We start from the raw sequence: 72,089 nt of genomic DNA, 5'->3' as shown, positions 1-72,089 counted from the left end.
TGAAAAGAGAGAGAGTCATTCATCAAATGGTGGAGAAAATTGATTAAGTCAAATTACAGCCTCACCATGCAGCACCACCTCCCAAACAAAAACAAAAATAAAAACAGATGGATTAAAGAACCATACATAGGTAAAAGTATAAGTGAATAATTATCAGATCTTTGGAAACGGAAAGACATTCTAAACATAAAAGCAATAAAAGTAATTACAAAGAAAAAGCTAGATAGATTTCCCTATTACACAATTAAAACTCCTCTACATCAGGAAACATCATTCACTACAATAAAATCACAAATGGGGAACGATAGTTTAGCAACAGGGCAGAAAGATAATATCAGCAAAACATGAAGCACTCTTACAAATCAATAAGTAAAACTCTACTCCAAAAGAAATGTGGGCAGAGGACCCACAAGGCAAATTTACAGAAATACAAAATCCAATAAACACACAAAAATATTCACACTCACAAATAATCAAATACTTGTAAAAATATACATTTTATTCATGCACTAAAATGGCAAAACATTTTTTGAAGAAAATTTTATGTACTGATAAAAGTTCGATGGAAAAGCGTCCCTAATAAATTGCTAGCAGAGGTTTGAATTTGTACAAACTCTGTGGAAAGTGATTTGGGAACATCCACCTCAGTGCTCAGATTGTTCACGTCCTTTGGCTCAGAAATTCCCCTGCAATGAGCCTATCCTAAGAAAATAATCAGAGACATGAGCAAAAATATAAACACAACATTATACACACACGCATGCATACATATAGTATTTAGTACCATGGGTTCTGCAATCAGAGTCAGACTACCTGAATCTGAATCAAAGCTAATAGGAACCTACTAGCTCATGATCATGGATAATTTACTTAACCTTTCTAAGCCTAGATTTACCCATCTTTAAAATGGGAATAACAATACAATCTGCCTGAGCACGTTATGAGTATTAAAAGAGTTATGCAATAGCAAGAGCCTATCATAGGGCTTGGATCATAAATGACAAATTTTATATTCATATACATTTCTGAGTTACCATTCAAAAAATAAACAGGCAATAGGATTGCAATTTTTTTAAAATATTTCATTAATACTAAATAATGTATACACATTGCATTGTCTCTGGACCCAAATTGCCTCATTTAATGGAAAACCTCCAGCAAACTGACATTTTCTCATGCATTCTGCTCCAATAAAAAGGCATAAAATATAATCCAGACTGCTGTCAGTACCAAACTCCGTCCTGCTAAAGTTATTTTGAAGAAGACATCAGATATGAGTCCCTCTATATTTTCTACTTTCTAGCTCTTACCGCTTGAAGCAAGTATTTTCCCATTTCCTTGTCCAGAGTCCTCTTCCTAAGTGTAAAGGTGAGAGGGTATCTCTGGGACGACCCCAGTGTGGGGGTTCCCAGCCCCATCCCACCCATGGGTGGAAGCTCAACTTGTAGGCAGAGCAAACTCTTGTAGAGTTCCAGATCCCCAAACAAAAGGATTATTAGGTCTGGAGTTACCCAGTCAAGGAAGATTCTAACAAAAAAATGTAAGAAAACCAAGACTTCTAGAAGGAAATACACCAGGGTACCAAAAACATATATACAAGGTGGACACTGGTCAACATTGCTAAAGCAGTAGTTTGCCATAATCAGAAGTGTCTGGACACTGATGGGAACCACTTTGAGCACCTCTTGTCATTGCAGAAGTCAAATGTGACTTGTATTCATCTTTTATTATTGGTATATATTGAGTATTACACTTTTAACACCGTTTTCCTTTCTTAAAATGTGTATAGTTGTGTGTTTTTTTGTCACCCTCTGTATTAACCAGGCTGTGTTCTTTTCTCATTGAGAAGACTATCCAGAGATCACATCTTTCTTCCTTTATATTCCTATATTCAAATGTGTTAGAAGTCCATGACTGAAAACTATAGAGATGGACTGGTGGGAGAGGAAATACGAGGTCAGACAATTCAGTTCGCGAACTTGTTGCAACAATGCTGCTAACCTTTTTTGATATCACAGGAATCATTCATTATGAATTTGTCCCAATTGGACAAACAACCAAATTTACTATTTGGAAGTGCTGAAAAGGCTGCATGAAAAAATTAGACGACCTGAACTTTTTGCCAACAATTCACGGCTCTTACATCACAACAATGCACCAGGTCACACGGCACTGTCTGTGAGGGAGTTTTTAGCCAGTAAACAAATCACTGTATTGGAACACCCTCCTACTCACTTGATCTGGCGCCCAATGGCTTCTTTCTTTACCCAAAGATGAAGGAAATATTGAAAGGAAGATATTTTGATGACATTCAGGACATCAAAGGTAATACGACGACAGCTCTGATGGCCATTCCAGAAAAAGAGTTCCAAAACTGCTTTGAAGGGTGGACTAGGCGCTGGCGTTGGTGCAGAGCTTCCAAGGGGAGTACTTCGAAGGTGACCGTAGTGATATTCAGCAATGAGGTATGTAGCACTTTTTCTAGCATGAGTTCGCGAACTTAATTGTCAAACCTCATATGGACAAAATATGGGGAAGTATGGGGTCCTCTAAAAATGAACCCCAAACAGAGCAAACAGTCTTTGAGATGAGTGAAGCTCCGCCCTTCTTGGAACAGCCAAAATTCAGCGTGCTACCATTCAGAACAATTACTCCTCAGGGGACAGAAACACTTAGGAACATTTCCCAGGGGCCAACGAGTCATCTGGGGTGAGACTGGAAATCAGTGTTATAAGGGCCTCGATGAGATGGCAGAACAGCTCAAGTGCTGAAAGTCCTTGAATGTCAGTGTGACCTGAAGATAAGCACAAAGCCAATATCATGGCTAGAATTATGAAAGAAATAAGGTTCAAGCTGAGGTCATTTGTTGTATCAATGTACTAGAAAGTCTTAGAGGTCGATAAAACCTCATGCTATAAGAAGAGTCAAGTACAGCAACTTATGTTAATTAATATTAGGAAAAAAATCAATATGAACTCATTACGTTAAAAAGCACCACTTCTCCAGCTAAGAGTATCTCCACAGTAGTAGCATTTCGTTCACTGCCTATTCTCATATGAACTCCTAAATGCCTACACTTGCCTCTCTAGTAATTCACTAGAAGGAAACAAGCCCTCCTGGGGTGTGCACACATGCACACGTGCGCGTGTGTACACACACACACAAACACACACACACACAACACACACAAAGTAGACTGAGCTTGGAATACCCTATTGTTGCCAGAAACAGAGATATTTTCAAAGATACCAGGGACAGTGCTAAAAGGAAAAAGAGCTTAGCTGACAAGTCTCCCACTGGCCAAAGTGTAATCTGAACAGCCAGAAATATAATGAGTTTGTGACAGGCCATAATTTCATAATGATATTCAGAAAAAAGTTAATGTAAAGTATACACTAAAGGGAATGAGGATGAGCACAGAAGTTTGGCTATAAAGGGACCTGTTTAATTTTTTATTAATTTTAATGAGATAAGCTTAACACGAATAGGCATTTTATTTCTTCTGTTAACTCAGTTTGCTTTTAAAACAGGGACATGAAATGAATGTCTATCTGCGTCAGTCGAGAAGGAGCTGTGACTTACCCAAAGTGCACTGGGAAAAGAAACAGAACCGAGAGCGGGAGGGACTTACAGGCACCAGGGCTCACATACGATAACTCAGCAGAGAGGAGGTTCAAAACTGTGTTCCAAGACGAGGAATTGGCCAAATGTCTGAAAAAGGAGCATTCACTGCACAACCTCGGGTCTACCTCTCCTGGGAGATGAACCCTCTAGATGGTCCCGTGAATTCTAATGAGACACTAGTATGGCATCCATACATTGTAAACGATGCCAGAGAGACCAAGTTATACGTATGTCCTCATTATCACAGTGAACAGGATGACGGCTCAGCATTTGATGAGGGAAATTCCAGGCTTCTAAACACTGAAATTCACAAGGAAGCATGGACCCAAAATTTTGTTAAGTGATGGAAAAAGAGAAGATTAAAAAGAAAGTTGTAGCGTGATGTCCATGGCTTGGGTTTGCATAGCCTCGGGAGAAATAACCTGGGTTTATGCCGTATCTAAGAATCAACTGGTCCACGAGACTCTGCCACCGTGGCTGTCTGAATTGATACTCATTGTCTTTTATGGTCTGGGTAAGAATAGAATAACCTTGGGAAGGTTTATAATTAAGTGCTGCTGTAATGTTCAGAAGTTTACAAGTAGTATTCAAATAATACAGAAATAGGGAAGAAAACAAGATATTGACATTTTAGAAATAGGTTTAAGTACAATAAAACATTTTTTTGGAATCATTATATTTGTGTATATTTTGTTTGTTGTGTTTGAAATGGTCAAAAGATTGTCAACTAAAATAGAGAGTGAAAAAATGTCCTTTAAACATACAACACGTGAAGGATTTTTTATGAACCTTACAAGGTTAGTTTCCATTGCAGTTTTGGGAGCAGAAGCAAGATGACAAGGGGTTCAGGAATAAAGGGAACAGAAACAGGACTAGGGTAAGGCGAGTGAGACATTTGTCTTGGGAACAAAATGTAAGGGGGTACCAAAAAAACTAAGTAATCAAGATTGATAATATCTTAATGCAGTGTGTTTTTTAAAAATCAAAATGAATGCAAAAAAGTCTATGATGAACAAAATATCAACATTTTAAATACTGACAGGGTAGAAATTAAGAGAGTGTGGACGGTAGGTGTACACAATGAGTTGTTTCTCCGAAATTGTCTGTGTGCAAGGAAGGGAAGAGGCCACGCTAAGAGGGGACCCCAAGTCTATGGAGGTGAGTTGGCTTGCTTATTGATTTAAAGACGGGAAAATCTTGAGTGTATTTATATTCTGAGGAGGGGGCGTACGCTCTTTCCTTCCTCATCCAGCAGTGTAATTACTGGAAGGCCGAGGAATTTGGGCACTCCAGATGGAGACACGAGGCAAACCAATTCTTCCCCTGTGTATGGTATTGGGGGGGGGCGGGGAGGGGAAGGAGGAGGGGAGAACCTAAGAGTAATGGGGGCGGGGAGAGCATGAGACTGCCTAGTAAGCCAGGGAGTGGAGCAAAGCTCAGCAGGCACCTGTTTCTTGAGCCAGACTTTAGAGACAACAGACAGCATGAGCAGGTGGCATCATCTAGAGAGGTGTCCACGTAGAGGAAAGCTTCACCTAATTGCGTGGCTGGATTCCACGGCAGACAGAGCCAGTGTTGGGAAAGTCAAGCTTCTTTGGAGAGTGAGAAAGGATCCCCATTGATAGGAAACGAGACTTTTGGCCAATAATGAAGTTCATCTGGCTAGACTCTGGGGGCTTGGAATGTGGACAAAGACACAAGCACAGGACGAGACCTAGTTTCCACTTCCTTGCAAGGACTTAGATTCCCGGACAAAAGGGAAATTTTCTTCGAGTGGGGGAGGGTACGTAAGTTTATTAGGGGGAGAATGTATTGAATGTAATAGTTTAAAAATATCTAACAACGTAGCATCTTTATCGACTAACCCTAAGACTTTGTGCAACACACGATTTATTCTCCCTAGTCAATTAAACAACAATTCAGATATCATTCTAGGGAAGACAGGGAGGCATATGCTACCTTTAGATGAGGGAAGCCATACGTACAATAGAGTCCCGTCCCAGGGAGGAGAAGGAAGGAAAACACCTGCCCAACTTAGGGCTTCGAGGAATTGATTTTAGGAATTTAGAAAGTACAGTAGAATCCCAGCTTTCTGTTCTTTTCCCTGAGAAATTTGAGAAATTGTGTGTGTGTGTGTGTGTGTGTGTGTGTTGGGAATTGCAGGCATAGAGTTGGTGCTAAGAGTACTGAAGATTGCATGTAACTGAAAAAGACAATTATATATTCCTTATATGTTTTCAAGAAATGGGAGCATATCTCACACTCACACACAAACACACACACACACACACACACACACACACCCCATATGTCAGTTTTCAGAGAATTAGAACACGATCAAATTCACTCCCCACTAAAAAATGCTGAATATAATTTTAATCTTCCTTTGATGATTCAGAAGCTATTTTAGGCTCCTTATGCCTCTGGGTTATTACTATGAACATAAATTATTACCGTGTACTTCTTCAACATCTAGGTTGTTCCCATTTTTCTGATCATTTTGTCATGAATGGAAGCGGTCCTCCTATAGTACTTGAATTACAGGCAGAGCTAGTAATGAACGTGCAGATCAATACAGCGTATGGTTGGCTCAACTGACAGGAAGACAGTCACATTTGTTCTAACATGGAACTAAATATATGTAAGGACTTTGCTAGTCATGCCTTTTGGGTGATGGATTTGTGCACACAGTACTTGAGGAACGTCACTCTGGCTCTGTGTTTTGGATGCAGGAGACCTACTACGCAGGATAGAATGATTAAAAGGCTTTGTGACTATCTAAGTAAGAGACTCAACTCTCTAGTTTGGGAGGCTACAGAGAGAACGGAAATGACGATAAAGATGGTTGAGGAATTGCAATTGCAGAGGTAAACCAACAGAGCCTCGTTTATCCAACAAAGTTTGATTTTTTTCCCCCTTTGAGGTGCCAGACCTTGTGCTAGGCCTTGGGGCACCGAGAAAACATGTTCTTCCTATAAAGTAACTCAAAACCAGAGATGGAGGCAGGCATACGGCAAAGAGGTGTCACAGAGGACACTGAGCCCAGGAATTGCCTGGAAAAGGTCCTCATCCCTCCGAGGTAACCCGTATAAGCAGAGGGATGGAGTGTTGGCAGAGCACGACCCACGTGAAGAAAAGTTGATTCATGTCATAAGGCTTCCCAGGGGCCTGAGTAGGAGACAAAGCCGCAAGGATAAGCAGGGACAAGATCCCAAGTGCCTTTCTAGGAAGCACTGGGGAAACTGTACTTTATCCCACAGGCCCATAGGAACATGCAGAAGGATTCTAAATAGGAGAGTAATATGAGCAGGAATGGATTTTCAGTAAGCAATTTTGCCAACAATAAAGATGGTGAATTAAAGAGAAGAGACATAAGTGAACCTGGGGAGAAAGCAAAGGACAAGAGAAATTCGAGAAAAGGGCAGGCAACTGTGCTGGAAACCACAAAGAAATCAAGTCGACTAAGAGCTGTAGGCAGAAAAGCCCACTGTTTTGGCAACTGAGAGATTATTGGTCTTCTTTGAGAAAGGGGATTCGGGGGCCAGCAGGTATATATTAAAGATCTGAGGAGCGGATAAGGAGGTGAGGGGATAGAGAACCCCTGGACTGTGTACGTGCAGCTCTCAGAATAGGAGTTCCATAAAGAGAGAAGAGATCAAAGACACAAGTGGTACTTTACCTATCAAATTCTCTCTTGTGCAAATGGAGGATAATACCTCGCCTTTTTTCCTAGGATAGTGACCCATGTACCTGATAGGGGCGCAAGGAGCAAGACTCTGTGGAAGTGGATGAATGAAACATTTGGGCCACTTTGCTTTACCTTGGAGTATCTTAACCCTTCAACTGCAAAATGTTCGTGATTTCAAATGGCACTAGCTCCATGTGGCCAAACGGACTTGTTCGCTCAGCCTGCTGGGTAATGGGAACGATGGCGCTCCATCAGTTTGGCCAACGCTATTTGCACGTCTCCTTTTGTCCGTATTGGCCTGACTGCGTTAAAAGCCAGTGGGAGGTGTGCACCTGCCCCTCAAAACATACTGAATTAGTTCGGCTGGGCTTCTACCGTAAACGCCTCTGAAAGGCTTACTGACTCTAGGTCTGCGTACACCTGAGGAGAGAATGAGGGGAAGGTGACACTGAGTGGCAATGTGTACGTACAGTCAATCCATTGCTTTTATTGACAAAGAAAGAAAACCAACATTGACTGAGCATGTGCCCGGTTTTGGTTACTGGGTTCGTGACCTTCATTCCATTTGCACGACAACCCCATGAGGTAGTTGCTTTCGCTGTCACGTAAGAACAGTAAGGGGGTGACAGGGGCGTGCCCAGGTTACTTGGCTCAAGGTCCCTGGGCTCTGAGCTGTCGGGTTCAGACTCAGGGCTGCCTGTCTCCCGAGCTGTGCTTTCTCGCTCTTGTCATGCTACCTCTTGAGGAAGTAAGTTGAAGAACTCTTTTAATTATGACAGGAACTAAAATTTCCAGTAAAACTGAATAGAGAAAGGAAGAACTGTGGGAGTCAGGCCTCTGAGGATACGTGGTGGAGGCTTTTGAGGCGGTTTTGAATTTGCAGAGGGTAAGGGGCCATCTCAGGGTGTTTCAGAAGAGGCCACAGACGTGGGTGAAGTGCAAAGCTTTGGGGGAAAAAAACGAAAAACAAAACCAGAGTGGCCCCTTTTTAGACAGGTGTTGGGTGATGGTACAGATGGAAGTCTTTGTATTCTCAGCCGTCTCTTCACTTAAACCTGGTAGGTAAGCAAGAGTTCAACAAATATTTGACTTAAAAAAAAATGTTTCGAAATTCAGACATCATCTTCTCTGAGAAACTCTAGGTCTCTTTCAAACACCTAGCACACACAAATGTGGGCCCAGGAAAGCGTGGCGTGGAAACAGTGCAGGGCTACCATGCTGAGAGCCCTGGGGCTATAACGTAGAGTTTTCTTGAACTAGAAAAGGGCCTTAGTTCTTAGTCTGAAGAGCTTTGGGGCAGATGCATTGAGAAGGCTAACGGGGCTGGAAATAATCATCCTTTAAACCCTTCTACTCTAAACTCCCTAGTCCCACGCCCACGTGGTTTCCAACATATGCTACAGTTACATATACATTTCCAACATACAACCCAGAGCTGCTTCTACAGCCCTGCCTGGCCTCCTAGCACCTGCAGGAGTAATTGTGTCCCATGCTGAGTGATGAACACACTTACGGGGACATTTTGGGGTCATTCTTCCAGTCTGCAGAAAGTATAAAACCAAATCAAATAAATATAAACAGAATCATCCTGGGCAGCCTTGAAGCCAATTTCTGCACAACAGAACATCCAAAAGACATAAATTGGACTCAAAAGGGCCTTGGAAAGTAATGTAAAGTATTTGAAGAAGTTCTGAGGCGGCAGAGATGAGGGAAAAGATTTTAAAAAATATACCAAATCACAATATTCTTAAAACTCAAGAAGATCCATGAAACTCAACCCACTTGTAAAATGAATTCCTCCAAATACATGCATTTGCAACATCTATAGGTAGGTTATTTATTATTCCTGCCCCATATGAGCAGAAAGAAATGCTAAAGAGAACAGGATTCATAAGGGGTGAAGGATAAAATTCATTGCGCTATACCTTGGACTATTTTCTTTATTTTTGTGTATTCAGTCACTAGGAGTTTTGTTGTTTTTGTTAGCTTATTTTTACAGTAGTGGACAGTTACAAACAGGACTGAGCTCTGTGATGAAAATGACCATTCACTGCAAAGGGCAGAGATGGAGAAACACTGTGGTCAAGAAGAAAACTCAGGGATTACACGAGTGCTAAAGATTTCTTTGTGAAGATGTCCAAGAGAAATGTGTCTTAATTACTTAGGTGTGTGTAATCAGTCCTCAGAAATGGATTTTCTCATTTATCGCTTGGGACCTAGGGACTGTGGCATGTATGTCATATATGCTGCCATGTGCAGTTGTCACAATCCTCCTGTGAAGTAGGTATTATACTTCTCCAAACAGAGGGGGAAACTGAGGCAAAGAGAGGACAGACTAACCTGCCAAGGTCAAAGGGCTTTGGCTGCCGGGGCTGCACTTGAATGAAGTGTGCCATTTCTAAGGCCAGAAGTTTCACCCCATACCTTTCAACTGGATTCCCGTCACTCCCTGCGGTTCCCTCATTCATCCTGCTGCTTCTTCATTGAAACACATTTAACACTTAACATTATATATGTTTAACTTGCACAACATGTTGATTTGATACATTTACCTGTTGTAAGGGGATTGCCACTGTATCCTTAGCTAGCACCTTTGTCACCTCACATAATGATCATTTCTTTTATGGGGCAAAAAGAATTAAGATCTAGTCTCAGCAGATACCTTGATTATAATATAACATTGTTATCTATAGCCCTACACTGCGCATGAGCTCCCCAGGACTTACTTATCTACTAGTTGCAAATTTGTACCCTGAAACAACATCTTTGATCCATTCAACCAACCACTGCAGATTCCTTGACCTCTGGAAGGTCACAGCCTGGTGTGTGACAAAAGCAAGGGTCAAGAAGGGAAGCGGGGACTGCCGAGCACGCTGGAGGTGCTGTCTGCTGGCTCTACTCAGAGCAGGGGTATCCAAACTGCGGCCCGCAATCCATTGTTAATTGGCCCGCAGCAAATTCCAAAAATATATTTAGTTTACTTAAATAAACCAGGGGAGGCAATACGTACTTCACCTCGAGTGAGCGGCCCGGCTGTTTGTGTATTTTACCGCATACGGCCCTTGGTGAAAAACGTTGAAAACAGTTTGGACACCCCTGACTCAGAGGATTTTCCCACGAAGGTATTACAGATGCCAGCAGTAAGGGAGAGAAATGGGAAGAGCCAAGGATACTTCTCAGCCCGAAGCCCTGGGAGAAGTAAGTCCCTTCTCCCTGAAGGAAGAGAACCTAAACTCACATGGGTGAAAGAGGCTCCGCCAATAAGTCCACACCAGGCCCATGGCCTGCAGATGAATTCAGACACTAGCAATGCTCTTCTCCCACCTTCCTAAGACTTCAGATAAGACATTGCACACGCCGGCTCCCCTGCAGGTGGGGCACCCACATATGGCAGCAAAAAACAGGGAAGTGCAGCTTCACTCGGGTCAATGCTGCTTGCCAAAACCTCGACTTTTAAAACTCAAGCATGCAAAACCAGGTAGTCATTTGCATTATGAAACAATTCCACTGACTTAGTCTTTTGAGCTCACCTGGGGCATGATTTGGGTGATGGGAATTCAGTCCGCATCAAACTACACCACAACATGGGACATAAAATAAAAGACCGGCCCAGTTTTACCCACTGAGTTGGGAGCCTGTGGTGAGAGAGCACAGTTATCACAAAATATTGGGCATATTTGCCACTGAGATGCAAAGACTAAACTCTGCATCTAATTGCTCTGCTCACGGAGTGGACGAAGTTTCTAAATCTGTCTTTGGCATCCTTTCTTGGCCAACACCAGTGATGTTTTCACCTCTTGCCATTTCACCCTCCCCAATCTGGGGCAGCCAGCAACAGTATCCTCGTTTGGGGCAGTGGAGAAGTGAGCCGCAGCCAAGGGGCACACCTGGGGGATGGCCTCAGACCCATCTCAGATAGCTGTTTAAATTTTTAAATCCACGTGTAACCCTTGGGTCCCCAGCCCGCACTGGTTCAAAGCAAGGGCCAGAGGAGCAAGCGGAGCGGTTCATGTTGCTGCCCCATCAGGAGGATCGGATGAACAGACCACCCCACACGCCACCAGTCATCCAATCGCAGCAGGAATGTCCTCTGGGCTCTGGTTCACAGATGCGAACACTCGCTACTTGGTGTCGGGACTGGAAATAGCACACCCTTATTAGAACCTACAAATGGCTCCCAAGAAGCTCCCCTCCCCTAAAAACCCTGAGCCCTATTTTGAAGATTTGCCAGTGTCTGATGTGCAAACCTGCTTATCCATCGTGAGAAGGCTGTCTGTCCTGCTGGTATGCACTTACGCGTCAGACCCAGAGAACATTACCTGTTTCTCCTTTGAAAGGAAGCTTTGCTCCCTCCATGAGCCTATCAGGATTTGACCCTCATGAGGACAAAGTACCATCTATTTTTAATTACAGCTGTATCCCCAGCCCACTGCTTGAATCATGCTTCCTGTGACGGTACCACCAAATGGTAAGACAAACTCTAAAGCCACAGTAATTAAACCAGTGTGGGACTGACGTACCAAAAAAAAAAAACCAAAAACAAAGCAAACAAACCCAACCCAACCCAGATAGGTTCCTGGGACAGAAGAGACAGCCCAGGAACAAATCAAAGGATGTGTAAAAATATAATTCTGTAATTTATTTATTCTACAAATACTTACTGGGTAAGTGTATGCACCACACACGAAAGTGGGAAAATCGAGAGTAAGCTAGATATGGTCCCTGCCCTAACGGAGCTACTAGTGAGTGGTAGGAACGGCAGATGTGAAACAAATAGTTTTATTTGTGCTAAGTGCTCAGAAAGGATGGATTGTGTGCTCCCGTATGGAAATAGATAGAAAGCATATATTCCAAAAGGCAAATCTGTCATTTTTTCCCCCAGGTGAATCATGCTGTCACCTTACTTCCCTGCCTTCCATCTCTGAGCCAGGAGCTGACAAGCCATGGCCTCTGGGTTGAGTGTAGTAGCATTCTTCCTGTTTTTATAGAGCCTGCGAGCTAAGAATGGTGTTTACATTTTAAAATGGTGACATTTTAATGGCTGGACAAGTGCCTACAACATGTCTTTGATGCTGCCTTTGGGCCTACAATTCCTAAATTATTTACTGTCTGGTCCCTTAGGAAAGAGTGCCGACCCCTATGAGCTCAGAATGAACCCTGTGCCCCAAGGGTAGTAAGTTAGGTGCAAAAGGGAGGTAATTTAAGATCATTCATTTTACATGTGCAGGTTGCAGGAACAACAGCTGGACGGTGGCAGGGATCCCCAGGCTGGGCTCTGCTCATTTTGAAACACAGACAAGAAGATTTTCTGCAACATTCAAACAAACAAACAAAAAATCCCTTAGATGACATATATTAGAAAATTGCAGGTAAAAGTGGATCCTTCACTCGAGTGATCATGACAGTTTCCTCTCTCATTCCTCTTTCATTCAAAGACCATACTGAAAACGAAACTGCACACTGCAGTGTACCATTGTTTTGCTTTCCATCATCCATCCGTCCGTCCGCCCGTCCGTCCTTCCGTTCATCCATCCATCCATCCATCCATCCATCCATCCATCCATCCATCCATCTAATCAAGTATGTGCCAGAAGCTACACAAGGCAGGCTAGACACTGGGGAGATAGAAAGGAACTCTGCATACTGCACGTCCACAAAAACACCTCCCACTCCCGCACAGAAAAAAAACACAGGTGCATGCACAATTACACTGAAACTCAATTAGTGATACCATCAAGCTAACAACCAACCACGTCAGGAGAGCTGGGTGTGCGTGTCTTCCCCAAGGTGCGGCAGATGTTTCTCGCCCCCACTGGAGGCGCGGAGCCACGTGCAGCATTCCTTTTCTTGTTTGAAGGCTAAAGGCAATCCTATGGGGGCTTGTTAGGGCTATCAAATAATTGGGCTCTGTTTTTGTTTTCTCATGGCAACCAGGTGAACTGGGGCTGCTGGTCCAGCCCAGGCGGCACAGAGTTTAGGAACTGGTAACTAAGGACCCTGGGGAAACCCTTACCAGCAGGTGTGTTTACAATAACAAGACACAGTGATATTAATTTCGTCGTGAGGAGGAACTGCAAATTAATGCTGGAATCAAATGCTCCTAATATCTGCAATTAATTTGAGGTGTGGCGTTTGTGTGTGTACACGTAAGTACCCTCAGGCACACAGGGTCTGGATATGTGAGTATCTGTGCATAAACACATTTTATGAAGATGTGTCTAAGCTCAAGTCAAGCCCTTGAGCAAACCAAATATAATTTTCTATACTGGAAACCGTTTTGTTTTTTTTAACGGCATGGGTTTAGGTTTTCTTAAAAATCATTTTCATTAGAAGTTTGAAATTCAAAGGAGAGCTATCATTCACCAAGGGGCTACTATAATCCCGATTCATTTCATATTCACGACTTTCTGAAATAGGTACTGTTGATCTCATTATAACGATAAGCAGAGCCTTAAAAGAGGTTATGTTTAATACTTTGCCCACACAGCTAGTGATTATAATTACCAAAGGTGCTTTCTGAGCTCAGCTGCCTGATTTGGGGGTCATTTCTCTTTCGATCATATTATGCTGCTTCATCCTATTGAGGACAAATAACTTCAGCCAAAGGATGCAACTTCCTAGGCCTTTAGGAATCTGGGATCTGGAAGGGGTTGGCCTTGAAAGCCTCACAGAACAGACCTGAACAAAGCTGCCCCCATTGAAGGGCTGACTTCCACAAAGCATCCTTACACGCAGCCAGAGAACAATGTCCACAAAGAGTCAGCCACTTGTCCACCCCCCAGGTTGTCACTGAGCCAGATGAGACCATCACAGAGTCAGCAGGGCCAGCAGAGTGTCAGCTGAGTGACAGCTGAAGCCTCAGAGTGTCACTGTCCACAACCCTTTGGGAAAATGAGTTTAAGAAATGACTTTTCAGCTCTCAAGGTTCTCATACAATTTGAAGAGAGGGACAATTTTAAGTCAAGTCAAGCTCCCATGACAACACACGTACATACCGAAGAACACACAGATACATGGTTCCCTGCAGAATTCACACGTAGGAAATAGTCACATAGGGTGGAATATTTGTGTTCCAAATGAGCATGCGATTTACTAAGGATTTCCCACAGGATAATAGCAAGCTCCTCTACTATTTTTCAAAAATGATCAAAGGGGCCGTTGGGCTTTCTACCCTCTTTTGGGGGTACGGCTGTTGGTAACATAAGATGCACCTGGGTAGAGATGCCTGCTAACTCCAGCCACGTGGCCCTGCATGCTCCAGGGAGAGGGGACTCCACCGTGGAGTCAAACCAGAGGGATCTGATCTCGGACCACTTCAGGGTGGACAGCTTCTTAGTCAGCAATCTCCCTGAGGAGGGCATGTGGCACAAGAAAAACAGGGAGAGCGGGGTATTGGCATTTTGAGGTCAGACGTGGGCGTGAAGGATATAATGAGGGGCCTTGCATCACTGACTGGAATGGCCAGCCCGAGAGGAACAGAAGCGACGCATGTCACTTCGAGGAGGGTCACCCCAGACTTGAAGCTCAGTCCTGCAGCTTACACCTCCAGAGCCCACAGCTTGCCTTGCGTCCCTTAGAGCAAATTCCCGTGTGCTTGGAAATCTCATCAATCATCTCAGTTCCGCTCTTTCTTCCTCCCTCCACCAGAAGTTCTCTCCCTTCTCTCATGCAGAGCTGCTTCTTTGCTCCCCCACTGGGGTCTTCGTCACATGTGACCTGATACTATGACTATTCTAATTTGGGTCCTATCTTCTCTTCTAGATGGTCAACTCCATGAAGGAGAGTCGATCTGTCTCACCAACTCGTCTCCTTGGATACCGAGCACATGTATGACCTTTGTCCTTTTATACCCAGGCGGAACACAGCCCACAGCCCACTGCACAGAAAGGTGGTGCCGACTCTTAGAGGAAACCAGAGACTTGAAGGGCCCCAAAGAGCATCTGGCGATGGAGTCACATGCTGACTTACTGCATGTGCAGGGAGCTGGGAATCCTGTTGGCTTCTGTGAAATGTGATACTCGGGCTTTGCCCAAGGCCTTCCCAGGGTCAGTGACCTGCACATCTCTACAACTTTGCAAGTCTCTCAACCTGGCAACTTAAAATAACAGAGATCCTCCCAAAGGACCAGCCTCATCCCAGATCTGTGCATAGAGCTCTACGCACGTCGGCATCAGGCCATGCTGGGGGCATGTCCCTCCCCAGGCCCGAGGGTCTGCTCCAGTGGCTGAGTCTTCCCTCCTCTGCTCAGTTCTCTGTCCTGCCCTCCAGTTTCCAAAGGAATGGGCCTGCTCTGGACCTCCCGGGAACCTCTCTCCTGCTTCCTGTGCCTCTGCAAATGCGTCTGGCACATCTATCTACTGGCCACTTGACCCTTCCCTGTTCATCACCTTGACCTTGCGTGGGCACAGCCCCTGACCTAGGCATTGGGCTTGGGCCATGCACCCCCTTCTCTACAAGAGTGACTCTTGTCTTGACTCCGTGTGCAGTTCTGCACTGTCAACTGGTCAAGGCCAACACTTGACCCCTGCTTCCCCCAGTGTGGGGTCGAGGGAAAGTCAGCCCTTTGGAGATCACCTGACCAGGGTTCCGATTTCCATTTGGGTATGTGAACTTGGAAGTCATTTGACCTCCTTGATTGAGTCTCAGTATCCTCCACTGCAAGAATGTAGAATTTTATATCTACCCAAAGGGTGATGGTAACAATTAAATCAGCTATTCTAAACTCAGAATCTAGCATAACGTTGGCATGGAAAATACTCGTCCCATGTTCCCCTTTGCTTGTTCATCTAATTATTCCTCCCAGCACCAGTTATAATGCAGTCACACTCAAGGTTTCCTAAAAAGGTTGCATCTGCCTAAAATACATATTGCTAAGTATCGCAGAATGCTAGCTAGCCCTCGAGTGAGTTTTGGATTAGATTCTCAAGCAGGGGCATTATCAATAAAAGTTGACTCTTCTGACTAGAAGGAATTCTCTTGTTGGCAGCCTATTTTCTATTGAATTTAGTGAGTCACTCCTGAGTGGTGAGCTCAGGGCGGCGGATGTGCAGGGCTGAGGCAGCCTGAGGCCGGGGGTGAGGCAGGCAGCAGTGGGAGCGGCGGTCAGGACCTCAGAGTGGGAGGCAGCCTGGGGGGAACGGATGCCTCAGTTACCTTGACTCATCCGCTCTGATGTGATGGACAGGAGAAAAACAAAACCTTTCAACAGATGCCAACCGTGGCAACTGGCGAACCAGAGCCAGGGCACCGTGACGATCCTTGGGTGCTGTCGAGGCAGAGGGGATGGTGTCAGCATTCAGCATGAATAATAAACGGCCAGAATCTTCCATGAGCTCTGGAGAGTGAGAGTCTGGACCTTGGCTCTGTTTCTAAGAGCCATCTTCTCCTGGCCATGCTCCCCTCTCGTATATAAAGATGACCTCCAGTGCAAAAATATGATCCCACTAAAGTGGGAGAGAGCCAAAGAATTTCTGGCTGATTAGACTTGGGAAGTTTTTCCTGTTACCGCGGCAGTTAAATAGATATTGGCAAATAGGGGAACCTGCGGGGAACCAAACAGAGTGTGCAAGAGCCTGGTCGGTTATAATTAGAAATATACATCATTCCCCTTAACCCAGAGAGAAAGAGAGCGGTATTTAAAGGGACAGGGAGACACGGTACACGAGCTGCCCTGACTCAGCAACAGTTGAGAGACACCTTATAAATGACTGCACATTGTGCAGATGTAGTTAAAGCGCTTTCTCCTTAATTTTTATTAATGCAGCTTAGCTTAGCTGATGTGAGTCTCAGAGCTGAATCTAGAGGCGTGTGAGTGCAAGATGCTTACATGTCACAACAAATTATATTCATAAATATCCAGCCCTTTTATCTGCAGTTTGTATTGTGCCTGAATGCATTGATGAGAGAGACGATTAGCTGTCACTTAGGAAAAAATGAGGTAAGTATATTTAAAACCCAATGCGTATAAACAGACCTGTTCATTTCCCCTGGATCTGAGGAAGATAGCAGGACCGTAATTTCCTTATTTATAAACAACTTACACCTTCCAAAACTTGTTCTCCTTATTTGCAAAGTGGGGATCCCAATAAGGCCTAGGTTATCATCCGAGTTATTAATAGGAGATAATGCTCAATAACTTTTAGCCAATGACATTGGCTTTGGGTCCATCTGGGTGGAAGCCCCCTGTGGTGGAGATGAGTATGCAAAGAGGACATTTCAATAGAATGCAGAAAGTCTTATGATAATGTTACACCCTGTCACACAAGGACCATTCTGGGACTTAGGAATTAATGTCCACTTGCCTGGAGCCAGCACCAGAGCTGCGTGCTCAAGGAGGAAGAGATAGTCAGATGGAGAGAGCATCACAGATACGGCGGTAACTTGAACAGAAGCAGGAGGCACGGAGCACCATACGGGGTGCGAGGAAATGGCCAGTGGTGCCGGCCCACAGCTCTCCTGGGTGCTAGGAAGCTGACAGCAGAGAAGATGGGTAGGAGGGGAAACAGCCAAGAAACAGGACTGAGCAGGGCCAGGTAAGGAGGAAGTGAGAAAGCAACACTGGTCTAAGCCACCTGACAAGTGCTCATCAAACACTTTCAAAGACCAGAGATTTTATTTTACTAACAATTGTCACCCCAATAAATTTTAAAAAAGAAGAAAAAAAAAAAAAAGACCAGAGATTTTGACAAGAGAACAAACCTGCATGATAAGGACAAGAAGAAGGAGGATTGAATTTGCTGGAATTTCTTACATGGAGCTGTGCTTATGATGTTCGGTATTAATCATGAATTTATTCTGCTATTTATTAGACGTTGGCAAAAGTGGGGCTGCGGTCTCAGCAGAGCTGCAGGGACCTGGCTGACAGCCCCACACCAAAACACAAGAGGGAAGTGCAGACTGTCCCCTCCTGGTCGGTACAGGAACTGGGCAAAGTAACGGAGCTGGGGGCCAGTTCTTGGTGGGTTTCCCTGTATCTGTGGGCAGATGGAACTTCCTTTAGGCTGGAAGACATGCAGTGTGGGGGCACATTAGGAGTGAACACAGGAGGACTCGAGCCTAACACCCCTCTTCCTCCCCCTCCATGGCTTCTCAGCTGGATCTCAGCTGAGAAGAAGAGCAAGTCCAGCAGAATTACTATTTTAATGATAAGGTATCCGAAATTCTCAAAGGGAAGAAGCTGTAAAGGTATGCAAATCTGGGAACACTACATACTTTCTGTGTAAATATTATCTGAATGGAAAGTCTTCGAAACATGAAAAGGTCATGTGCGTAGGCATTGCAAACAGCTGAAAATAAAGTCAGCCGAACAAGGGCAATGTGTGAGAGTATTCTTTTGGTCTGGATGACCCGAAGTGGGGAAGGGAAAGGAAGTATGCACAGCTCACAGTATCTGTTTGTGCTTCAATATTATAACATATTCCAAGCACAGAGATATGTATAAAAATAATAATACTAGTAATACTAGGATAATAAAATGTACCCACTTTCGTTAAATTGCACTGTTTTCCCTATTTGCTTCAGACTTTTAAAAACAAATAAAGCATTTCAGAGAAAGCCAAAGCTCCCTTTGTCATTGCTCTAATGCCGTTCCTTACCCACCCCCTGAAATAACCACCATCTGGAAGTTGGTGGATTAAATTCTGTGCACATTTTCATACTTTTACCATCTACACATATGCACATAAACATTATTTATCTTGCATTGTTTTAAAGTTTATATGAAAAATATCTTATCACATGTAACTGTTTTTGCATTTGTGAGAGAATGTGTGTTGAGATTTGTCTGTATTGGTCCATGTTACTTCCAGTTCATTCATTTTTGCTGCTGTGTACTTTCCATCCTGCAAATATTTTACGCTTATTGGAACCCATCCTCCTGTTGATAAATACATAGGTTTTCTTTTATCTTCTTTTTCTTTTCTGTCCTTTTGGTTCTTGTCATTTCTGCTATTACACTCAATGCTATAATGAAATTCTTCTACGTGGCTCCCTGTACACACATGGTAAGAGTTATTCTATGAACAGACGGAATTGCTGAGCTGCAGAATTTCCATGTATTTAGACCATGACATAGTGCCATCGTGTTCTTGAAAGTTGTACAATTTACATTCCTTCTCTCGGTGTCTGAGAGTTCCTCTCACCCTTTTTTCCTCCAATTATTCTTTGCATTATAATACATTTCAGTCGTTCCCCTCTGGCTACTCCCCAGCCCGCCAGTGGCCTGCCTAACTCTGGCAATCCGGACAGAGCGGGATGCACCTGGATGGGATTTCATCCATGCCAAGCTGGGCGGGACTCTCTCCTCAAGCTTGTCAGGGAATTTCTTCTAAGGACCCATTACTTCATTTTAAGGAACCACATCTTCTGCCTCTCATATTGTTCATCCTCTCACTGGTCCGTGAAAGCACCTGTGGCCTGGTGGCTAGTGATAGTTCTGTGAATCTGTGCGAGTAATGCGTAACTTGTTTCGGAATAGAGATTTTTTTAAAAAAACAACAGCTGTCAACACACACACACACAATTTTATACACAATTCCAGAAGGTCCACTGACTCCTGAAGCAAATCTGTGGATCTCAAGTTAACCTTGCAGTGCTGTGTTGAGGGGCTCAGGAAAAAGGACGGGGGAGCAGTTTGCCCTGCTGAAATATGTCTAAACTTGGGACTGTTGGCAAATGCCCCAATGACCTAAAGACCTGTAGAAATTTCCTAAAACTGGATATGTTTTTAGAGTTGTTAATGTTTTTTTAACATAAAATTCCAATTATTCTCTCTGATGCTCTCCTTCAATAAGGACGCAAATTAGGGCTGCTGTGATACCTCAGATGATGTCTCCTTTTGGAGTGGATATAAAGTTGTTTCTAGGCTCTTGAGAAAGGAGGTAACAAACACCTCCTTGGAAGGAGCTTTATGCCAAATGTCCATTCGGTTTTATAGTCCTTCCCATGCCCACAGAAACAGGCAGGAGGCCAGTGAGGGGTTGGATTGACAGTTAAGCAGTAGACCCTTATAGAGATTCCTTTTCTCACAGCAATGTGGGCGCAAGTAGTCAACGCCACTCACAGAATACCTGAGTTATCACGCAGTGCTGTCAGCCGTTAGAAATGTCATTTACACTCAAATGAAATGAAGCGAAATGAAAATTTGGATTCATTCAGTTTTATTCTTCTGCGCCCACCTGCCGCAGTGCTCACCTAACACAGGTGAGCATCTGTGCTCTAGGAAATAAAGACACCAGGGGTCTCCTCCCAGGGGACCAACTCTCCCTTCACAAGCCTCTCCTCAATCAGGATGCCTGCACTTCCTCGCCAAATAATTTCCACTTGGCAGGTCCTTCTAGGTCTGGGAAGAGAAATCCTTACTGAAATTTTATAGACACATATTTTTCTACGAGGTAAAGGAAACTGGACTGGGAGACAAATTGTGTTCGGTGCTTTCTGGTTGAAGGAGTCCATATTCCCGGGAGAATGACTGGAACTACAGCAGTGTTCAAATCTAATCTAATCAAACAGCTACAGACGTTTGGGCTCCGGACACAGGGCACTCGATTCATTCCATGTCCCCTCGAGATGAACAGCCTTTCTGCAAAGGGCTCTGCCGCCTCCACCTCCAGACGAAGCATGTTACAATCTGAACTTTGGTTCTGAGAGTCCATCCAGGCCACTGTGTTCCCGGGATGGGGACTCAGGGCTATCAGTAACTCCCTTACCTAATGAGAAGGTCACAGACTCAGCAAACGACCTCATCACACTGAAACTTGATATTCGGCATGGACTTGGGAGCATCCCCCTATTACAATTTCACGCACAGCTATCACCGTGACCACTGTAAAATGAGGATTTGTGACAGGGGCTTACTTCAAATGTCCTTCCCAGTCACTGCAGATTCTGGACCAGGCGAGATGCAGAGCTGCTATTTTCTTGCAAAATGCAGCTAATAGATATGTAAATCAGACTATCTTTATTCATAACCTGGCAGGGAGCAGACACTAGATAACAGCCCCAAAACATAATGTTATCTATAATATTAAGTGATTTAATATCTCAAAACCTCAAACACTGGGAAAAAAGCATTAAAAAAACATTTTTTCCTTGTTAACTTCTTGGTGAGCAATATTTAACACACCTGTCAATTCTTTCTGTGCACAAGCTTGGAACGTGAAATGATGTATGTACGAGTATACGTATTTTTTGCCTTTTCTAAGCCACCTTGTTCTTTCAGCTGTGCATGTAGCATTCTCTTCTTCAAAGAAAAAAAGCCTGGGTTGCTCCCTCCTGATAATTACCTCGCTGTCAGAAGCTGCTTCTTCAACTCTGGCCCATCCTTCTTATTTTGTCGTTAGGCGGCCTGGAAGTGCCAGCAAAATCCCTCATGCTTTTCTTTTCATCTTGGGTTCCAGGACCCCACCAGGTGGAGGAAGCCCCTTGAGTGAAAGCTTCTGCCACTCCCCCATTCATCCTCACTGTCCAGTCTGCTGGTATCTGTGTCCCCTGAGATACGTGTTGCCAGGAGAGCTGAGAAATGACCTTCCTGTTAGAAACCAAGGAACTCATTTCCTTCAGAGACGTGTCTTTCTCTGTGTCACCCAATTAGCTTCACCCAGAAGAGTCGTCACCAAGACGTCCTGTACTCTTGGAATTGGAGGAATTTTAGAAGTCACCCAGCCGGGTTAACACACTGGATCCCCTGAGCAAACAGCCTTGGCAAGACGGAGAAGGATCCTCAGCTTGGACCTGACCTTGGGCAGGTTACTTCCCTCTGAGCTTTGCTTTTCTCAGCAATAATGATCCCCATCTTGGAGATGAGAAGAGGTCTTTGAGGGGAGGCGCTAAATACGGTGACACGAGGCAGGCACTCAACAAATGTACATTTCCATCCCTTATTATTATTTTGTCCAAATGAGGAGTTTATTTTAAACTCCAGGTCACACAGATGAGAAGATTCTTACTAAAATAGTGAATGTTCATCTATGGCCCTTTCCTCGACACTGTGTCGTTCTTCCTGGGAAGGAGAGCCAGTAGGCGTCACTCACGTTTCATATGTGAGCACAGGGAGTCTCAGAGAGGGGACCCGCTGTGGCCTCTTTCCCTCACGCCAGTGAGCACATGTTCTTAATCCTGCTCCATGTTTTCTTCGCCCATAGCACTGCCCATCTCCAACCTACATGATCACTACATGTACTACTTACTGTCTGTCTGTGCTCACTAGAATCTCAGCTTCACAAGAACAGCCGATGGGTCTGCTTAGTTCCTGTAAGAACCCGAGGGCCCAGGACAGTCCCCGCACCTAGGAGACAATCAATGCTGGATGAACGAGCTGATAAAGCATGTGCCATTACTGAGGGACAAAGAAGGGCGCAAACCTGACTCCCATCTCTAAATTCCATTCGTCAACTAGCCAGTGTGTGATGTTGATCAGTAGTTAAGAGTGTTTAAGCTGATCAGGATGGACAGACGATGGGGAGGAAGGACACTGAGGAAGAAGGGAGGAGGAGGAAAGAGGTGAGGGAAGGAGACAGGGAGAGAAAGTGAGTACGCAGGACGGTGCTGCATGGGGAGCGCACACGGGCTCTGTCCCCCAGTACACAAGGTGGGAAGCATCACCGCATGTCACCCCTGCACAGCCGCTTGGTGGAGACGGTCCTGAAGCGGATGATGGACACCCAGGCGTCTGCCCCCAGGCGTCTGCCCCCCCACCTCGCTCACAGATCAGGCCCCGCCCCTGACAGGCTTTTCCGCTCACAGGATCCCTTTCAGGACGTCACCATGACACCAGAGGTCTCCTGTTCTGCTCTAGGCATGACCCACAGTGGCAAGAGGACGGGCGTGTTTTTTAACTTACAAACCCAAGCCCTCACCACGCTGGGTGGGAGCCGTGCTCAGGACTGGCCTGAGATGGGTGCCATCATCTGCCAGGACAGACACACAGCAGCCATCTGTGGGGCTTTCTAGGATCTCTCTGGGTACCACTTAGAAGAAAAGACACTGTGGGAGGTCTGGCCAGGAAAGGGGTGGAGTTGTTATCCAGAAGTGTCAACAAAGTTACAGGGAAAAGGGAAATTGGACTTTAAGCTGTTTGGAGTCTACACAGGCAGCATTCCGGAAAGGAAAGCTCATGTACCACAACCCCAAACCCAAAGTCTGTTCCCAGAAACCTTTAGTTTTACTAGTTATGGAGACTTCCTGTGCCCAAACCACGGTGGGAATATTTCCTGTTTTCCTTGAGTCAGCAGGCGTGAGAGCAGGAACCCTTCCTTCCCTCCTCCAGCAGAGAGGAGCTTCTATCGCCCAGGGCACTGCTTTCTGCCCGTGGCTACACACCGTGGGCCTCTGGGGCCATTTCCTAGTGCAGCTGATCCCTGCTATTTGAGGAAGTCACCCCGGACAATGAATTAGGCGTTCTGAACCATGGCTTTCGGGGCAATGCAGGATTAGGGTCCTTTGAGCCTCTAGTCACATTTCCTCCATCAGTTAAGATGCAACCTTGTTTTAGGTGTGTTTCTGCTTAAGGACACCTTGTTTAATAAATATTAGTGATTCGTATCGAACTCGCGACCAACAGCACTATAACTGATGCCCGAACAACGCTTATCTCACACCTGTTTTCTCCGTAAGGCGCACCACAGTCTTCCTGCTCTTGGAACACGAGAGAGCACGTCAGCACTACACTTCGGGCCATTTTAAATACCAACATCACCAATGGAAAGCACAGAAACGTGAAAAATGTGACATTCAATAGAGCATGAAAAGGACACCTGTTTACAGCACGAGAACTGAAACAAGAAGTCAGACCTTGGGGGACCACAGCTGGGCATGTGCACATTGGCGACTCAAACTTTTTGTCGCTCTGTGCATGACTGCAAAAGGCCACGAAAGCAGCAAGAGTACTGACTCTGGGTTACAAATAAACTTCAGCAAGTAGGCAGGCGAATGCACAAACATGGGGTTTGTGAATAATGAAGACCGACTGTATGTGCGGGAAGTGGTTGGCAGTGGCGTGACATTTCCGAGAGAAGAGAATTAGGTCAGCACGCCAGCGAGCTCTAACCAGCAATTCATCAACCCCGCCCACCAGAGACCATGCAGGACCGTCTCGAGTGAAACCTCTGTGGGCTAAGCAACACTCCGCACTGTCCCTATCACAATCAAATTACCCCACGTTCATTCTGTATTTGGCCTCTCACGTGAACAAGAGATGAGTGGCTTTGCTCAATAAATGCAAGATATTTTCTCATTATTATGCTTTTTCCTCTGTGTATTTATTTTTCTAGACCAAGAACGCTCATAATTTTGGGGGGCGTTTGGTTCTCACTGGCCAGCTCTTCAATCCTATTGTAAGAGAATGTTAAAATGCCACTCGGTCTGTCTGGGACTCAGCAGGGCCCCAAAGCTTAGAACAGCACAATCGGTGCCAAGTGCCCCCACGTCCTGAGCAGGGCATGTGGAGAGATGGGAAAACCACTTCTGCAAGCACTTACCCTCCACCCACTTCCAGGCGTAAGGGGTAGAAGGAGGGTTTCTGTGGGAGACTTGTCAGGGTGCTGGGCTCCAGACTCTGCCCCCGGGCTGAGTGGAAGGGGCTTCACCTCACTTTAAGTCAAGTGAGTGGGCTTTGAAGGGATCACCCAGCATATGCCCACGGGCACCTGGGGCACACAGAAACAAGTGTCTTATCACTGTCAGGAGAACCCACAGAGGAAGGGCTGTTGGTGACACTGCTCCTGTCTGATTAAACAGCGCAAAGGTGAGTATTCTCCAAGGGACTGGACGTGGGCTTGGTGAAAGGAACCAAGAAGGGGCAACCGTATCCCAAGAGAGGGGTGGGCCATCAGAAGTCTAGAGCTTGAGGGGTGAGGTCTTGCCAGCGGTTAGAGAGCTGCTCTCCGAGGTGTGGTGGTGGTGGAAGTGTGTGTGTGTGTGTGTGTGTGTGTGTGTGTGCGTGTGTGTGTGAGATGAGCAATTCGTCAACCCCGCCCACAAAGACCCTGCAAAACCCAGAAAATCCTTCCATCCAGAGGGACCAGCACATATGACCACATATCGGCCCATCATGATACTTTCCTTTTCCCTAATCCGCTCACCCTCTGGGCCGTGCCTGGAACATTCAGAAACAGCATCCCAGAAGTGGCAGAGACCACACATCCAGCCAGAAGCAAGCTTGTACTGGGTGAGGAATTCACAATGTTTTGATTATTGTACTTTACTCCACTGGAATTGAGTAAGTATTAGATTGGACTCAACATTTTGATGCCAAAACCAAGAAATTATGTGTTTATTACCTCACAATGTAATTTAAAAACAGGAAGTCCTGTCTGTGATTTCATCCACGAACTGGAGAAAAAGTTGGGTGTCAAGGGACAGAGGGGAAAAGAATTAAATCGTTCTTCTAACAATCTATCGAGTTCAGTTCAGACAATACTCAGCCTTTATCATCTGTTCTTTTAGTTCCCCTTCCAGACTTTCTACAGCCACAGGAAGTGTTGTGAGCTGAGACACACACTACAAAGTCCGGGCTGGAGAAGGAGGAAAGTCCTGCCTGCAGAGACGTTTTTCAGCACTTCTCATGAGAGCCTTTGAGAAGACCTGATCAATTCTGATGACCAAGCTCATCAGGGCTGTACTCCCTCCGAGGGAACCACCCTGGCGGTAACAACTAAACACACGTAGTTTAATAATTCACACATAGTTTTGAACGTTAGAATTGGAGGGGTTTTATAGGGAATCAGAAACAATACAACAACAGCACTGAATTGGGAGGATGGAGGAAAGAGTAACGAGCCAGGATTATTTCCAAAAAAGCCTATGAAATCGGGCGTCCATTCACCCGGGGTTAGTGATGGAGCATGGGGAGCGGTACGGTAATATCCTAGCTGTTCTGTTAGGGCCTTGTAAGTCCCTCCCCCAAGAAAACAGACAACCAAACAGCTGTCCCTTTGCTTTTGTAGCTTAGTACAGGACGTTCTTAGTGGCTAAGTTTGGTTTCTCACTCTTATGACCGAACAGCCATCCCCATTCCAGGATTGAACCTCAACCAGTCACTTCACATCTGAGCCTGTTTCCTTACGGTGACACTCCGCGTCAGAAAGTTCACCCTAACGGCGCAGTGAAATAACACGTGTTAAGACATACCGTAAACTGTGAAGTACTACATGAATGAGAGTGATCTTTCTCTGGCAACTGTGCAGATGTGATAACAGTATTTTTAGACAAATGTATCTGGAAATATGATTTGTTTCTGCCAACTCAAAAGCAGGGCACAGTGATAAGGAGGGATTCTTCTTTACCCCTCCTGCTCATCTTCGGCCCCTGATTTACATCTGACATTAGATACAATCATTTTCACTTGCCTTGACGTCCATGAAATGGCCACTTCACGTACTGCAACTCTCTTGGAATGGCTGGACTCCCTTTGACGTTTCATTGTTGATGGCGAGTGCAGTGCCCCTCAGGAGACTCTTTGGTAAGTAATCCCTGGGGAGGGTTGAGAAATGAGGTGTTAGTTTGGCCCTAATCACTGTGGCTCAGTGGGTCATGGTGACAGACAGTATATGGTCACATAACACATAAGATAACTGGAGAGTTCGGTCTAGTGTTTAGTGTGAAGGGGGCCTTCCCTCTTCCATTTCTCTTACTCAACGTCAGGTGTGTGACATAAAACCCACTTTAGTCCGTGCTTTAAATATCTGTCAGTGACAAAACCTAGGAACATACAACAAATGTGAAATCCAGCCATGTACCAGACTGACCCAGGAATATGGCCGCTTGGGACGCCTGGGCTCTGGCCCTATTCCTTTGTGAAAAAACACTTCTGCTTTCTGCCACGAATGAATATTGCATGGCTCATTTCTATGAGAGAGGGTACTCATCCCCTCTGCTTTCACCTTCGCCACCAAAGAAGATATCTAGACTTTTCTATCTTTGGCAGGTGATTTAACAGGCTTGTCTCATTCTCCAGTGGTTAATGGTTCTTCGTGGCCCTGGTCCTAATCCCTCATTGCCTTCCTCGAACACTCTCTTATTTTTTCCAGCTAAACAATGGCTTTGCTTTCTTGTCAGTGGCTAAGGAATCCTTGAAACTCTTCCCATGTTCTTGCTCTTCTCCTAGGTTTTGTATGGCGTCCACTGCCTTTTGGCGTGTGTTCATTGAGTGGGATACCCTCTAGCCTGCATTATTTAAATTATCCACTTGTGCTCTTTTCCTTTTAATTTTCCTTGTTTGTGCAGTCGAATTAATGAAACTGAAATACACATAGGATGCAACTCCATGCTATTATTTGGGATCAGCCCACATGCTCTGCACACTGATTCTGTTATCTCAGCTCCAACATCATATTTCCATTTCCATTCTGACCCAGGCAGGAACTAGAGAAAGCCAGGGCTACATTCTGCTCCCCTGGCCATGCTTCTGGGGACCAGATTCTTTGCCCTTCCAGGCTTGGCTGATGTTCGTCAGGTTCTAAGCCTCTTACTAACACACCAAAGCTTATGTTTGGTCTCCAATCTGCTCTTTTATTGCTGGTGTCACTTCAATTATTTGGGCGCATGTGTGTCTGGAACATTACATGGAAACTGAAAGGCACAGAAATCAATCCCGTATGTACAAGTAGATAAAACTCAGAGCTCATTTCACAAAGGATTTGTAAGCTACATTTTTAGAAACTCTGATTGTTTGTCGATCTCTTTCTCTATGTCTGAGAGAAAGAACACCGCAGAAGGCTTGAGAGGCCCCTGGGATCTCCATAGGTAATGCCACGAGTCATCTGTGACATCCCAGAAAGGAAACTTGTACGAATGAGTCTGTACTCATGTTCATGGCACATGTTCTATAGCTTTCATAAGATTCTCAGAGGAGTCAGAATCCCCCAATTATACACCATTGTTCTACAGAGGTTTTCTTAGCCATCTGGGAATGCCCCACATCTAACTACCCCTGAAATCCCAGTAAAAACAAAAAAAGGGACTGTTGATTCACTTAAAAACAAAATTATTTAAAATAATATATTTTATTTTAGATTTCTATATTTTATATATAACTTCATATATCTATATATAATAATTTTATATTTTACATCTCTCTATATAATCACATAGAGATAAAATATATACAATCCCATATATACATATGTATTTTTATATTGTGTATCATATACGAATCCCAAATATTTATATACGAGTATATAAATAAAATAGAGCTGACATGTAGCCATCCAGGGCCCCCTCTGCCTGTTTGGGTTTCGCTTTCATTTCTGGGGTGCTTCACGGGGCTGAGACGCTGACACTGTCTGCTGTGCAGCCCTCTGTTACTGAAGCTCTCCCTACACCTGTGTAAACGTGTTTATTGTTTCTTTGGGGAAAAGCTGCTGTAGGTTTGTACTGAATCCGTTATTTGTGCTTCTGCTCAAGAGACTATTTCCTCATATTACACACATATATTTTTGTTGCTGCTGTTAAGAAGAGAAACAGTTTCTTGTGACTTGAGGGGAGAAAAAAGGTAAAAAGATATTTCCCTGGATTATACCTTGAACAGGTGTCTCTTCTGTTGAGAACCTTCACTTCCTTCCAATGTTTACATGGAGTTTAGTATACCTTTTGAAGAAAAAAAGAGAGACTGACGATTTGAGCTAACTATCAACCAAATGTCGTTTAACTGAGCTTTCATGTCTGTTTGTTGGTGTTTTTTTTTTAATATTTAAGTAATGACTTTGAGCTCTTATTTGTTTGTGTCTGCGGGGGGGGGGGAGATGGGAATGTGCTGTGTTGCCCGTGATAATCGGGATCTGCTGGCTGTGCAGGTGCAGGGCTGTGTCTGGGGAAATGCTTGAGGTCTGAAGCCACGGAAATCTAGAATGACGCCCAGCTAACAAGGTGGCTTAATGCTTCTGAGTGTCCATCTTCATCTCCAACAGTGGGAAAAACAGTAACGACTGGTATGTAGGGTTGCTAATGAAATAACGGTCGCACGGTCCTGGCATATGGTGGCGGTAATTTCTGTGAATTTCAGAAATAAGTGTTCAATACATGTGCAGTAGTTGAATGGCAGTTGCATAGAAGAGACGTGGGTCCTACTGCAACTTGTGACCGCAGGAAATCCAGCTGCTGTGGAGAAGACAGCACCCTTGATTGGGCTTCTTAGCATACGTTTCATCTCCTTCGTTTGTTGATTCACCAGCTTGACGTGTTGCAGTGGGCATACATTTGAGAAATACATTAAACATGCTCACCAAAGAGGCCAGTGCCTCAAGCTAATGTTTCTGGTTGTCTCAAATGACGGATCCCTGTAACTATCCATCAAGGCTGGCACTCTACTTTTTTTGTGTGTGTGTGAAGCTGGAGATTGTAGCAAAAGATGTAAGACCTATGGTTTTTATGACTCCTTAGAGAAAAATTCAACAACAGAATTGGTAGCTCAAGGTAAAGTCACTGAATTTATTAAATTGTGCACAAAGCTGTTAATGGCTCAGTCTCTTTGAAGTAGTCTTTATAAACTGGAGAATTAATCAACTCCTTATGTTTCTCCTTTTCTTCTTTATTTTCTCTCTTAGTTGGAAAGAGAGGCAAGTTTTCTTTGGCCTATGACAGAACGTTCCCCAATGGAAAAGACCCAGGGAAGGTCCGTCAGACTCTGACTCAGACATAATCTAGAACAGTGGTCTGTTTTTGTGATTTCTTAATTTTTTTTTTTTAATTTTAAACTTTTTTCTTTGCAATAATTTTAGGGTTATAGAAAAGTTGCAGAGTCAGTACAGAAACTTTCCACATAACTTTCACCGCACCTTTCCTAATGCTAACATAATATATATAACCTTTATTTGTCAAAACTAAGAAATCCACCTTGGTACAATACATTTAACTAAATGACAGTCTTTATTTTGCCAGTTTTTCTACCAGTGCCCCATTTTTGTTCCAGTATCCAATCGAGGATATCACACTGCCTCTAATTGGTATATCTCCTTCGTCTTCTCTGATCTGTGACAGTTTTTCAGTCTTTCCTTGTTTCCCAGGACCTTGACCATTTTGAAAGTTCTGGTCTGATATTTTGTAGAATGTCCCTCGATTTGGTTTCTTTGATGTTTTCTCATGATTAGACTGCGCTGAAGGGTTTGGGAGGAAAATACCACAGTGAAGTACCTTTCGATGGCACCACATCAGGGAACATATGATATCAACGTGACTTATTACTGGTGAATTTAACCTTAATCATTTGGTGTCTGTCAGGTTTCTCCACTGTCAAGTTACTGTCTTCCCCTTTCTATAAGGTATCTTTTGAATGCAGGTAACCAAGTCCAGCCTCGTAGGGGAATTAAGTACTACCTCTTCAGAAAGGGAGAATCTACATATATTATTTGAGATTCTTCTATGAGAAAGAGTTACCCTTTTTCCTCCATATATTCATTTATTGCATCAATTATTTATATCAGCGTGGATTCATGGATATTTGTTTTATTCTTTGGGTTATAATCCAGTATTATCGATAATGACTTTGTTGCTCCAATTGTTTTAGCTTTGGCCACTGGGAGCATTTTTAGCTTGGCTTGTATCCTTTTGACAAGCCCTGCCTTCTTTCTTTCTTCCTTCTGTCTTTCCTTCTTTCCTTCCTTCCTTCTTTCCTTCCTTCCTTCCTTTTCTTCTTTCTTTCTTCCCTTCCTTCCTTCCTTCTTTCCTTCCTTCCTTCCTTCCTTCCTTCCTTCCTTCCTTCCTTCTTTCCTTCATTCCTTCCTCCCTTTCTTGTTTTTTTTTGAGAGGGCAGAGGCATTTCCTTACTATTCAGCATTACACAATGTTTCTGGTTCATCTTGCATTTCCCTTCCCCAACCATGGAATCAATCATTTCTCCAAAAAAGTACAGTGCTGTTGGGTTTTCTTAAATACAAACTTTTTGGCCAGAAAGCTTGGATTTTAGTACTAACTATGCTACAAGCTAGCTGACCAGCTGGGGCAAGTTTCTCAAACCCTTCAAGTCTCAGTTTCCGCAGTCACAAAAGGTGGATGATACTAGCACCTGTATCACAGGGTTGTGATCTGTACTGATCCAGGAAAAGGATCAAACCCAATCTCCTGAGGGTAAGTTCTCATTGCCTCACTTCCTTTGCTGGCAGAGGTGATGTGTGGGCTACCATTCCCTGAATGGTAGTGCTGCGAGAACTGCTGCAGGAAGGGAAGGCAAATGCGTATCTGGAATATGTACTACTGGGAAAAAATACTGTTACTCTCTCCATGATAGAAGGCCCCTAATGTAATCAATTTGCTGCCAGGTCTTACTGGCAGGTCCCCCAAGGGCATGGTCCCATGCTGGGGACTCGATGTGGGTTCCTGCTATTGAGAAGTTGGGCTCTTAGCAGGGGCACTCGTCGCATGAGGCTGAGTGAGGGGGTCCTTGTTTGTTGAGCCATCTCTACTGTCAGAGTCACTTTGTTCATAGGCGCTCTGAGCAAACACTAGTACCAATGGGAACCGAGACTGGCTGGCATTTACAGGACAGATAATCTTGTCTGGCTGTCAATAGCCGCCTCCAGTCTGGACACCTGCTGGGGGACATTTTACACGACATGCATAACCTCACATGCTGCTCCCACTTGGCTGGCTTGCCCCTCAAGGCAATGGTGCCATGTGGGCAGCCTCACTCCCCACACTACACGTCTGCCCAGTGATTGCCCTGTTGGCGTTTGCCAGGGCTTTCATAACACATCGCTGTCCGCCCCGGACACTACAGAGGTCCTTGGATTTGCAGAACCATAAGGACCAAACGGAGACCAGCCTCCAGGGGCACACCTTATGCGGAAGGGTGGACAGAGGATCTGTGAAGACAAACGGAGACCATGCAGCATGGAGGCTTCCCCTGACCACCCTGTCGAAAAAAGCTCTCCCGCCTCTCACAGTGACTTTTCTCCACACACCTAGTTTAATTCCATCATAGCACTTATAATTATCAGAATGCATCTTGTCTATTTATCTACTTGTTAATGTCTGTCTCCCCCACTAGAATGTAAACTCCATGTGGCAGATTATCTCTTTCATTTCTGATCCGCTGTGCCTGGAATAACGCACAGCACTCGATAAATATTAGTTGCCTCCATGATTCCCTGTAAAGTCTCTTCTAGCTCTAATATTCTATCATTCACGTGTGTCAACAAGCATTCAGCAATTATGAGGTGTTCTCAGGATGGTATACTTTATTTCAACTCATCCCATAGTCTGCATAGCTCAGTAGTTCTACAAGGCTATCATTTTCTGTCAGTCTAGGAAATCTCTTTTAATGAGACTGTGGAGTAGAATAGCTAGGAACTTTGGAATCAGGTGTACATCTGGGTAACGATGACCCCGTATGAGGTTATAAAGCATTCCTCAAACGCTTGCCCTATACAGTCTCTCTCTCTCTCTCTCTCTCTCTCTCTCTCTCTCTCTCTCTCTCTCACACACACACACACACACACACACCCAGCGTGGCATTTCTATTCACAGGATTCTAGGAGGGCACATGCATGCCCCTCTGGCCTTGTGAGAATGGGCCTTTGTAACCAGGGAAAGGACCTGGTCTCCGTCCAATGCAGCACTGGTCAATTCCTCAGCTGAAGATCAGGAACAGGGACATACTGTTGTGTCTGACCCTTGTGTCTGGGTTATCTTAACTCTCCAGTTCCCATGTCCACTTGACCCATCAGTGTCACTGGGACAGCAACCAGTCGTCATCTGCTGGGTCGTTTGAGGTCCAGTCGATAGTGGATACCCTCAAGCCTTCCCGCTGGTTAGCAATGGAAGCAATTGTATACAAGACCGAGCTGACCAGAGGGTCACTGGCTGGGGGCCATTTGAAGGGGTAGTCTTTAGTTTCAGTTTTAACCGTCAAAAGACCAAATGTAATGCGTCAACTTTTATTGTTTCTGACTTTTCTTTTTAAAAAAAAGCCTTATAACTTTTTAAAAACAATTGGGAACATCTGAATATGGATTCGGTATTGAATGATGGATGGTACTACGTAGAGACCTTCTAATACTTTAGGTGTGATAAATCATATTGTCATGTAGAAGAAAGCTCTTAGTGTGAAGTGGTGTTTAGGAGAAAAGTATCAAAAAAGTATGTTTAAATGTTTCAGGGAAAAAAACAGATACACTAGGGGCCAACCCTGTGGCTCAGGTGGTTGGAGCTCCGTGTTCCTAACTCCGAAGGCTGCCAGTTCGATTCCCACATGGGTCAGTGGGCTCTCAACCACAAGGTTGCCTGTTCGACTCCCGCAAGGGATGGTGGGCTGCGCCCCCTGCAACTAGAAAACGGCAACTAGACCTGGAGCTGAGCTGCGCCCTCCACAACTAAGACTGAAAGGACAACAACTTGAAGCTGAACGGCACCCTCCACAACTAAGATTTGACTTGGAAAAAAGTCCCAGAAGTACACACTGTTTCCCAATAAAGTCCTGTTCCTCTTCCCCAATAAAATCTTTAAAAAAAAAAAAAAAAAGATACACTAATATACACATATGGATAAAGCAAATTTGACAAAATTATTGAAGCTAGGCTGTGGGTACCCAGGTTATCACTGACCTATTCTGTCAAATATTAATACTTTGAACATTTTCATATAAAAGTTGGAAAAATCAAAAGCAGACTCAGACACCAGAATTCAAGCTCTGGCATCTACTACCGTGTTTCCCCAAAAATAAGACCTAGCCAAACAATTAGCTCTAATGTGTCTTTTGGAGCAAAAATTAATAAAGACCCAGTCTTATTTTAATATAAGACCGGGTCTTATATAAGACCCGGTATAATATAATATAATATAATATAATATAATATAATATAATATAATATAATATAATACCGGGTATAATATAATACAATATAATGTAATACCAGGCCTTATATTAATTTTTGCTCCAAAAGACACATTAGAGCTGATTGTCCAGCTAGGTCTTATTTTCGGGGAAACAGGGTACCTGTGTAATGCCAGGCAAATTACTTAAATTCTCTGTACCTTAGTTCTTTCAATTAATAACATAATGCTACCACCTTTGCTGCTTTTTAATGAGAAATAAGCTTTAATGTTCAACTCAGCAAGTAGTTTTCATAGAGCCCATTTTTTATTAATAGCTCTAGCTTTTAACTCATATCTCCAATTTTGATTTATTGTTCCGACGCACTTTCCTCACACTTTATCTTGTTAAAACTCACCCAAAACTTCTCTGGCATATAGATTCCTACGCCCTTTCTGTGATCCATCTCTTTCTATTTGGTTCCTCAGAGTCCTGATGAATGTCCAGCCATCGGAAATCGTGGGCCTTTTTCTGTTAGTTGTCTCCTAGTCATGTTGGAAGATGCTAGAGTGGGCAGACGCTAATACTCTCCCTCATACCTTCACCATCTCAGTGCACAAAAGGGTGTTAGGAATCACAGCAAACTAACAAAACCAGGCTCAGTGCAAAGTCCAATGTGGAGTCCCAACCTTGACTGCCTACTCTTGGCATAACCCGAAGAGCTCCCTTTCTTCTTCCAGTGCAGAAGGGGGTCTGGGAAGCAAGGGAAGGGTTCTTGAGCGGTGATGTAAAGCTGAGAAGGGTGAGGCCATGGGCACTAAGATTGATGGGCGAGCCCACATGGCAGCCCTCTCTCACCTCCTGAAGGTTGGAAAACAAGTTGAAGAAGTAATGGAAGAAACTGGAAGTCCCCATCTGCTCCCTCTGTCCACTTCCAGAGAGAAGAAACTGGCTGCATTCAATAGCACACTGGCCCCTGGTCCCCACCACAAGTTATACTGAGGACAGTTCACCCCAGGTTCGGGTCTCCAGAGTTCCGTGGCTACTCTGGCTCAATGTTTCCATTGTCGATGATAAGATGGCCACTGGAGGGAGAAAGGAGAAGCTCCCTGGGGGAGGAATTTCAGGACAACCCAGGGAGTAAAGGAGATTACCACGTGGATAGAGGTGGAGCGCATGTTGGCCTAGAGTGGGGAGTTGTAAGAACTGAGGAGGCAGAAAAAGAAAGAGGAAAAGATGGTGATGAGTTAGTTACAGGGAGAGGAAAAAAGAGAGTGTGATGGAGCTGCTAGGACGGAATGGGGCAGCTTTCCCGCTGGTGGCTGAGCCCCAGGAGGAGGAGCCATGGTAAGGAGGGATGCATGATGGGAAGGTTGCTTGCAGAGTGAGGACCGCAGCCCGGCTGAGACGGCCTTCTGCCTGCCAGTCCCAGGCCTCCTTTCCTCTTCCCTGCCCCCCCCCCCCCGGCTGGTGTGAAATGGAGATACATGCATAAAGGACCCACAATGAAAATACAAAAATGTGAGATACTGGGCACAATGATATATAATACATTGATTTAGTGTTGTTGTTGTTTTTCTTTGCTCTATCGTTTGTTACTTCTTTTCCCGTCATCTCATTTTGGGAGTGCACACATTTAGGGACTATGAGCTGCCCGCTCTACTAGGTACCCCCAGACATGCTAACCAGGAGAATCCTAAGAGTGAGACATCGCAGAAATGGTGCTTGGCACCCTTCTGACTGCCTTGAAAACCAAGGCAATGAGCCAGTGAAATGACAAAAATTCTCTCTGTCCTCTGGCAATTTATATCTTTAATATATTCCCATTCTTCGAACAAAGAAAAGAGATTGATCTCTTTTCCCCAAATTCTCAACTAGGCGAGGGAGAGAACAGGGAAAAAAATTAAGTATTTCACATAGACAAAAAGTATCTTGTCAGTTTTCGGTTTATGCTTAGGATCTGAAGGAACAATGGAGCTAATCAAAAAGTATCCGGGCCTATTAATAGTCTAAGCCCAGTGAACACTTTTGATTTGATTTGATCATTATGGACTGTCCCAGAAGAGGGTGGAGATCTAATTTCCTAACTTTTTGTCAACTGGTTTATATGGATATTGGCAAGCTCAATATCTAATCAAGTTTCTGTAATATCTTGATTAGCTATGTCACACTGACAGTATCCGATTTGGGCAAAAACGCCTAACAGACAAGGCAGAATAGAAAGGCTAGTGTTTAGAGTTGGCACTCGACCAAGGAGATTTAGACTCTACCCACAAATACATTTTTCCGCGTCATCTTGGGCACTGTCGCTTCATGTCTTGGACTCTGTCCCTGCAAAAGTGGCCTCAGTGTACCCTTCACGTACTTACTTCTGTGAATGCTTTGTGAACAAAGAACGAGTCGACCATAGCCAACTTCCTGGAAGCCAACACTGTGCGATCTACCTGTTAGTCACTGTTATGTAACGACTTCTCCATATGAACTCTGGGGCACCCCATAGCCAAGCTATCACAGGATATAATGTATGACCCTCTTGCTCTGACACCATATTGCCTTTTCCTGTTTTGAACACTCAGTTATCTTCAAAATACCTTTTCTTGTTAAAATAAAATAAAAAAAGAAAAGATCGTTTGCCAAAGCTGCAGAGACTGCAGCTTTTTTTCAATGGCATAGCATTTGAAGTGGGACGAGATTGGGACCTTAAAAATGTTTATGTTGCTCCTTTCCAATAATCAACTACAGTTCTCATTCCCTCTTATACTGTCAAGGAGATACACAGATAAAGTCCTTCTTAATATCAGTCAGTCTCATGTTGACTTTTAGCTGGGGAGCTCCATGGAGTGCTGCAGTCTTGTTCAATGATTCACCTAGGATTTGGAGACAGCAGTGTTGGCTCTGTCAGTGCTATTCTTGGTCGTTAGAAGATGTCTCCCAGAGTTAATGCAAGTTAAAATATCTCTTTTTCAGAGAGCTAACAAGGGGGTCTTCAGACCCAGTGGGAAATGGTCCTCTTGCCTTTTCAAATGCCCAGGAACTTTCAGAGACACAGATGTTACACGTGGCCAGAGCTTAACGTGTTTCTTTTGAACATCCGTCATGGTGGTAAATCTTTGTCCTTCAGTCTGGCTTTTTTGGGAAATAGCCTGAAGTCATTTAGAAAAAGTCTGGCATGAAATAAGGAGGGCAGTCATGCTGGTGGTGAGTAACTTATATCTGGTCAGAAATAAAGCAAATAAATCAAGCAGAGAGAGTGGCTTCTCGTCACTATGCTTTCTTCCATCTTCTCTTCGTGGACCTGAGCGATGAGTTCCATAAATGTCGAGGGCAGGTCGGACAAGCAGCCATCTATCCAGCGGGCACATTATGAAATGTATCACGGAACCAAAGCTCACTGGATAGAGAGATGGCTTACCCTGCTAGAAAGAACATCAGTTTTATAGGCAGGCTGACCTGGGTTTAAATCTCAACAATCAACTGTGTGGTCCTAGAGAAATCATTTAAACTCCCTGAATTTCAGTTTCTCCATTTATCATGAAGAGTTTTAATGCCTGTCTCAAAAGGTATTGTGAGCATTCAGTTAGATGATGATATGCTTAAGGGACCTGACATAGGGTCTGCCACAAGACAGCGTTTCATTCACGGGGGTGATGGTTATTCCTGTACCTCCAAGTCCCACCCGGTCAGTTCTGTCCTTGGAGAATAATTCCTGTGTCAGTCCCCCATCGTCCGCGTCCTGCACTTACACAGCACTGATCATCCTGTGCTACCGTTTTCCGTCCATTTTCTGAGTATCCCCTAGTAAGGAGCGACCTCCCTGAGAGTGGGAACTTGTTTTGTTCACATTTTTATCTCCTCTACCCATCTAAGTGCCTAGGTCATAGATGACTAATGGTGGAATAAATGAATGAACAGATAAATGAAAAACGGAAAACATCTCTACTTGCTAAGATAAAGACCGAAGCTGTAACAGCCAGCAGACCCAACAATACAGTGGCTTATTTCTCTCTTTTGTACCTGTTTCCAGGTGACTATCTGCGGTGGGGCAGCTCTCCTCCACGTTGTCACTTAGGGAAGAGTTTCTCGCATGTATTTCTCCCCCTCCCCCGAGGGCATTATCTGTTTGGTGAACTCTACACCCCCTCCTATGGCAACGGGTGAGTAGAAGAAAAGTCATACAGAAAAGGCATGCTCACTGATAGGAGGCCCAGGCTTTGAAAGGTCCCACGTGACTGCTGCTGACATGACACATTGCTAGTCACATGACACAGCTAACTGTAGGGAGGCTGGGAAATGTAGTGCAGTCTTGTGCCCTGATGTACATCACAGGGAAGCCCATTTCCCAAGCTTCCTTGCCTCCTGGCTTTGGATGAAGTTCGGATGGGTGGAAGACCGAAGGGGAAGCGGAGGCAGGGTATCCCCCCCGCCTTTGCTGTGTGTCCTCCATTGCTCTTACCTCCCGCCATTTGGACCTTCCCTCCATTGTCTTGGCTCTCCCAAGACACAGCCATCGTGCTTCTGGCTTTTGCCTCCTTCCTTTGTCCCTTTAACCCCAGAGGTAAGGGCAGTTTCCAGATGCTGCTAATTTCTGGGTTATCGCACCCTCCCAGGTTTACCCCTCCATTCTTTCATCCCTTGTAAAACCAACTCCCTGTATACAATTCCCTCTTGTTGAAAGACCTGGCGAGGATTCTGTTTTCCTGACTGGACCCTGACTGAAATGCATAAGAGCAGAATGGATTTTTATGTACAATGATGTGTCTCTAACCCAGTCTACCCACCCCTCTGGCCACCAAATATCCATGTATATTCTTCTCACACGTAAAACACAATCACCATTGAGACAATCCAAAGTACAAACCAGTTTCTGAATTAGGCCCAAAGCTAAGAACTTCAGGCCATCCTTTAGCTCTTCATAGTTCAGTAACCTATCAACAAGAAGACAATTTATCTGCATTTCCTACCCCACCCTATACACACACATTCAATATACAGCAATGAAGCTGGAATAGGACAACTGCAATAAAAACTCTCAAACGAAAAAGGGAAGTTTGGAGAACATAGAGCAGTCACTTCCAGAGCAAAGGAAATCACACAGGGCAGACCTTGTAAATTCTCACTGCCTGGCAGGTTACACTCTGGCTGTGTTCTGTTGTAGAAACTCTTAACCGTGTTCCTCTGCATCCTCTGGCCCCTTCCCTTGAGAGCTTCTTCCTCACGGTCCAGTATTATCTGGAATCACATCTGCAGCTGTTCCTGGAGAGTCAGCCCTCCCCTGGTAGTGACGTAACTTTTACATCCCACTTCTACTTGGGAGAATCTGGGGCAGTTGCCTACAGACCTGGAAGTTACGGGCTTTCGCAAACCAGTGTTATCATTTATTTGGCAGCACAACTCCACTGGCTTCTACTGAGTTCCATATGCCAGAAAGTTCCATATGCCATATGATACACAAGTCCTTTCCTCCATCCCTCAGCCTCAATTTGATAGCTACACACGCTGAAGCCTTTTGAAACAACAGGCTGGGTTAAAAGGCAACATTTTCAATTTGATCGTTAGTGACAGATACCTTTGTTTGACTAGGAGGCCTTACCAGGTCTTTGCAAAAGGTTTTAAACAGAGACCTCTCTAGCTATCTGGGGCACAAGTAGGATGGTCATATAATTTATCTTTCAAACGGAGACACCTTTGAGCGTGTAAACAGGGCTGTGCCAAGGACTGGCTCGAGGAAACCCCGTCTAGAAGCAGTTACCTTTTCCAACACTTTGAATACCCTAATCCCTGCACGCTCTCTTCCCTTCCCTCTTTGCTTGCCCACTGGCTAATCCTTACTGGAGCTCAGTTTTTCTTGAAATATCTTCTGAGGAGCAGCCAACACAAACTAATCCCCTAGCTCTTTATAATCCCTTCTTCTTGAGTTACTGGCTTGGTAGGTATGTGGCCTCACTTCCACGTTATAGATGATAACATCTTTATTAAATATATTCCTGAGCATAAAAAAAAGTCAACTTTGCAACCTGAAAATCCACTGCTGTTATCAGTCAACATTCAGTGCAAGAAACAAACATCCTGTCAGGTGTTTTAAGCAGAATGGAATCCAATCAGGGGCATGAGTGCTTATGAAATTATTAGGCTGAAAGTGCAGGAGCTACTAAGGAGCTGCTGTTCAGCTTTAAAATCCGGCCACAGCAGCTGTCATCAGGGGTTCCCTGCTACTGCCAATGTCGTAGCAGCCCAAGTCCACGGGGCTGATGATTAGACACTGGAATGTGGAATCTGGCTGCTACAAAAACCCGTATCTGCTGGAGCCCAACTGTCAGCTACCCCACCACAGAGGGTGATGTCTCTTCTGTCTCCTCTCCACATCTCCTGCAAGAAATCTCTCAGGCAACAAGCACCTCAGTGACATCCAGAACCCTCAAGGCAAGGAGTCTGGAAAATAAGTACACAGAGCAAACACCAAGATGGGAGTAGGTGAGATTAGATGTATAAGATATTTACTAGGGAAATTGTCTCTGAGCAGCAAAGGGGAAAAAGCACAAGTCAGCAGGCAGAGCCTTCAGACTCCAAGGCAGATCAGATGATACCTGCACAAGCAGAGAAGGGAGGAAGGATTGGGTAGGAAAGCCTCACATTGCAGGTCTAAGAAAGTCTTGGCCAGGCTGATGGGGAGTCCTCAGTAGTAGCTGCCTGTTCAAGGAACCCCACATGGGTGGCCAGGCCCTGGGACCCCTGCTGTGCTTAGTCACTGGCTGCCAACCACGGGGGGAGTGTGGTCTTGGCACACATGCGGTCGATGCAAATGGGGGGAGTCGGGAGCTGTCCAGCAGCCATGCTCCCGGCAGCCTAAGCAGCACACCTCCCTGGACTCCCCGCAAGGGGCAGAGGGAGTAGAAACGGGTGCCAACCACCAATATCTCACACGGCATCCTTACTGGGTGTTCCTTCAATTATGCCCCGACACCCCCCAGGGGGTGTCAATCAGGGGGATTTCAATTATGTCCCCTGAAATCACCTGTGTTACTAAAATCAAGAAATAACCATTTGGCTCTTTCTTTTGTCTTATCCAAATGTTTAGGGGGAAAAAATCCATCAAAAGCATTATGTAAAAATAAAACTATTTTAATAAAAAAATCCTTAAATCTGATTAAAGAAGGCACAAAATGTCAACTTAGATGAATACACTGGGTAACCTTTCTAGTTCCTGTAAAATTCTTGGCATACCAACACAGGTGGAGCTGCCTCATTTTCTGAGTTTTGCTGTAATGCCATGCTTTTTCTAAGAGAGGACTTTTCGTATACATATAAAAGTGCAGTAATTATAATATTAGCTAGTACTTATTAGTATTTATTATGTACTAATAATTTATCCAGTACTTTACATACAGTAACAGATTTAGTTGGTGTCATGGCCATTTCACAGAGGGGAAACTGAGGAAGGGTGTGCAGCTCAGCCAACAGATGAGGAAACTACGACTCAGAGAGACGAAGTCCCGTAGTTACCGTGAGCCACAGACCCAGGACCCATGCTCAGGTCTGTCTCACCCGAAAGCCCCTTCTCTTTACCCCTGCACCCCAGAGGGTCACATCCATCACCCAAGCACAGCAAGGAGGGATTCTCCCTAAAGCCATCAGAGGGAATGCAGCCCTGCTGACAACTGGATTTCAGATTTCTATTCCCCAAAACTGTGACATAATAAACATCTTTTGTTTTAAGCCATCCAGGTCTTGGTATTTCATTAGGGCAGCCCTAGGCAGCTAATAAAATCACTATTTATACGCGTGTGTGGTCATTACATGTCAGGCACTGTACTAGTCTACAGATAGAACCAAAAATAAGACATAGAATTTACAATCAGGTTCCGCCGACAGATATTTAATCCACAATTACACAAATACATATTTACGGTTGAGATATCCATGAGGGGGTTCCCTGGCCTGGAGAACCTCAGGTATGGCCTCTTCTGGGGGTCAGGAGAGATTGAAAAAAAGGAGCTTTAAATCTGACACTAAAAGGGTCTCAGAATTTGGGGAGAGGGGTTTGATGAGCGCGAACAAATATTCTAGGCAGAAGAAACTGCTTGTGAGGTCATCAATATAATAACAAAAAGAAGGAGGCACAGGGAGAGGAGAAAGCTTGGAGCCTGATTATACTAATAAACGTCCGTCTTCTAATTCCAAGTTCTTTGTCCAATTTCCACCGCCCACCCCACTGGTCCCAAAGGATGTGTACAATGAAGGACCAGTCTTAGCTAGCAGAGTTGATAACTTGTACCACTTAGGTAATTTTGGATTTGGCCACTCAGAGGCCACCAACATCCTGCTTTGTTCAGGCCTCCGTTTTAGGAGCACCGCTGGGAAGGCTGCTTGCTGCTTGCTTTGGGCTTAGCTGTCATTTACACAAACTCAAGGCTGTCGAGAATGTTTCCTTAGTTACAGTCAAACAGTTTGTAACTTCAGCTGTAAGGGTCTTTTTCCAGCGGCTTAGACTTCATACTCTGAGCTCTGCTGTACGAGTAAAGGAGTGCCCTGGTACAATACAAAAGGAAGTGATTTATCATCCCCGTCACCTCAGACATGGAACCATCAGGGCGCATATACAGGCCCTGGGGTTGCATACACTGGGGTTCAAGTCTCAGTTCTTTCCCTTCCACCCTAACCTTCCCCTTGGGCTTTTCATGGGCAAGATGGAGAGTAAAAGAATAGTGTATATGCTTCAAATTAAAATCCTTGTGAGGATTAAATAAAAACCACGTGCAGAGTCCCTGACCCTCAGTAAGCACTCAACTGATGTTAAATAGTATTAATACTATTATTACCGTTAATTAAAGACTGCTACAGCAGGGGCACGCTTTTAGACTTTTAGGTGACTAAGTACGTTCCCATATCCCTCGTAATCAAGACCAAGCACGGGTAAGTGATTAGTGGCTGTTTGGTTAATTAACTCTCTCCAGTAAAAAGGAACCTCAGAGAACTGTGCACTTAAACAGCTGATTGCAATACAATCGGCTCTATTACACAAAGGCTCTCATTGGAGGCCCTCTGCTTTCCACGCAGAAAAAACAGAAGTTAGAGAGCAAAAAGATCACCACTCCCCTCCTTTTTAATTAGAAAGCACTAAGAAGATGAAAATGTGTAATAAGGCTCTGCAGTAGTTAAGTGTAATTCGAGTAACGCGAGCCTGGGGACTGTCTCCATCATTATTCCTCCACGTAGCGAAGCGCTATGAAGAAGGAGCAGGTCAGTGAAGGGTAATGCTGGAGATCACCTCTTGGCTCGGCCACCTCCTGACGGTGGGACACTGTTGGGCACTCAACCTTTACTGCTCCTCAGTTTCCTCATTGGTCAAAAGGACGAAAATAAAAGCTGCCTCTCAGCGCAGTGGTGAGAATAAAAGGGAGTAATGTAATGTGATCTGTGGGGGTAGTGGCCACTCTGCGCTGAGATTTAGCACATCCCCGCATGTGGTCGGCGCCCCAGGCACATCCACCTTTGGTATGATTTGGGGGAAACCTAAGCATCCAGCCCAGATTCTTTCCTTTGTGAGATCATGGGTCAGAAGAGTTTGGGAGGGGGTGTCAGATGACACCTGCCTTGTTGTCTGAATCCAAGGTTAAATCTTCAAAGTCAAGGAGGTTGTGTGAAATCAGGAACAAGAATGTGTGGAGAGGGGGTAATGCGGCTGCTCTGAATACTAAGACAGAGTCTATGCAATAGGGTTGCTGTCCTGGAGACACAGTCTACTGACAGCCACGCAATAAATAAAGGACTAGAATGCAATATGGTAACTGCTATGATAAAGACGCACAAAGAAAGGAGCCTGCCTTACTGCTTAGGAGGATTAAAGAAAGATTTTCCTAAGAGATACCGGATGAGCAGGAGCTTAAAGGATGAGGAAGGGTTTACCAGTGGGACAAGCCTGGGGAAGCCTTCAGAAATGGCGGTCATTATGTCCGTGGACGGGAAAGCACCACTGAGAAGCGAACACGTGTGTCAGTAATAGCAGTGCGTCTCCTTGCAGAAAGCCGGATTCAGCTCCCGACTTCCAACGGTTTTGCAGACTGTTAGGATGATTTCACACCAAGGTTCGTGTTTATACGCTCCATCGTGCAACTCAGCTCCCTTCTCCTCTCCATTCCCCACCTGGAATCTGAAGGGCCCTCACGGAAACAGAGAGAAATGTCAGGTAGTCACGTCACTATAACAGAGCCAGTATCACAGGTCTGGTCATTGCGGCGTGCAGAACCACAACAAGGAAACCCGTCTGGCATCCCTCTGGCCACATGTTCCATCCCTCTGGAACAGTAGATCCCATCTGACCTCTAATTCCACAGGGTAAAACACCACTACTTTCACCAGGACACATTACTACCCCACTCTGATGGCACACGCTTTCTGGTAGGAAACCCGCAGCTTTGATCATCACACAACTGGTCCCGGACCACGTTTTATCTCCCAGCATGTTTTCCTCTGGCCCTCACAGCTTCCCCACCATACTGGCCACAATCACCCGGCCGCCAGGGACTCCAGCATGTGCTGTCACATGGCGTGCGCCTACTGACATGCAGACCAACCTCTCACAGGCACATCTGTGAACTTAATTTGCCTTTTATGCCCTGCTTGATATTGGGGTAATAACTGTGCCCACATCATAGGATTGCTGGGAGGACAAAAGGAGTGAATACGTGTCAAGTGTTTAGAAGACTGCCTGGCTTATCTGATGAAGACTCCAGAAAATCAGTGGTTGGTGTTAAAACTCTCCCCATCATCATCTCTCTCTGTCCTCTGGCTGCCTGGGAAGAACTGAATAACACTGCGCAAAGCAGTGAGTAACTACAAAAAAGACAGGAAAGAACATAAACTCCTGAAATACAGTTTGTCTAGTGAGACAAAGGGCTAATTAGCACTTCAGACAATAGATTGCGATGCCATTCAGGTTTTCTATACAAACACCATTGTGCTATTGGAAATGGTGGTCAGTCTTCTTTCTCTTGCCCTTCCCATAATGCACTGTCCTTGCACAAGTTCTAAGAGACCCAATGCTCTGTGATCATAAATTATCACGGCATCAGTAATGGCTCTAACCCAGAAAGAAACAATCAATGTGAGAACTAGTATTAAATAAGGGCCGAGGTACTGAAGGTAAGGGAGGAAAGAAGCTGCAAACTGTGTCAAAATAATGGGTTTCACCAAAAGGGAAACCACATGATAAGAAAGATTATAGTGGTGCAGAAGTTGAACTGTATAAAAAAAGAAAAAGAGAGAAAGAGTTTCACTGACAGTGAGGCAAAGGGTTTGCTGATATGAAAGAAGCAGCAAAAAGCAGCAGGAAAAAGCAATAGAAGTGTTTCACTGAAAAACCGAAATTTTCAGTCATGTGTGGGTGTGTTAAAGAAGAGGGGGGCCACAGATTTCCTAGGACTCAAACAGGGAGGAAAGAGGAGCCAAGTTCAGGCGAACAGAGAGCGGCGTGGAGGAGACCAAACTGGAGGCAGCAGTCAACCCACTAAGGAGGTTTAAAGGTGAGGGGCTGGGAGAAAAATTAGCATAGAAAAGCCAGCCCTGAAAAATCAAAGACAAAGGTATACCAGAGATGAAGAAAGATGGCTTTAGGAGCTGATGAAAGGAAAAAGTGTGCCGCAGGAAGGAGGAGCTCTCAAAGCAGTGTCATGAAAAGAACTCCCTGAGAAATAATGGTGCCATTTAACCGTGGACGGATGGGCCGTATGCTGGATGGGTGCTGGACGCAGAGAGATTAAACAACATGGCACCAACCACCATAACCCTAACTGGTCCTCCAGTATCTGGCACCCCTAGCGACGCACAGCAGGAAGTGTCAGCTTCTCCATCGGTTTTGCAGAAGTTTATCTGACTCTCCCAACAGCCCCTGCGGGGATAGAGGGCCGATATTATTGTTTTAATTTCACACCCTGGGATGCGCAAGCCCAGGGCGAGAGAGTCAGTGGCCCATTTGGCACAGAAGCCAGGTGCACAGTAGGACTGGGGACCCCGCCTCCTGACTCCTGCTCCCAAACCTGTGCCAGAAGCTGCCCCGTAACTGGTTATCAGTTGTGTTGATGGGACCCAGGGCATTTCCTGTGATGCTTATAAATCCATATTTCTATTTTTTTTCTTGCTTCTAGGACATTATTCTTCTAAGAAGCTTGAGGCATTTTATACATTTTAAATTCTGAGTCATTCAGTCCTTCTTGGGAGATGCAGAATGACGTATAATTCCCAAGTGGTAGGTGCAGAATGGAAAAACAGAAAGTTATCAGTTTAGATTCCTTATTTTAAAAAAATAAAAAAACAAAACAAAAACCCTCTGACCTCCCAGTAGGCAAGTAAATGTAAATCAGCGATGAAATGAGGTTAGAACTAATAACGAAGCCCGAACATACTGAGAGAATCCCAAGGAAAAACTCAAATATTTGTATGCAAAGCCATTTGTCCAAAGGGTCTCAAGGCCAAGAACAAGAAAGTGAGGCCTGACGACACGAAGAAGTCAAATAAACAAGATCGGAATAATGTCGAGGTTGGACGCAGTCCTGGAAAATCTGTCTTCACAACATGGCCAGTTTCTTTTTTTGTTGTTTTTTTTCCTTCTTTGTATAATTGCATTTTTCATGCCACAGGGTATAAATTAATTGATTTGGTTTGTCAGAAACTCATATTTTCAGGGCATGCTGGTTATAACTTGCCTTCCTAAATTGATGTGTTTGTTTTCACAGGTTTGGTCTGTACTTTCTAAGAAGAACTAGATCTATTTCAGAAGAGGAAGTAACATGAACATAAATGTAAAATGCCTTCTCTTTCTAAAAATTCCTATCTCTGACTGATTTCATTATTTCTGCAGCAATCTGGACCGTTCCTTCTCATCCCCTCCTCCACTCAACAGCTCTCCTTCAGGGCCCCTGGATTGCTGCCTTGCTTCCCACCTCACATGTGCAGGAGGGTCTCCAGTGTCACCCGCTGCCGTCCACTCTCCACACGGCCAGGAGGGAGATAGTTTTACATGCAGCTCTGACCATGTCATTTCTTTCTTTAAAATATCTCAATGGTTCCTCCTTGTCTTCATGGTAATGCTCAGGTCCCTGAGTCTGATGCACAGGGTCCTTCAATTTCTCACACTGCCCTTATCGCCAGGCCTGCCTATGTGCGTCCTCATCCTGGCACATGTCAGGTTGTCTGAGCGGGACACTCTTTTCTCCGTTTTCTTAGTCCTGTGAGCTCCTACACATTCCTGTATCAGACACCCCGCCTATTTGTTTCTTACTTCTCTCTCTCACCCTTACACTATGGGAAATAGAAATGTTTCCCATAATAGTTAATTTTCTATTTCCTTACCTATTGCTTCTAGTAGAGCACTACTATGCAATATAACATGCACCACATAAGTAATTTTAAATTATCTAGTAGCCACATTTTTAAAAGTAAAAATAAAACCCCATGTAATTAATTTTAATACATTTTAGTTACCCCCAAACATTCAAAATATCATCATTTCACCATGTAATACATATAAACATTATTAATGGGTTATTTTACATCCTTCTATATATACTAAGTCTTAGAAATCCAGTGTATCTTTTACACTAATCTTCTCAATTTGGATGCTAAATTTTCATCAGAAATACTTGATCTCCGCTTATATTGCATAAGAGTTCCAAAAGAAGACTCACGTTCTCAAGTTTGTCCAAGCATACTTAAAAGTTTCCTAGTACTGGAAGTGAGTATTAGTTTTTAAATGAAAGCTCACTGAAATGAATGACAATTCCCAAATTCAGTCCCTCAGTTGCATTTCAGGGGTTCAATATCCACAGGTGGGCAGGGGCTGAGAATTGGGCAGCGTCGTTCCACGCAATAAGGTCCTTCCATTTGCACAACTCCAGGGGTCACCCCCTCACTGCATTTTGTCCTGTAAGGGGACAGCCTGAAGGCACGGACAATTTCTCTCTCATCTCCATACCCCCAGAACCCAGGATAGAGCCTGGCACACAGCAGGTGCTCAATACAAGTTTGCATAAAGGGATAGTTGGGAATGTGGGTTCATGGTGAGGGCAAAAGAAGTAAGTGTAAGCTGGACACTCTTCAGTTTTCACTGAATCTGTGAATATAAAGAAGCTCCCATGCTAAGTGAAATAAGTCAGACAGAAAAAGCAGAGAACCATATGATTTCACTGATATGTGGTATATAAAGCGAAAACAACAAAAGAACAAGACAAACAACTGAAAGAACAAAAACTCTTAGACATAGACAATAGTTTAGGGGTTACCAGAGGGTAAGGGTGGAGCGGGGCTCTATAAGAGGGTAAACAGGGTCTAATATTTGGTGATGGAAAGAGAACTGACTCTGGCTGGTGAACACACAATATGAGACATAGATAATATATTACAGAATTGTACACCTGAAATCCACGTAACTTTACTAACAATTGTCGCCCCAATAAACTTTAAAGAAGAAAAAAAAAGACGAAGCTCCCAGATTCTGAGTGATGAGAGGTTTCACTGAGTGAGATTAAAAAGAACAAAAATCTTTTAGTGGACTTTATTCCCAGAAAATTTGTCTCATTTTTAAGTGCCTCTGTGACGCTGGATGCCATCTAGACCCCCATATGGCACTGCCAGGCTTTTAAAACATGGGGTCTCAGTGGCAGGCTAGTCCCAATGGAAATGAAGTCCCAGAAATGTGACAAGGGTTTTACAGTTTCTTTGGGAAGATGAAGGAGCTTGGAGCAATTCTGTAAGAAGCTTAAAAAGGAAGTATCTGAACATCTCATTGTGTGTGGCCTAGATAGGGTTATGTCAGAATGACACAGAGGCAGGTGGCAAAGCCACAGGTACTTGACTTCCTCATCCCTTATACAAAAGAGTTGCCGCCGTTGTGATAACTGCACAGCACTGCAACCAGGAGACAAAGGGAAGAGCGAAGGGAGGGAATGCGGTAGCGAGCGGAGCCCTGGACAAATAGTGCAGCGTGAGGCTGAAAGGGTCGGGCCGCACTGAGTTTCTTCAGAACAAAGTACTTACAGATAACTGCCCTCTGCCTGGCACGCAGAACTGGGGCACAAAGATGGAGAGCCTGTCACTGCGACAAGCACTGCCGCGTCCATGACTAGTTGGAACCGGACGCAGAGAACACCTGGATGGATTCCTGCGAGAGACGTGGCAGCAGCCTATCTCTAGATACGCCCTTCCCAAAGCCAGCCTCACCCACAACTCTGCGCAACTGGAGGCAAATCTGTGACTGCTCGAAGTTCTGGGAGCTTTCCTGACCATCATCCCTGCACGTCAGCTGAGGCTGATAACGTGAAAAACTGCCAGGGCACAAAGGGAGCAAAGCGCTTTGGCCCACAGCGCTGCCCACGGCCCTAGAAGCCCCTGAGACTCTTCTGTATGTATCACTCTGTTCCCAAGGGCACAATCACCCATATGTCTTCATTGTTTAGGGGCCCAAAGAACGTACACAAGTGGACACTGTGGTCAGTGTTGCTCAAGCAGTAGTTCTCCGTCATCAGAAGTGTCTGGACGCTGATGGGAATCACTTTGAGCACCTCTTGTAATTGCGGAAGTCAAACGTGACTTGTATTCGTCTTTTATTATTGGTATATATTGAGTATTACAATTGTAATACAGTTTTTTTCCCTTTCTTAAAATGTGTATACATTTTTTGGGCACCTTCTCTGTAGTTAATTCTCTCTTGGAGAGACAGGACATTTTAGCTTGCCTTTACCCACCAGTCAGTCTTTGTTGAAGACAAGAAAGAACTGAGTTCTTGTGAAGCAGGCAGCGTCTAAAATGTTTCCCCTCTCCTCCCCTCAGGTCCCACCTTCAGGATAAAAGCACTCGTTCCCCCATCTTCCCTGAGTGTTTCCACTCACTGCTCAGAGCTGAAGTTCTCCCCAGGAATTGCCCTCCACCTAATGAAGCTGCCTCATCTAAGGTTAACCTCTTTCCTGGGGCATCCTACACCCCACGGCGGGTTCTGCTTGGGGATTCAGAGGCCCAGCTCCGTTGCTTGAATTCAGAAGGACTCTGGAGGCCCATCCCATCCCAGAGCTCCTGGCAGGACCGGCTGAGATTGCACCCCAGCTCAGTTCCTCCCTCTACCCAGCCCTACTTCCAGGCTTTCTTCCCCTGAGCAAGGAAACAGATCATCTTTCATCAGCAGCAGAAGTAGTTGGCTCGAGCTAAGGGCCACGATGTAAGAAAAATACCCATCTCCAAGTACTAGAATAAGCTTCACTGGGGAAAGGTGCTCTAGGAACCCAGCTTGATGGAGGGCACAGAGTGTTTAGGTCTTCCAAATCACGCTGAGGTCCTGTGGCATAAAGCAAGACATGGGCAATGTCTTTTTGTGTGGGATGAGGCACATATAATTGGGTCCATGTTCCTTAGAAATTTTCACAGTGTGACTTCACTGTAACTTAACACTTCTGGTGTGTTACCCTCAGTACACTGGGAGCTCCCTGAGGGAAAGGGGGTCCAGCACACATTGGTCTCAGTGTTTGAACTGAATTCAAAGAGGTCCCTTATGTCCTGTTCATTCTTAAACATCAGTGGCCTTTCCCATAATCTGGCTTTGACAGCCCAAGCCTTTTCAAAGCTAGTGACAGTCCTCGGCCTCCATGTAGCCATTCACTCGCCATTTTAACAGCGACGTTTCCGGCATCTCATCTGTGCCAGATACTTGGGAGACCACGGAGCACGAGACAGACGGTCCTTGTGTTCGGGCACTTCCATCCTAGCAGGGCCTCCAGAGCTCACTGGACACATGGCTGCTGGTTTCAGTCGTGGTCAACTCCTCCACATACGTGCACATGGCACAAAGCACGTACCAGAATAAGACCGAGCGAACCTGGGAGCTCACCAAAGGCTTATTTTGGGCAGTGACATTTCAGTGCAGGCTAAAGGGTGAGCCGAAGTCAGCCTGGAGCGAGGTGTAGGGGAAGGAGTGCCGGGGCAGGGTGTGCAGGCTGGGGACCTAGATTTGTGGCGGGGGTGGGGGCATGCACAGAGGCAGGGAGGTGGGGTGGGGACCGCTCAGGCAGAGGGCAGAGGTGAGTCATTGAGAGCTTGTAAACAAGACAGCGGCGTGATCAGACTTACATTTTGAAAAGCAGTGCTGTGCACCTACATTGAATGGGCTCCGAGGGGACCTGGGAGGCTAATCAAGGCAATGATGGTGGCTTCAGAGATATTCAGGGGTGCAGTGGTGGGCATTTGGAACCTGAGTGGATCTGGAGAGCAAGCATGTGAAGACAGCCACGTAGCATGGCCACGTCTGGGACCATTTTCCTCCGAGCAACTGTGAACTTCTGACTCAGAACTTGCCATGGTTGTGGAGACAACACAAATCACCACCATAGTAACAAGTACACACTGCTGCACCCAAAGAGAATTCTTTGATGCTCAATACACCTCAGCTTCAGGAGAACAGGGTGTCTGCAAAGCTGAAATTAACACAGGGCTGGGACAGTGATCACAACAGCACGTGGGGCACAGGAAGGCCCTTTGCATGGGCTCAGGCTCTATTCCGGCACGAAAGGAGGCGAGGCGGCTACATTTTTGCTCAGTGACAGACAACACAATTTTGCAGCACCAGTTAGAGTCAGGAGTTAGCTGGAGAACAGCAAGCTTTCAGTTCCAATTTTTCATTTGTCTTTTCGCTTAAGAAATGATTCAGCTCTTGTCTCTCTTCAGTATCACATGCCATTATGAAAGTTGAGAGAGGAGCAAGAATGAAATTCTACTTCACGTCACTGAAAAGCATAACCTTTACCACCTACAACATACAACTTGCCCAGAAAAACACCACACAGGTTCGAAAAGTTGCTACTCCAAAACTCTGTAGCTATGGTGAGAGGAGCCATCTAGAACATGATAAATATTAACAGTTTGATAGCAACATCTTATTCCAAACACTGCATTGCTACGTCTCAAATCACATAATACACATATTAATTCAACCAGCATTTACTGAACAAATTCTATGTAAGTGAAACGTATGAAACAATGCATAGCTTGTATGAGTAAAGCCTCTAAAGGGGGGATATTGGTACGAACGGCACTACAGGAATTCAGCTAGAGCTGGCCAGGGAAAGGAAAAGGAAAAGGAAAATAAAGATACAGTAACTCTTGGATTCTTTGTTAAACCAGTGATGGCAGCGTGGGAAAGGCTCCAGAGGAAAATGCTCGAGTCCTAACGGGGAGGTGCCGGAAACCTCTCCTTTAGGTTCTGTCTCTGAGAACTGCTAACCATAACTGAACTGTCCTTAGACCCTGAAAGCTCCCTTCCATTCCTGGGAATCAGTAAATTTTACTCTGAGATTTGTCTTGTTCGCATATGACACATTGGGGCTCACACGTTGCCAGGAATCTGCCTCAATGAAAGGCACAATTGTTTTGGGGGCTGGCTGAAAGCCCCCAAGGGAAGGATCTGGCAAAGACATCACAGTGTGTGTGTGTGTGTGTGTGTGTGTGTGTGTGTGATCACACTGTTTAACGTCCAGAGACAAGGTATTGCTTCTATTTGGAACAAAACACAACTTCCTCGGGACATTGCTGAGAAACAATGATTTCAACATAAGGTCCTCCCAAACTTTTTGCCAAAAGGCACATGATAAAAGGATGTTGACAGAGGCACCGAAAAATTCTGTCACTCCTTTTTCGATAAAGACAAGGAAGACTGAACTGGCCCCTCCTGGGCTGCTCAAGCCCCCGGATTGCCCTGGGGTGACCTACCTCCTTCTGGGGTGGAGATGCAGCCTGGGGAAATCACTTCTGGGAGGTGGACTCCTGTGAGAAACCCCATGGCGTGATTATCTCTTAGAGCAAATTTCCAAAATGAGTCAGAGGAAAGCATTCCCAGTTTCTCCATTGCTCAGCAGGATTTTGGAATCAACTTTACTTCATCTGCTCTAGATGCCCAAACACCAAGACGGACTTTCATGACAACGTGCTCCATGAACCTCTCATGGGAGGCAGCCGCTTCTGTGATCCAAAAATGGGGGGGGGGGGGGCAAAAATCAAAACAAAACCTAGTATTTCAGGAGCTATATGTAGGCCAGGCCTTAGCTTTCATAGGCCCATCTGCCTCCAGGACTGAATCTTATCTGATCATTTCCATGGCAACAGCTGTGGGATTAGAATAGGATGAAGGTTTAGGAAGAGTTGCTGGAATTCATTCCTAGACAAGTGAGGATTATTTCACTACACACTTGGGTTGCCATGGAAACGCAAATTTACAAATCAGGCAGGATTTTTGCAGCTCAGTAGCACAGTATTATGTTCTCAGGGCTGCTTCAAACCCCCCAATGCTATTTTTTCTCCCATCAGGGGGTGAAATACCCCACCAGACACAAGTTAATTATTCCCCAGGTACTTTCTCTTTTCATTTTTAAAATAGAAACGTGGATAGACTAAGACCACGCCCCAAACAACTGTTCTTCAAATGCTTGTCGATTTGATTTTTCTGCTCTGTAAAATGGGAATAGATTCAGTCTCTATGTCATTGGGTTGGTTTCAGAAGTGAATGAGCTAATTCTTATTAAGCGCTTGGGAGAGTGTGTAAGCCTCGTGAACACCTAACACAGGTGAAGCCACTGTCATTCTTACTTCATACTGTTCAGAACAGAACAGTGTCAGCGTTGCAGCGAGCTGACGGAGAAACCCCCTCACGACCTTGCAGACCTGTTGTTTTCTTTGGCCTGCGGGATATTTGAACCCTCAGGCCGGCATGGCAGCAATGAGCTGTAACTGAGAGAGTAGCGGCCATCCCTGCTCTGGGTAAGGGGTGAGGTCGCCTGCAAGCTCAGTCCCCATGCCTGCTGCCTGCAGGCACCTGAGGTCATGACCCTAAACCAATACCCTCATTTTATAGCTGAGGAAGTGCATATCCAGAAAAATTAGGTGCTGCCCCCTACCCAGGAACCACCTGCCCCGCTTATCAGTGTCAGAACTGAGCCTCAAACCTGCATTTTGAGAATGGAGGCCAGAGTTTAATCTGATCAAAAGCTTAAGAACAAGGAGTATTTTCTTTTCATCCAGTGTCACTTCTGGGCCACTTAGGTTAAAGCAATACCAAAACCCTATTTTAACAGGGGCTGGGAATCTGACCCCAGAAGAAGGCAATGTGATGAAAGGTTCTGGAATCAGGGCCTCTTCCAATAGCAAAGACTGTCCTACGACGAGGCGTGGTCGGATAGTATAAATGAGGTCAGCCTTAGGCAGGCTTGGATTTTTCTATTTCTAGTCAGTCCTTTCTTAAGACTGACAACCCTACATCACAGCTGAAACCACATCCAATTTAGTTGTATCAGAGCATCTTCAAGAAAAGCAAAAAATGCCCACGATGTCATTCTAGCCACGTTTTTATTGGTTCCCTACAAATTCAAAAAGCAGCCATTCAGGATATGCCTACCCCCGTCCCCCTCACCACCTCTCCACGCACACAAATGCTCAAAGCCTCACACACGGCTAAGACCATCTCTTGCCAGTCTCATCCCCACCAGCCACTTAAGTTGATATGGTGACAGAGGCTGGCGGAAGTTGTGACACAAAGGGAGAACTAGGACCATAATCAGAGAACCACAAACTCAGAGCATGAGCTGACACGGCCCTTTCTTGCAGAGGACGATAATAGGTCATTTGTATATTGATTATGTCTCTGATGCAAGGCCTGGAGGCCTGGCTGTCAAGAACTGCAGGGAACAGAGTACAGCGGGCACCTTCCTACAAGGAGGGTAGAGCGCTGAGAACAAAACTCGTCCTAACAGCGTCAGGACAGGGTTTCTGCCTGGGCAGTACTTGCGTATGGTCAGGGCTTTGGGCTGAGAGAGAATGCAACTTGTCTTAGGCCAATCGAGCTTTTAAAACACACATGGGCTCTCATATCCCCAAAGGTTGGGACTGTATGTGCGGCACTATTTTTCAGGGCCACCGAGTCATATTTATCAACATCCAAAGGCACATGACTTGTTACCCATGAACACTTCCTAGTAATTATCCTACACCAACACACGAAGATGTTTATTCTCATGTAGTTTGTAATAGCAAAACATATCAAATAAAAACCACCCACATCTGCAGTCAACTTAAATACCTCTTAATAGGGAACTGATTATATAAATATAGCATAAATATTCAATGAACACTGCTGCTGTGAAGTAGATGTGACTGGTCTAACATGAAAAGATTCCCCAAAATACACCACGAAATAAGACAAACAAGATGCAGAATAGAGTGTGTTCCAATTTGTGTAAAAATATAGGCACCATATGGATACAGGCTATGAATGTGTAAACAATTTCTAAAGGAGCCCGTAAGAAACTGTTGACAGCAATTACATCTGAGAGTGGGACAGTGGTTTGTAGAGAAGTGGAAGCATTTATTCCTCATTTTCTAGTTTTCGGTACTCAATGTAATTCTTAAACTGTGCACATGTATTCCTTCTTCATAAAAAGCTGTCTATTCAAAAATAATGGGAGGGACTGTACTGGTACAGCAGACCAACAAAAGGTGGGAAAGGAAAAAGAGATAAAAGAAGAAAGAGAAACAAAGAACTCCTTTAATTGGCAGGAGTGAAATGCTCTTTATAGGATCTTTGCAAAACAAATTTTTTTAACAGCTTGGTTGACATATCATTTACATACGGTAAAATTCTATGCCATTTAAAGTATAGAATTCCATGGTTTTTAAGCATATTTCTAGAATTATGCGATCATCACCATAATCCAACTTTAGAACATTTCATCACCTCAACAGAAAACGCTCAGCCATTAGCACTCACACCTCACTTCCCACCGTCTGCATCCACGTCCATTGGGAAACACTAATTTGCTGCCTGTTTCTATAGATTTACCAGTTCTGGACATTTCGTATCAATGGAATCTTACAGTATAGGGTCTGACACTATAGGTGACTAGCCTCTTGCACTTTGCGTAAGGTCTTCAAACATGAGATCTACTTTCTGATTATCCCAAAGTGTGTACCTGTGACCCACGAGCCCTAGAAAATACTCCACTGAAAAGGAAGACAATGCTTGTGCGATCAAATAATGTTGAGAAACGCTGCGTGCTCTGTACACACCATGCAGACGGAAGACTCAGATGTCCCGCTGCAAAGCCTGCTCAGCTTGGCTGAGGTCAGCAGTTCCAGTTGTATTAAGATGAAGAGCCCCTCCGAGCTTAGGGCAGAGATATGACCCAGACAGGAGATTCAAGCAGACTGCAGAGATGGAAATTTAGAAAAGGGAGGTAAACCCACTGGTCACGCAAAAGGTTCATTGCATTTCAAAATTTTCCAAAAGAAGTTTGAAAGATCCTGTGGATCGTTGGCTGCCACCCACTATTCCTAACCTAAACATTCCTCTGTTTAATAAACAGAGCGTCTCCTCCCTGAATACAGCCTGTGGAGCTGCCGACGGTGTTCTATCATCGTCTTCACAGAGATGGTTCCTAGACAAATGCTGGAAGGTTTTTGTGGAAGCCAAGCCAAGCCTTTTGCATCCCTCAGATGAACAAACTGTGGTGGGTGCCCCTGGGCCATCCTGTGGCAGAGAAACCCATTAAAATGCCAGTTAGCTTGTCTCTTGGCTGAGGTGTTCCAACATGTGTGTCTGAGATCCGAGACCTAAATATGATTGGGAAATGCTGACTTCAAGCATGAGCAGGTTTCTTAGCAGCGGGACATCTCAGTCTTCAGTCTCCGTGATCCATACAGAGCACGCAGTGTTTCCCAAGACCATTTGACCTTGGCATCCTTTAGTCTAGACCGAAAACAATTAAAGCTCTAAGATTGCAATGCTTCCTGCAGCTGGGCCAGTGCGATGTCTTTCTTATACGCAGCACTGTACCAGTACCGGTTAGAGATTTAGGCCCCGGGAACAAACAGACTGGTCATGTTTAACTTTGATGCAGAAGAGTTCTAGGAGGCGCGTCTTCTACATCCCTTTTCCCCTGAGTACGCTCGCTACTCTGTGACAGCCATTGTACGTGTTCAAAAATGACAGCATCAAAAGCTGCAGAGATGATGGGGAAACATTTCATCACCTTAACAGAAATCTCTCACCCATTCGCACTCACACCTAGTGTTTGCCTGCATCCCTTGGCAAACACTGATTTGCTGTCTGTCTCTATAGATTGGACATTTCACCTTAATGAAGGGGGAAAAAATGACCCATACCTTGTGTATTACACAGATAAGTACAGGGTGTCTGGGTGCATGGTAGAGAGACAGATAACTAGTAAGACATAGAAGGTCTAGGACAGTTTCTTAGGGGAAGTGACACAACACCCAAGAAGAGGTCAAAGGGGCAATACGAGTCCCCAGTGCCAACAAGAGGGGAAAGGCAATTCAGGAAGACAGAACTGTGTGAGGGAATGTGTAAAAGCATGAAGCCACATGGGGCAGCTGAGGACCTGTGGGCCATGTCACCAGGGTGCTGCCAGAGCACAAAGTGCAGAGGAAGCAGTGGTGGGGGGTAAACGGCGTTGGTCGTTTCCTCAAAGGGAACCAGTTAAACATGAGTTTACCTCTCTCTGCTCCTGTGGCTGTTGCAGATTTTAAGCCCAACACGTAATAAGCACTTTTTAAGTATTTGTCGCTATTATTATCATTCATTTTAAGACTTGTGCTAGTGTCGAATTATATGAGACACTTCTTTAGGAAAAGGGACTTCTAACAGTGTCTGCCTTCAAATAACAACGTCATTTCATTATAATGTCGGACAGGCCATAGGGACTTAACTCTTGTTTATACCAATTAGCCTATGGTTAAAATTGGTTTCATTAGATGTTGTTTCTGCTTAAAGTTGTAGAATCTATTGACAATGTTAAGTGAGGACTTACTGTATTTTAAAAAACACTGCCAAAATCAGTTCATTCTACGTAAGACACTTTTATATCCTCCTTTTGGAAAGTACACAAACAACTAAAGAGTCAACATTTAATCAGAACCTGACTTCTGCCAACTATTTTGTTTATTTATTTACTTTTCTATCTATCCATCCATCCATCCATCCATCCATCCATCCATCCATCCATCTAGGTGGGGGAGGTTTGGACAAAGCATCTCTAATCACTCATTTGCATCCTGGGTTTGCACAAAAAATGCCTATCCTTTAGCAAGAGGAGAAATCAGGGGAATGTAAATGTGGAGGCTAATGCTAAACTTGTTCTCCAATGAAGTGGTAGGTGAAAGCCGAAGCTTTGGAGTCAGACCCAAGTTCAAGTCCCAGTTCTGCCACTGATGAGCTTGAATGAGTCATCTGAGACCTCTGAGCCCCCTTGTTCTCGCTGCTAAAAGGGGCCTAAAGCTGCTAAGGCTGTTCTGAGAATTACAGAAGGTAATGCATCTAAAGCACTTAGTATTTGTTATACAGTGAGCCTTAAACAAATAATAGTTATAATTAATCAGTATTATTCTTCAACCAATCTCTGTTGACATGGAGTAAATCATAGCAGAATTTGGAGCCTCATATCCTCTGAGGACGGCCAAAGAAGGAAGAGGGTGTGCCATTTATCAGGACCTGTCAGCCAATCATTCTTGAACACTTACTGACCACCTACTGTATGCCAAGTACTTTCCTAAATATTGTGGATGTAGCAATGAACAGAACACGCAACAATCACTGCTGTCAGAAACCTTACAATCTAGTGGAGGGGGAAAGACCGAAAAACCTGAATAAGTAAAACACATAGCATGCCAGATGGTGGTAAGTACTACACTGAAAATAAATCAAAGATGCGGGAGTGTGCATGCTAGAGTTTGGAGGAGGGTTTGTAATTTTAAACAGGATGGTCAGTGCCAAAAAGCTCTCTGTGGAGGTGACTAAGGATTTGTACCCATTCACAGAATACCCTGCTCGCTACCCAAAATGGCACCTACAACTCTAAGCAGAAATGAGGAGCCAGAAGGTGGTATGTGGGTGACACTGCCAGGCAGTCTCCTTGTAAGCGCCCAGTTTATGTTTCCCACTAAATTTTTTTGCTGTGCACTGTGGGTCAGTCCCTTTAAAACAGGATTGTCACACACAAATCATAAATGCCACCCCAGCTTGTCTGTGACCTGCTTCCGTCGGGAACACACTTGGAGATGGAGCCCCAAGTAATCGAGCCAGTGCCACATGGCAAGAAAGCTGCCAGGCACAGCCTACTGTACTATGGAGTTTACTCCTTTGCCAGAAATCACTATTCTCTTGTTCCACACAGCCCTGGGAAAGCAGGAAACGGTATTCGGTGACGTATCCTGATTACAGCAATTAGAGAGGAACGGATTCATCTCTGATGTGAATTTCTTGGTGGGACATTCATTCCCAGTGGATTTTGCCTTCTGGAGGGCGACAAGGCAAATGGGAAAGCCAAGGAGATGGCACTGTGATTCCTCGCTTTCTGGGCCCACATACAGAAGTGGTTTCATCTAGGGAAATGGGTCTTTACCACATTCGAAACTGTCTTCTCTGCCCAAGGCACTCAGAAATAAAATGTTACCCAAAGCTGCGATCTCCACGGGGAGATGAACGCTTAGCAGATATCTTCCTTAGGACAAGGCTACAATTTTTTTCTGACATATTAAGGGAGAGTATCACTTAGGCTTTCCTACTAGCTGCCAGGTTGAAACCTGACACCAACATCAGTGAGGAATTCATTTCGCTATAGCGGCAGTTACCATCGAATGGAATGACAAGCGCATTAATTGTGTAAAGGGAGACAGTCGGGTAGGTGTGAACCACACTAAGGTTATCAAGAACCCCGACTCTTATACATTTCTGCCCTGCCATCCTCCGCCTGCTGGGTTTCAGTCCTCAGGCCTTTTGCCTCTTGGTCACAATGTCAATCAGCATTTATGGCAGGAAGAGGGAAAATGGGCAGCCCCAGCTTCACCTGTGCTTCGTTTCAAGAAAGCAGAAGTCTCCCTAGAGGCATCCTCTTAACGTTTCATTAGTCAGAACTGGCCCCACACAGTCTCCCCGAGTTGTGTGTGGGGCTGAAACTGGGTCTAAAACAGTGGTTCCCCAACTGCGTGAGCATCAGAATCCCCGGAGGGTTGTTTAGAGCACAAATTGTTGGGCGTCTCCCCGAGATATTCTGACTCAGTAGGTCTGGGCCAGGGCTCAGAATTGCACTGTCAACAAACTCCCAGATGAGCTTCTGCAGCTGCTCCGCGAACCCACTTTTGAAACCCCTGGTTGAAAGGAAGTCTGCTATATGTTTTTGCACTCTCCTAAGCAGACCTTTGTTTGCTTTTACTGAACTTTCGTAATAATCTATCTGTTCTTCCTTCCATGTCAGATGTCATCGCCCTATTTACTGCCCTAATTCCAGCTCTGATACTATAATCCCTCTACTCAACAACCGTCAGAGATTCCCACTGCTTGGTATTCTTCGTAATCTGGGATCTTTCATGACTTAATCTACGCTTATTTATATATGACCATTAAAAAAGGAGCTTGCAATGACTCATTTGTTTTAGACCGACATCTTATTGAGCATAATTATAAAATCTAGTTAAATTTTTAAAATAGCTATGTAAAAGGATCACAAAGTAGTCCAGACAGCCAGGACTTCAGAGGTCAAAATCCAAGAAAAAAAAAAAAAAGAGAAATACATGGATAAATTCTTCCAAACATTTAAGGCATAAAGAACCCCAATGTTACACAAACCACACCAGAGAACAGAAAACGAGGGAGGGCCTCACAACACATTTTTATGAAACCAGCAGAACTTTGAAACCAACCCTGCAGGGGACAGTATAAGAGAGGAAAACTATTTGCCAATATCTCACAGGAACCTAAATGTAAAAGTCTTAAGAAAAATAATAACAAACTGAATTCAGCAATATTTAAAAAGGATAATTTACCACACCCAAGTTGGCATCCAGGAATGCAAGGTTAGTTTTAACACTGACAGAAAAAAGAAAAAAAAGGTGAAAAAAATCATATGATCACCTGAATAGATACATAAATGTTACTTTATTAAATGCAGTCATTGATCATGAAAACAAAGCAAAACAAAAAAACTTTTAACAAATTAGGAGTAAAAGGAAGCTTCCTTAATTTGATGAAGTACATCTACAGAAACTCTTTCCTCGACATGCCATGAAATGATGAAAGCCTAATTTGGATCTCAGACAAGGATGCTCTATACAACTATTTCTACTTAACATCACACTGGAAGACCTAGGGAGTACAAGAAAACAAGAGAAAGAAATAAAAGGTATAACAATTAGAAAAGTAGAATTAAAATGAAAATTGTTCACAGATGACCTGATTGTGTATGTAAAAATCAAGAGTGGAAGTAGATATTTATGACACAAAGATCTAGCAAAGGACTCATATATCAAGAATACATTTTTGAAAAAAAGAACATCTGAAAATCAGTAAGAAAAAGATATCCCACTGAAAAATGAGGAATTGAGGAAAAGACTTGTTGGCAAGTGTTGGCAAGGATTTCAAGCAACTGGAACTCTCATGAACAGCTATCGAGAGTGTTAATTGGTGCAACCATTTCGGAAAACCAAGTATAGGTATGTTCTCAGATCCGGCAGCCCTACACCCAGATATGCCCAACAGAAATGTATTCCTGTGAGGTATGTGTATGTAAGCATTCCTAGAAGCAGACCCTCAGATGAGGGTTTGAGTACAGGCAGCGCCTTAGGGAAGTGCTTTCAGGAGGGAGCAGGGTGGCCAGACAGAGAGTGTTGTGATGACTGTACAAGCTCCAGACCCTCCCCACACCTGAATCTGATTCCTGCTTCTCTTCCTTCTCATACCTAACTGCCTCTCCTGCTTGTCATAACAATTTGCCCCAGTTCAATACTTACACCACTTCTGAACTGAAACTTTCGCTGGCCTCCCCAGTAAAACATGATTTAGCCCTACCCCTGGCACCTTCTTTGAAGATCTCCTGGAACACTTGTCACAAGCTCCCTTGGGTTGTTTTCATGGTTTGTGTGTATGTCTTATCTTTCCTACTAAGATGTAAGTCACTTTCAAGGTGACGTTTGTGTTCTTGGTCTCCTTGGTGGTAAGAACATTGCTTACTAGGGTGTACGTACCCAATTCTTGCATGTTGGCTGTATAGATAAAGGGTGAATACATGCCAAGAACTTCTTTACAGAATCTTTCTAAAACTCCTGACTTTCTTTTTTTTTCTTTTTTTCTTTTTTTTGTATTTTTGGGCAACTCTTTTATTCTTAGTTTTCCAAAAATGGGAAATTAATTGCTCTATGTCAGTGAATGTCAAGAATTTTCTAAGTAGGGGCTTTTAAAGATAAAGGTGTGGAATATATTGCAGACCAAATATTCTTTAGTTTTCCAGGGGTCATAAAGAATGCATTAAGGGAATTGCTAGAAAAGCTGTCTCTTATCATTTCCTTGTGTTTCTCTCCTCTGGGACAATTTTGCCACTTATTTGAATGCTTAAGAGGTGGTTGGGTTGTTGTCAAGTCTTTACTGATAAATATTTAATCAGTAAAAGCCTTCTTCAAGTTTCTCTAATGGTGTATGGAACAAATAATACAAGAAATAATAGACTTCTCTCAAATATAGCCTGGGCTACCTAGAGAGAACATACAAACCTCCTCCACAATTAGGAATGCAATATGATGACCACACTATTCTGCTTTGTGTTAGAAAGTGAAATTTCTCGAAAGCCTCCTCAATGGCCAACCGCACTAGGATACTGGCCATGTGGATTCTACCATGAAAGGCAAGTGTATATTGGAAGACAGGAGCCAATGTTAACACATGAGAACCAAGGAACGATGCCAACGGAGCAATACCAGCCATCATTTCCAGTGGGGGAAGTATGAGGCCCCAGGCAGTGGACAGAGCAGTGCTGAAATCAAGCAGTCCTGCTCATGGGCGAGAAGGCGTCCAGCAGTCCCCACCTAAGGTAGGAGTGGGTATCTATGGCCAATATATTGCTGATCAAAAAAGAAAACGATCATGGCAATTCTGACCTGATATAAGAACAGATGGGTCAAGGTAGATACATTTGGGGAAGATACAGATACAATTTGTAATTACAGAACCAAGCATTACTCCAACTGCAAAAACAGTGCAGAGCAGAAACTCAACCCTGGACAGAGGCTAACATCTTACACTGGCTGTGATGGGCTGATTTGGCCAGTATCTTAGAGGGGCCACAGCCCCTAGCCAGAGTCCAGTCTCTGTGTTCTGTCTATAGGAGCCAAGTGAAGGATATCACTAGACCTGCCCCTAAGTCCGCAGCTAACTCTGACACACTGAAGCCACTCTGCAGCACCCAGGACCACAGACCCTGGATTGCCTACCTCACTGAGCTTTTCTTTGTTGAACTCATTGTTCACCATCAAAGTTGGGGGGAAACTTGTCTCTTAATAACTGTGTCTTCGCTTAGTCATTTTTATTTCCCCTGCTCGCAAGGAGAGTTCGTTTTGCACAATACAGGGAAGTGTACGTTATTTGCATTGGGGAACATCTTTCTTACTTTGGGCACTGCTTCTTTCTTGTTGACAGACCAGACTCAAGACTATGAGGAAGGAAACGGGAACCACAAAGGCAGCAAAGGGGTATGTGGTTCGAGAAACTAGCCAGAGGGGACCAGGGTTCCTGCTTGCTAAGTGGCAGGTCAGCTGATTTAAAAGCACATAACTGGCCTAAATAACAGGAGGTAGGAGGAAGATTCAAAGGGGCCCAGAATCACTGAAGGGTTTGATCGTTTTATAAATGTGGTAAAATACATTTTTTATGCTAAATACTTGACCATGGGAATCCTGTATAAAATTAAGCTTATTATATTATATTTGACAACCCTTAGCAAGTACTGTATTGTCAGTGGGACTTTGGAAGCCACTAATTTCAGACTAATTACGGTATTACATGGATGAAATTTCAGTGCAACCCTTCATTCCACCTTCTAACAACTCTTCCCTGTCTATCTGTATGAGGCGGGAGTATCTTCACATCTTGAAGTTCTGGGTTGCAATTCTGTGAGCTATTACACAGAACTTCATGTCTGTAAACCCCTTTGTAATCAATTATTAATCACTTGCAGGTTCACTGTTTGGTGACAGGCATCCTTGCTCCTCTTTCTGTCTTCCATTGAAAAAGCTGCATAGCAGTAAGATTAATTTTGTAAAATAAAAATCATCCATAATCCCCAGACCCTAATACAACTTTTCTCATTAGCATATACTTTTCTGGTTTTTGCCTTTAGGAATAAATATTTATTATAGTGACAGAACTGTACACAAAACTTCGTATTTTAAAGTTAGGATTGTACCATGAAAATTACCTTTTTGCTATGTAATTTTGAAATATAATTTTAATATTTTGCTATATTTATGTAAGTCGAGATACCAAAATAACTCAAAGAACTCTCCATTATTGAACTTTAAGGTTATTTCCAGTTTCCGTCATTATGATGAAGGCTGAAATGAAGACTTTTGCGGAATGACTTTCTTGTTCACTTCATTCTCCCAGGCCTAACCCAGAACCCAATAGGCAATAGGCACAAATAAATACTGGAAAAGTTAACACACAAATGATACTTTGGTTTCCTTCTGATGAAATATTTCTTCAGGATTAACTTCCAAGAATAAGAGAGATTACTGGGTCAAAGGGAATAATCATTCTGAAGTTCTTCATATGTCCTCGTCCACTGTTTTATAAAAGATTTGCATGTATATCAAGTCTTTAAAGCTTTCACTATTATCATTATTTCAAATTTTGGCTTGGCCATCAAAACGGCATGGCAACGTTGTTTTAGTTTGCACAGAACATACATAACATCATATCGTTAGTGGTTATTTTACTTACCTGTTCCTCCCACTGGAGGACTGCAGAGTATCTTGTTTGTCTCCAGTTCCAGGTGGCCAGCCCAGGGCTTGGTATGTGGTATATGCTCAATGAGTATTGAGCCAACAAATTGCAGAACATTTCTGACCATTATGCTGCTGGAATGTCTAAAGAGAGAGACAGAGAGAGAGACAGAGAGAGCAGTGAGTAACACAAAAGTTCCAACTCTGCTTTCCATGTCTATGGGACCAAGTAGGGAAAATGTCTGTAAAAGAGAGATATTATTATCTCTCATCTCATAGAGTTGTGGTGAGGATTACATGAGCTGATAGAAATAAATGCTTGACTCAATGAAAAGATTAACTTCTTCCAAGGACGCTTTGTTATCTTTAAAATGCACCTGTCATCTTTCCTCTAGTTTCCTTCTATGAAACTTGATTTTATTTTTTTGATTTTATGAGTGGTAGCCCATTTTTGTCATCATATTTTCTAGTTGAATTTCCTACAGGTATTATGATGCTACTGATTTCTGAGCATTTCTTTTGTGTCTTTCCATTACAGGAAATGCTTATTTATAATTTTAACATATTATTGTAGGCTTTTCATACATATATAATCATGCAATCTACAAATAAAGATACTATTGCCTTCTTTTCCATTGGAGGTTTATTGTTTAATAGGTAGAGTTTCAGTTTTGCAAGAGGAAAAAAGTTCTGGAGACGGATGGTGGTGATAGTTGCACAACAGTGAGAAGGTATTTAATGCCACAGAACCATACATACACTTAAAAATATTTATATAATAAATTTTATGTTACGTATATTTTGCCACAATTAAAAATAAATAAAACATAATAAAATCATTGTGACAGCTGGTGTCTTTTTTACCCCCAAATTTAAGATACTAGTTCTCTTGATCCACATTGAGTTGAACTCTGTATCGCTTTGGGTTGTAAACAGGAGTCCTATTAAGAAAGAGTCTCTGTATTCTAATATAAATTCTTTAGTTGGAATGGGTACTAAATTTTGTCCATTGCTTTTCTGGCATTCTCTGATTGATAAGTGATACTCTGATAATAGATTTTATTAGGCATATTTACAACCATCTAATACTTGTTGAAGAAGACATAGTTTGTACCAGACCCTCTGCTAGAAGCTTTATTTACCCTGAATATAGCTGATGGGTTTTGCAGACGCTGAAGCTGGGAGCCAAGCAGCCCAGCTGTGCCTCAGGCGGCACAGCAGTACGAGGTGGGGCCAGGGTTCCCCTGTGCTGACTTCCAGAGCACAAATCTGTTTCACTGGCAGCTGCCTCCTACTCAGAGAAATGCCTGCCTTGGTGAATAGGGTGCTTTACATTTTTTTTGAGCCAACATCTAAAAACTTGGAGAATTCACACAGCCATTCAAAAATGGGTCCCTCTCTTTAGCAGTTGGGACGTTTTCTGCACAGTTCATTCTTTCCAGGCGGCCACGCCCCTCTGAGGGAGCCCCTGCCCTGAGCCTCTCTCTCCTCAAGGAAGACTGGGGTCCGCAGCCACTCCCCACCAGCTCACACTGGTGTTTCCTGTATAGTGAAGGGTTCCTCTGCCAATACGCCCTTAAGAAAATAAAATGGTCGACTTAAGGGCTGGTGGCAGACAGCATATTTCTTTGTGGAAGTGACGTTTACACCAATGCATCTAGCGCCCAAGTCTCCTGCCCGGTCCTCCGATGGATTTAGAAAAGCTGCCTGATGTGAGCAGCCTACTGGAATGCTTGTAGGACGCTCTTTCTATGCATAACCAAATTTCATTTCCACTATAGTAGTTTAGGAAATGTTTGTGTTGCCAAGACTTGAATTATAAAGGCATTTGATTCAATGGGTCTACAGATGCTTTGTGCTTTAGAGTTTCAGTCTGGCGCTAACAGCCTTATTTTTCCTTCAGGAAAAATCAAGAGTGAAGGTATTTTTATAGCTACAGAAGAACAGCTATAAAACCTGACATCACTGAGCAATCCAGTTTGGATCAAATGGAGCAGATGTGGGGAGGTAACTGACTTTTCCTTTCCTCTTTTTACTGACACTATTATTGGCACAAAGACTCTCACCCGCTCTTCCCGCCTTTATCGTCACCTGACGAACAAAGCTCAAACAGAACTGCCTGATGGCTAGCCCAGTGGCTTCCCTCAGCCTGAGCTGCAGGTTCCAGATGCTGATTAGAATACAGCTCCCAGTAATTCAAACTGCCCTCCCCAACCAATCAATCAAGTTATTGACAAATAGTGTTATGAAAAAACCGTATGTAGAATGCGTCAAATTTTTTTCTCAATGTTCTCCAATGAGATTATTTTGATGGCTAAATGAAGAAAGAATCTCGAAGAAAGGAAGAAATGAAGGGAGGAGAGAAGGAAGGAGGGAGGGAGGGAAAGGCACGCCCCTGTATTTGCTTATAAGGGCTGCTATAACAAAGTCCCACAGGGTGGCTTAAGCAACAGAAATTTATTTTCTCATAGTTTGGGGGCTAGAAGTTCAAGATCAAGGTGTCAGCAGGGTTGGTTCTTTTTGAGAGCTGTCAGACCTCTCTCCTTGGCTTACTTGTAAAGTACAAGGTGAAGATTGTAGTCATCACCTTCCTGAATCTTCATATAGTCTTTCCTCTATGTGTCTGTGTCCTAATGTCCCCTTATAAGGACACCAATATTATCAGTGCCCACCCTAATGATCTCATTTTAATTTACTTATCTCTTTAAGACTCTGCCTCCAAAATATGGTTACATCCTGAGGAAGGTACTGAGAGTTAGGACTTTAACACACAAATTTTAGAGGGGACACAATTCACCCCGTAACAGTCCCTTATCGCCCGTCAAGTTATGGTGAGACTTAGGAAAACTTTGAAAAGGAAAAGACATCACTCAAATCAGAGTGAACCTCTCTCAATATTTTGACATTTTTTTCCTCCTGGTTTCATTTTTTGTAATGTGTAGGTTTGTTACATGATTGAAATCATACTACTAGTATACACAATTCTGATTCTTGCTTTCCCCAATTAATGCTATAAAATGAGAAATTACAGGTATTACACATGTAAATTTTTATATTACTTTCTCTAAATTGGGGATCACAATGAAATTTGCCTTATAAAGAATTTCATCATATGATCCTATTTTTGCTATCATATGATCCTATTTTTGTTAATTTGTTATATAACAAGAGATTATTTATTGAATGCCTGGAAGGACTTAAGAATGAGATTCTTAAGAATGAGATTTCCTTAACTGATTTTTTTGTAAATTGTAATATCTCTTTTTTAAAAAAAAGATTTTACTGGGGAAGGAGAACAGGACTTTATTGGGGAACAGTGTGTACTTCCAGGACTTTTCTCCAAGTCAAGTTGTCCTTTCCGTCTTAGTTGTGGAGGACACAGCTCAGCACCAGGTCCAGTTGCTGTTGCTAGTTGCAGGAGGCGCAGCCCACCATCCCTTGTGGGAGTCGAACCGGCTGAGAGGACAAGCTCCAACCAAGCCATCCAGGAGCTCAGCGGCAGCTCCGCTCAAGGTGCCGTGTTCAATCTTAGTTGCAGGGGGTGCTACCCACCATCCCTTGCGGGACTCGAGGAATCAAACTGGCAGTCTTGTGGTTGAGAGCCCACTGGCCCATGTGGGAATCGAACTGGCAGCCTTCGGAGTTAGGAGCACAGAGCTCCAACCGCCTGAGCCACCGGGCCGGGCCCTGTAATATCTTTATCAAAGGGGGGTTTTTTTGTTTGTTTTTTGTTGTGTTTTTTTTTTGGTCATACATCTGCTTAGGCTTTTTCATTCGTGCATATTAGTGTTTATGGTTTTTTAATAGGACATGTAATTCATTGCCTTTTTCAAATTTAATACATCTTAATGTAATATTCATATGAAGTTAATTTCTTTTGGTTGTTTCCTCTTTCTCATTTTTAAATGGTTTGTATATTATTTGTCTCTACTTTTCCATTGTTAGATTTACCAACAAATTATTATGTTGGAGTTTTCAAAGATGTAGTCATAATATTTATTTTCATCTCCAATGTTTTTGTATATTTGTCTAAGGTTGTTTCTTCACTTATCTTTACTTCCTTTAATTTTTTTTGTAATGTTTATTCTTTGAAAATTCTAACTGAATTCAAAGATTAATTTTCTCTAAAACAATTTTTCTTAAGTACTATCAACTACCCATGAGTTTTATAGAGAAATTTAGCAATTTTACTTTATTGCTATTAAATATTCTGTCCTTATACCCCTGAGTAACTTCTTCAACAAGAAGTTATTCAGGAGAGTGAGATAGTCAAGAATTATACATTATTATATGCATTCTGATTATAACTTTTTATATCAATATTTATTCACATGGACCCAATTAGGAAATATTAAAAATAAATTAATTATGATTTTTTTTGTTGTAAAAATATTCCCAAGTATTTTTTCTAATGCAAGCCAAAGAAAAGAGCTACGGCTCCTAGAAAATTGTTATTTGGTGCTTTCAAAAGTCAGAGCATTATTCTTTCGACTTAAAAAACGTGTTTCAAAAGGGCATTTCAGGCATAATGAGTGCTTTGGCCGGGTCTCCCCTCCCTGATTTACTGTGAATAACTGGCTGTGTTCTTTGTCACAGGTCTCCCTGTTCTCTGTCACTTGGCATCTGTGTGCCCTGTGAAATTTTCCAAGACCCAGGATGCAAAACTCCCTGACCAGTTAACCATAATCAGCACGCTGTGCAGAGGCAATCTTCTCTCTCCTACCAGCAGCGATAATCCACGAGAAGGCTGGTTTTCATACTGTGGAACAGAAATTGGCAGCAGGTGATTTTCAGTCATTTCGACAGCACCTCATTGAACCGGCACCTCTTTCTAAAGCACAGCAGGAAAATCGCTCAGTTGTCAATCCATATAGGAGGACATGCCATTTTTAAGAATTTCCCTCGAAAGCTTGCCTAATTTATGACAAAGCCATTGGCTGCCTTCGGGTACAGTTAGAGCATTAAAACAATATAATCAGGTTATTTGGTTTCCTTTAGATGTTTCAAATTCAGTTGTGTTTTATTTCAAGAATCCAGGTTACATATATTGTAACATATGCTATATATGAATTCAGGGAATTCTAAAGCAGATTTTCCTGAGAGGATCTAGGTTGATTCTCATTCTGATACTCAAACCAGTAGCCTTGTTAATGTTAATCTCTGAAAAGGAAGAAAATTCTATGTATAAAGATGCAAGATTTTAAAAAAAGTTTAATTCCATGCTACAGTGCAGACGTTGGAGATTGCTAAGCCAGCACATGTCTGAAGAACAAATGTAAATATTTGATTCTAGGCTGATTGACTCCTCTGAAAAACAAGCCCATGATAAATGATAAACACCATGTCTTGACTCCAGTAAAACCCCAAACCCTGTTATTTAGAACTGATTGGATGCTCTGTAGATGTTGGTTTCGACTGAACTCAGAAAATAATCACTTGAAGAAATAATTAGTTTTTCAATTTACAAATTTGATGCAGTTGGTTGCCGCATGTAACCCCTGAGTTCTCCCTCTTCTGTGTTTTTCATCAATTTTACACTTATTATCTGTTACTAAAATGGAAAATTTTTGCCAAATATGATCTACAGATACAGCGTTGCTTTCAATGAGAAGAAGCGTATCTTAAACCTAAATGAATAATGCTTTCAGAAGTTTCTTGAAAGTCTGAACCTTTTTTTTTTCCCTTTCATTTCCACTGTCCTAATGTCCAGTCCTCATGCCTTGACCCAATGGGGCTAGAGTTATCCTGGAATTGGGAGAAATAAGAGAGGCCAGACCTTTCACCTGAGGCTGTAACACCTGCATCAGAAAGGTGGTTTCCAGGAGCAGAACCCCATGGGTTATCAGTTCAGAGTCAGGGAGAAACTCTAGACTTAATGAATAATCCTAATGAACCAGCCAATTTGAGCAGACAAAAAAGATGCAAGTTAGTGATGGGGAAAATGTAATGGGCAATGTTTGGACAAGTACCAAGGAGTGCAATTGCTAATCATATGTGAGGAGTATATTTATTTTGCAAGAAACTGCCAGCTGTTCTTCCAAACTGGCTGTCCCGCATTGCATGCCCCCAGCAGTGAATGAGAGTTCCTGTTGCTTCAAAACCTCGCCAGCATTTGGTGGTGTCAGTGTTTTGGGCTTGGGCCATTCTAACAGGTATGCAGTGGTATCTCATTGTTGCTTTTCCTTGATGATGTGGAGCCTCCTTTCATATGCTTACTTGCCATCTGTATATCTTCTTTGGTGAAAGGTTGGCATTTTGAAAGAATACATAACAAAGCTTCTGTAGAATGTCCTTCAGTTTGCCTGTCTGATGTTTCCCTGGGTTTAGATTCATGGTATGCATTTTTGTCAGGAATACACAGAAGGACTGTTGTATTCTTCTCAGTGCATTAATTATATCAGGAGGCACATAACACTGATTTCTCACTATTAATAATATTATCTTTGCCCACTAGGCTAAGGTGATACCTGCCAGGTTTCTCCCCTAAAAAGTTCCTTTTTTCCATCGTAGTAAAGAGGTTATCTTGTAAAGTCACACACTGAGACGATGTACATGTACCATTCGTTTCTCATCACACTTTTGCCCAGTTAGTTCTGACATCCTTATCTAAAACAACTATTACTGTAATAATTACCAAATGGCAATAGACTAATAGTATCATTTCCTCCAAATGTCACTGGAATTTTACCATAAGGTAGAGATTTTTATCTGTGATATTAATTTATATATTCACTTATGTGCTTCTTTTAGTGAGGACTCCTGGATTCTTATTTTGTTCTACAGGTTACTCTTCTTAATTTTGTTGTTCAAATTATTTCATATTTGATTAGTGGAAGCACCTTCAAGTTAGCTTCTGTGTCCTTTTAACAAGATCCTTATTTTGTGTTATATTTGCTCCAGCCCTGGAATCAGTCATTTCTCCAAAGAGCCCTGGTTCCTCATATAGGAAAATGTGTTTTATTTAATTTTAAAGTTCAGTTTATTCTCTTTTTTTAGTGGCAATAATTGATCATCTATTATGTTTATGGCACCGAATGTGGTACTCTGGAAACTAAAGATGTTATTCTTTACCCCTAGGAGTTTGTATATTAAAGGAAAGAGAACGCAAATACGTACATCCCCATACGGATAAAAGTAACGTATCACAAGGCGGTTAAACATGAGATGCTGTGGGATGCAGAAAAAGGGAAAAATTCCCTCAGGCTGTAAGAGTCCAGGACAGATCTAAAAGGGAAA

This window comes from Rhinolophus ferrumequinum, chromosome 28, assembly GCF_004115265.2.
Source record: "Rhinolophus ferrumequinum isolate MPI-CBG mRhiFer1 chromosome 28, mRhiFer1_v1.p, whole genome shotgun sequence".
Taxonomy (NCBI): domain Eukaryota; kingdom Metazoa; phylum Chordata; class Mammalia; order Chiroptera; family Rhinolophidae; genus Rhinolophus; species Rhinolophus ferrumequinum.
This window is presented reverse-complemented; position numbering follows the sequence as displayed.